This window comes from Dasypus novemcinctus, chromosome 2, assembly GCF_030445035.2.
Source record: "Dasypus novemcinctus isolate mDasNov1 chromosome 2, mDasNov1.1.hap2, whole genome shotgun sequence".
Lineage (NCBI taxonomy): Eukaryota > Metazoa > Chordata > Mammalia > Cingulata > Dasypodidae > Dasypus > Dasypus novemcinctus.
Window position 1 is genome coordinate 170577062 of NC_080674.1, and position 72089 is coordinate 170649150.

The 72089-nt window shown below is 41.9% G+C and overlaps 1 protein-coding gene and 1 non-coding gene across 4 annotated transcripts; both read left to right on the forward strand.

Moving 5' to 3' along the window:
• The first annotated feature begins 1106 nt into the window (after nt 1-1106).
• On the forward strand, nt 1107-7663 carry PTTG1 (PTTG1 regulator of sister chromatid separation, securin). 3 transcript variants are annotated; one of them, XM_004467213.3, is made up of 6 exons: nt 1107-1204; nt 1588-1689; nt 2023-2207; nt 3296-3389; nt 6607-6765; nt 7518-7663. In XM_004467213.3, exons 2-6 carry the CDS (start codon nt 1599-1601, stop codon nt 7595-7597), a joined length of 609 nt encoding a protein of 202 aa, XP_004467270.1. In that variant the 5' UTR covers nt 1107-1204; nt 1588-1598; the 3' UTR covers nt 7598-7663. The 3 variants fall into 3 exon arrangements, with proteins under 3 accessions (XP_004467270.1, XP_004467271.1, XP_023447107.1); XM_004467214.3 differs by having other exon boundaries at nt 1130-1230; XM_023591339.3 differs by lacking the exon at nt 1107-1204 and adding an exon at nt 1297-1443.
• Nucleotides 7664-8441: 778 nt separating this feature from the next.
• On the forward strand, nt 8442-8565 carry LOC111766257 (small nucleolar RNA SNORA31). The gene has a single exon (XR_002798349.1). It is a non-coding gene; the product is annotated as a small nucleolar RNA SNORA31 (small nucleolar RNA).
• The last annotated feature ends 63524 nt before the right edge of the window (nt 8566-72089 follow it).

The window sequence follows — 72089 nt, forward strand, 5'->3', positions numbered from 1 at the left end:
CGCTTTACCATAGGTCTGTTCTACAATACATTTGATGTAGGGTAGTTGCAGGGTGTCCAGAAGAAAACATTGAGAGCATGGCTCAAAGCATATGTGGGTGATCCGTGGTTTCAGGATTCCTGTGGCTGAAAGAACCTTAACCATCCTCACCCAAGATTCAGATGAGCCTTTCTCACCCGGACCCACTCTTTTGATTCTGAAAAAACTTATCAGAGGGAGCTGTACAGGAAGGCAGAATTGTCTATATGCAGAGATCCTGAAGTTAAAAAGAGTGTGGAGGTTTTGAGGAAGAGGATGGGGGCCAAAGGTTTGGAAGAGGGGAAGAGATCTTGGGATGAAGTGGGAGGGTGGGGCAAGGACTACTGGATCACGCAGGATTTTGTAGGTTAAGTGAAAATTTACTATTTTTATCCCTTGTTGAACCTGTACCACCAACCCAACCACCCATGTCAGTGTGCCTTGTGGCTCTATAATTTTGAGGACTTTCCAGGATTTTACCATCATTTTAGAAGCAACCTGAAAGTCCAGCAGGAGTGAATCTGTTAAATAAATGATGGTGCATAATCCCATGGGCTATCATGTCACCATCAAAATGTTTTAAAAAGCATACAAAGTCCCTGACCTAAGAATATGGCCACAAGATCATATTAAGTGCTCAAGTAGGCTAAGATATTGTGCATACTAAACTTAATCTTACATACACAGAAGAAAGACTGGAGGGAAATACACCACGATATTAGCAGTGGTTACTTCTATGGGAGGGGTTGGGTTTTCAGGTGATCTGCATACTTTCACTTAAAACCTGCCAAATTTCTACCTGATAATTCAAGCCGTGTATTCATTTTCAACACTTCATAGTGTTATTCAAGTAAAAAGTCCCTACAGTAATTACAGGGTCAGGGCCTCAGTCCAACCAGCTCAAACGCCACGGATGGCAAAAAAGCCTCTCAGGTTGTAGGGACAGAGACAATCCCAGCTCTTCGGTTTTCTCCGGGGAAGCACACACCCGAGAAAGAACTTTCGGGGCGGAGCTCAGGGAGCGTATACGTTTCCCATTGGTTCTTCTCGGGCGACCCCGCCCCTTTCCCGTCCCCGCCTGGTCGTACGAGCCAATAGGGGCGCGAGTTGTGGTTTAAACCCGGAGCCCGACGGCGCGCGACCGTCAGCGGCGGAGAATTGGGGCGGTGTGGCGGTTGAGACCGAGGTACCGGCGCCGACGCCCCGCCAGAGGTCTGGCGCGGCCGGGAAAGGGGCGGGCAGGGACTGGCCCGGGGAGTCGGTGCGCGGGGCCCGGCTCAGCCGTGGGCGTGGACCGCGACGGGGACCGCGTCGGGAACCCTCGGTGGATCTCTTCTGAAGGGCGTCGGGTGTGCGCCGGCCCCAACCCTGCTTCTCACCGACTTAGGGCCGCGGGCGCGCGGGCTTGAAGCCGTAACAGCTGCGGTACGGGCCTGCGGGCTCCGGCACCGCCTCCCGGCTTAGCTCTACTGTGGACGTACGGGGAAGGGAGTTTGGGCCTGTGCTCCATCTCAGCCGTCCCTCGCCTTCCGTAACCCCCAGGGTCTAACCTGTTTTTCTCCTCCCTAGAGTAATCCAGAATGACTACCCTCATCTTTGTTGATAAAGAAAATGGAGAGCCAGGCACCCGTGTGGCTCCTAAGGATGGGCCGAAGCTGGGCCCGGGGCCTTGTAAGTGCACAGGCTGCAATTGGATACGCAACGATTGTGAATTGATTGCGGATATGGTGTGGAGCTGGGGGAGGCATTTAGGGCACGTTGTCGGCAGTTGGAGTCAAGTCCCCTGAGCACTCTTCCTGCGGGAAGCTCGTTATGGGTCCCATTTTCATGTTCAGTGTCTTAGTGGGATTTTTAAAGAGAGTACTGAACTGAAGTGCTATAGGGCAAATTATGGTCCGGCCGCTGCCAAAGATGGGGGTTGGGTTAGGACAAGTTTTTAAGCAGTCAGCCTTGAAGCTGCACAGTTGTTGACTGCTTGAATAATCTTGTTGTAAAACTCTTCAGCGGTCAAAGCCTTGGATAGGAGAGCTCAGGGTTCAACGCCGCGGTTTGGCAAAATGTTTGATGCTCCACCAGCCCTACCTAGAGCCACCAGAAAGGCTTTAGGAACTGTCAACAGAGCTACAGAAAAGTTAGTGAAGACTAATGGACCCCTCAAACAAAAACAGCCCACCTTCGCTGCCAAAAAGGTAAGTTTTGATTATAGAGACACTGTTTATAAACACTTCAGTGATTTTGACTCGAAAAAGAAAAAAGACTATTAACATCCAACCTGGCTTTCCCTGTGAGTAGAAGGAAACACAGACTAGCAAATGTAGATCAGCAGAGGAGAATAATATGGCCCTTGTGGAGTTTCTGCATATCTTTTGATTGGAAGCAGCAAGTGAATGTTGTTTTGCACCTGCAGTTAACTAGCGTCTTGAAGCAGATTGGTTGGTAGCATCTACTTACAGATAAAGTACTGAGAGAGATGGCACCTTGCAAGAGGTCACATACATTGTAAAATCCATTAGTGGGAAAAACGTAGCACTTTACATCAGACCTGTGACTACTAATAGTGTGGCTTACGACAAGGCTAAAACAGGTGACTTTTAAAAAAAAAGTAAGTTGACTTAAAATAAATAAAGCTATTACAAGGATATGGTAAAAATAATGATGATGTTCCACAGAGGACTGAGGTGTGAGAAACCCTGTGGTAGGGATTTCCTCTAGGTATAAATTGAGAATACCTTGGCCTCTGTTTTAACCTTCTTTGGGACTATCTGCCTGCCAGTTCCAGACTAGGGAATTCTCCATAGTGGACTCCTGTCGTCCTTGACTGTCTTACTCAGTGTGTATATATTTAAGGAATGCAAACTTGTTTTTAATATTAACCTGAGGAAATAAAATAACACTAATGGAAAATCATATATCCAAAAATGGCTTTTAAGATTAGCTACTCTTCTGGGTGATTTATGTTCATTTTCTCCTCTGTTAGGTCAAATAATTGAGCTGATTTGCTCTGAATTAACTGTTTTGTATTCTTAGTAAGTTACACTGACAGGTGCTAATACTTAAATTTCAGCCTTTTGAACCATGATACGGAAATTGCTTGCTCAATTATTTGTGTGTAATCATGAGAATTAAGAATTATGGCTTCTTAGAAGTCAGCATGAAATTGACTAATTTTAAAATGTGGTAGGTAATCACATGTTTTGAAAAGACCCTATAATTCACTGTGTTAATCAGTTGACAAGACTTCCATTCCCATTAATCCTTACTTCCTTGGTTGTTTCAGATGACTGAGAAGACTGTTAAAGCAAAAAGCCCTGTTCCTGCCTCGGATGACATCTATCCAGAAATAGAAAAATTCTTTCCCTACAATCCTCTAGGTAGTATCTTTTGGTGTTACAAAAATGAGTTTGGCTTTGAGTTTCTCTTAGAATTCAATTCATCTGTAGTTTGGTATGGATATGAGTGGCATATGACCCAAAACTATCATGAAAGACTATGGGAATCTGGTTTGTTTTGAACACTCTTGTTGGTGGAATTATTTGTAAGGTATCATCTTAGGCCAGGAGGGGAGTAGGAATAAAGATGTGGAAGACATGGTTCCTGTCTCCATGCTTAACACCTTGGGGGGGCGGGGGGGGGGGGGAGGTGTGATAAGATGTCCTCATGAACATTGAACAAGTCTAAATGTTGACAATCTTTCTAGGAAAATTTTTAGGAAGTGGGTTTTATGTCAAGTTGAGTAATGCCTGAGAGTACTGTGGTAGGATTAGGTATTCCTTTGATTAGCCAGTGGAAACGAAGTTTTATTCCTTCAACCTGCTGTGTTTCTGAAATATCTTCCTATCATAGATCCAGCTTTTCAGGCTTTAATTTACTCAGCAAACATGAGGAGAGGCTACTGTGTACCAGGCAATGTGAGGGTATGGCTATAGTAGTTAACAAGACAGAGATCCCCTATCCAGAGAAAGCCCACAATTTGGAGGAAAAGCCAAACAGTATACAAATCATCTCAGAGTATGAGGGAATAGAAAAACGCGGCCTGTTGAGGGGAACTAAAATTAGCCTGTAAGAACAGAGAAGCTTTCTCTTAGGAAGTACAATAAAGTTGAGCCTTGAAGATATGAGGAGATGGCTAGGCGAAGAATGGAGGGGCAAGGCAAGAGAATTCCAGATAAAGTGTGTGCAGAGATCCAGAGGTAGAATAAAGGACCAAAGTGGTTTTGGGAAACTAAAGGTGTCCAGGGTGAAGAATAATATAGGTGGAGAGGGCCAGGGGAAGATCAGGCAGAGACCTCTAGAGTGCTGAGTGTTTTTTATCCTTTTTGCCCAAGAAGGTTTAGCCATTCTTCTGCTGATATATTCAGATAATTTCCAGCTTTTATATATTACAAGACCTTCTGCAATTAGTAGTCTCGATTATATTGTTGCATGTTTGTGAGTATATCTGTAAGATAAACTTTAAAAACGATTGCTGAATGAAAGGTTTAAGTCTAAATTTTGATAAAATGTGGTTCATGCTAATGATTACCATTCAGCCATTAAGGAAAATTAGGTGCATCTAATAAGCCTACTGACCAAGAAGGAAAACTACATTAGACTGCATGTGAGTGAAGAGATATTGCCAAGTTGCCCTCCAAAATAGTATAAATTATTGAACCCACTTATAGTGGATGAGGATGACTTTCCCCCATGTTTTGTAATTGCAAATGTTTTAATACTCTAATCTTTATCAGAAAGGTAATGATGTCTTGCTTTAAATTTGTTATGTGTGTGTGAGCATAATTTATTGGCTCTTAGTAGCTTCTCATTGTAGAGTTACCTGTTTGTGTCTTCATTTTCTTTTGAATATGTGACTTTTATTTTTTTAGTATTAGCTCTTGGTGGGTAATGGAAATTAGCCCTTTTACGTTGCAGACTTCTTTCCTTTGGAGTCTTGTCTGTTTGCTTCTTTTACAGTTCAGTGGTTTTCAATTAAGTAGTCACATATCACTCCATTCCTTTTTGATTTCTGGGTTTACCCACACTTGAAAAAGAGCCCAGTAGTTCCTGAGTACTTAAGGCTTTAAAGACCTTTCATATCTAAGAACAAAGGAGGAAGAACCACAATATTTTGACCTTCTAAGAAAATGCTACCTTCTTTAAAAGAGGAAAGACTGATATTTAAATCATACTTTTCTTACAATCAAGAAACATCAGTTGTTTCAAATAATTCCCATGTAGTAGTAGGGTTTTTAAAGATGGAATGTTTCTTAACACAGTGGTACTCTTTCCCCCCCCCCCCCCCTTCATTTCTGGAACTCTTTACATTCTTAAATTATTGAGGAATCCAAAGAACTTTTATGTTTTCTATATTAGAAATTAAAACAAATTTGAAAAATATTCATTTAAAATAAACCCATTACATTATTAAATACTTAAGAAAAATAACTTTTTAAAACAAATTTAGTGAGAAGAATATCATGGTTTTATAGTCTTGAAAATTTATTTAATTGGCTTAATACCAGACAGCTGGATTCTCATCTGATTCTGCAATCTGTTGTAATTTATTGTTTTGGTTGAAGTATATGTCCTCACATAGATAAATAGTTAAAAAGGGGAGGAATATTTTAATAGCCTTTCAGATAAGTGTGGATATTTATTTGATACTACTCTCTCAACAGCTTTCTTTAAAGTATAGTTGCAATGTGGAATCTGAAACTTTATCAATGATTATTTTATACTCTGACAGTAAAATCCATGAGTCTCAGCTGATACTTCAAATGTATCTTTTATCATTGCTCTTATCTTGCATTGGTCTCATACATTGATTATTTAAAAATGCTGTTTCACTGAGATGCTGACTTGCTTCATTATACAATATCAAAAGCACATTCATTAATATCACCACTGATCTTACTAGAAACATCTTAGAAAGCTGTAAAGCTCATGGTAGTAGATGACTTTTCCAAAACTTTAATTTTTTTTTTTGAAATTTTTAAATTTTATCATTGGCAACAAATACTGTCAGTTTTTCTTGAAGCAATTGTCTACTTTAATTATTTTAGAAAATGTCCAAGTCTGACTAACCATTATTTGTCTTTTAGTTATTCTTTCCAGTAAAAATAGTTCAGGAAAAAGCCCTCTAATTTAGCTTGCAACTCAAATAATTGCACACATCTTTTTTCTTTGAGAGGACCATTGTATATCAATGTAGCAGAAGTGCTTTCTGCATATCTCTCATTTTTTATCACACAGAATATTAAAGACACGTGTTCTCTAGGGTTGAGACTAATAAAATTAATATTTTTTATTGTATACATTAAAATGTTATTTAGGAAAACTAACATTTTTTTTACTGCAAGTGCTTGTTGGTAAAGAATATGATTACTCTTATAGTTTATTGCTACTTCCTTGATTTGTGCCAAAGCACTAGCATTTTACCCACCATTTCTTTTATACCATCATTGTAAATACCAACACAGTGAATAAGGTGTTAATATTATGAAAATAGTTCTGACCTCCTGGGCCCACTTGCTAAAAGGAATTCGACTCCTGGGGGTCTACTGACCAGACTGAGAACTGCTGCCCTAACAAAATGCTTTCTTTTTATGACAGACTTTGAGAGTTTTGACCTGCCTGAAGAGCACCAAATTGCACACCTCCCCTTGAACGGAGTGCCTCTCATGATCCTTGATGAAGAGAGGGAACTTGAAAAGCTGTTAGAGCTGGGTCCCCCCTCCCCTGTGAAGATGCCCTCTGTGATGTGGGAGCCTAGTAAGTGAACAAGTACCCTCCTCGAAAGGCTGCAAACAACTTGTTTCATAGCACTTCCATTACTGTGAGGGCAAAGTTGTACAGAAGGTACTATATAGGTAGCTTCTATTCTTTGAGCTCTAGGGATAAAATTTCAGAATAATGAAAAATCTTCTCAATTAGGAATGCATTTTAGTCCTTAATGCCCAGGTAAAATTAAGTTATTCTGGAATCTGGACAGTCTTAGATATAGCAAAATGAGATAAATATAGCAGATAGTTTGTAGGCTTTAAGTTGAAGTATAAATAAACTTGCTTAGAATGAGAATTTCAAGCTTTATCCAAAGCTAATAAAGGCACAAGAGACTATATATGCCAAAGCATTGAATAATAGTACCTTCTTATTACAGAAGGTTTGAGGTCTTAGTTTAAACTAGTGGTCACAAATTGTCATCAGAATGTTTTCTATTTGCTCTTGTCTGGCTTTGATGGCGTAACTTGTATTTTATAAATAATATTAGTGAGACTGTTAGCTCTTAGTTGGGTCTCTAAGAAGAACAGGGGTTTAAGTACTTTTAAAACTTATTTCCTAATGAAGGTCAATTCTGGGGCAGCAACCACATTCCAAGAAGTGTGTGTGTGTTTGGGGTGAAGAGTCGGGATAGGGACCCATTGGACAAAGGGGAAAAAATGATTTTTTTGATCAAAAGTGGTAACTAATACCTATGTTGACATGGGTTTACGGAAACTTCATAAGAAATTTCTGTTTTCTAGATCTGTTGCAGTCTCCTTCAAGCATTCTGTCGACCCTGGATGTTGAATTGCCGCCTGTTTGCTATGACTTAGATATTTAAATTTCTTAGTGCTGTATAGTGTGTGTGTATATTTTTTTGGTATCAATAAAGCAATTCTTTATTATATTTTTCCTAATGTTGCAGTTATTTTTTGGAATTTGTTTAAAAGAGTATGAAAATTAGCTGAAGTGTTTAATAGGCAAGAATCTGTAATCTGACAGGAGATCTGACTTGTAAAAATGTATCTTTAAAACCTTTTGGTTCATTTTATTTTTTTATTTTTATTTTTTTAAAAAGATTTATTTATTTATTTCTCTCCCCTTCCCCCCCCACCCCTGTTGTCTGTTCTCTGTGTCTATTTGCTGCGTCTTCTTTGTCCGCTTCTGTTGTTGTCAGCGGCATGGGAATCTGTGTTTCTTTTTGTTGCAGCATCTTGTGTCAGTTTTCCATGTGTGCGGCACCATTCCGGGCAGGCTGCACTTTCTTTCTCGCTGGGCGGCTCTACTTAACTGGGTGCACTCCTTGCGCGTAAGGCTCCCCTATATGGGGGACACCCCTACGTGGCACGGCACTCCTTGCGTGCATCAGCACTGCGCATGGGCCAGCTCCACACGGGTCCAGGAGGCCCGGGGTTTGAACCGCGGACCTCCCATGTGGTAGACGGACGCCCTAACCACTGGGCCAAGTCCACTGCCCTTTTTGGTTCATTTTAACAGCTATTTTAGAGCTGCCACTATTTTCCCTGAAATGTGTGTGCTTTATTGCCTTTTTCTGGTCATTCGCTTGTGACATTTATTAGAACTCTTAATTAGAAGAGCTACTTTCAACTCATTAAGAATCTATTGCTAGGCCTTCTTATTGCTAGTTCTATTTGGTTTCTCATGACTTTAATACTCAGTATTTAATGCATCTCTGACAGCCCTGGAGCAGTTAGTCTGCTGCTAAGGTTTCCACAATAGATGCAAGAAAAAAGTCCTCGAGCTTTCTGACTGATTGTGGCAGCCAAGATTGAATGGGGGAATACAGGAAATCCTAAACTTGGGAGAGGGAAAATAACCTTTGCTGCTCAGAAATGAACTAAAGAAAAGCAAGTAGCCTTCTTACTCCACAAGGAGTCTGAGGTTTGGATTTATGTGAGAAGTGTTGGACAATGATGTTCCCTACATGCCTTCTGGTAAAGCTGTAGCAATTTTGAAAGGTTAAAAAAAGGAAATGGGATTAAAAGCAAGCTGGTGGTTCTTCCTTTGAAAAAAATAACCAAAACTCTCAATTTTTAGTAATCAGAACTTGAAAGGCTCTAAAACTTCTGAAGATTCAACCCTCAACCTCCTGGGATCTTTGAAGATTACAGCAAATGATTTACTGACTGTAAGATTCATTCTCCACCTATATAAAACAGTATTTAGTTGTTTACCCTGTAGTCATTGTTTTAAGTATTTGGTAAACATTTTTGTGTTTAATGTTTGATGCCACTTTCCAAGTGAGGACAATTCATTGATTTGCCAAAGGCTAAAAGCTTTAGAAAGTGATAGAGCTTGTAGTGTAATTCCAAACCTGAGATTGGAATCAAAACATCAGAGATTGCAAATGATTGCATGTAGGTTTTCTTTTTGGGGGGATGGGGTGAGAGGGGGTAGGTGATACTTTAAAAAACACAAAATTTGTCACTTAACTTTTTGTTTTTATTTTTTTAATGTTACATTAAAAAAATATGAGGTCCCCATGTATCCCCCAACCCCCTCACCCCACTCCTCCCATAACAACCTCCATCATCATGGGACATTCATTGCGCTTGGTGAATACATCTCTGAGCACTGCTGCATCACATGGTCAATCGTCCACATTATAGTTTACACTCTCTCCCACTCCACCCAGTGGGCCATGGGAGGACATACAATGTCCAGTAACTGTCCCTGCAGTACCACCCAGGACAACTCCAAGTCCTGAAAATGCCCCCACATCACATCTCTTCCCACTCCCTACCCTCAGCAGCTGCCATGGCTGCTTTCTCCAAATCAATGCTACATTATCTTTGATTACTAATCACAATAGTTCATGAATAGAATATCAGTAAGTCCACTTTAATCCATACTCTATTCCTCCATCCTGTGGACCCTGGAATGGTTGTGTCCACTCCACATCTATATCAAGAGGGGGCTTAGATTCCCCATGGATGCTGGATGCAATTCTCTTGCTTTCAGTTGTAGGCACTCTTGGGTCTCTGGTGTGGTGGCTGACCTTCTTCACCTCCATGTTAGCTGAGTGGGGTAAGTCCAATAAACCAGAGTGTAAGAGTTGCTAGTCTGTTGAATCTTGGGGCCTGGCTATCACATGGACAGCCCAGAAATTCAGGTCCCCTGGATATACACTAAACCCCAGCGCCAACCACAGATTCGGTAAAAGTAACAAGAGAGGCTTGTGAACAAAGATCACATCTGAGTCCAGCTCCACACAGAAACACAAACTCCAAAGTAGGGCCAACTGACATGGCACTGAACTCCACCTGACGTGATCATAGAACCTGTGGGTCTCTGTAGTGCTCAGAAGAACCAGTACCTGGGGTTGTATCTACTTTATCTGTCTCTGGGACTCTGCTGAGGTGTGCATAAGGGTGACCCCTCTGATAACCTCCTGCCTCTTTTTTGGAGGCTCATAGCCATATAAACTCATTTGTCCTTTCCATTTCCTCCTTTTATTCAGGTCAAAAAGCATTTCTAACTCCTGCTATTACATGCAGGCTGAGATATTCTGCTGGTCTGAGTTGACCCTTTTATTCAAGGTCATTTTCTAGTTACATCATCAGCTGGTACTTGGTAGTAATCCCTCAGTGCCAGGGAGGCTCATCCCCAGGAGTCATGTCCCACACTGGGGGAAGGCAATGCATTTACATGCTGAGTTTGCCTTCAAGACTGGCCACATTTGAGCAACATGGAGGCTCAGGAGGTAACTCTTAGGCATCCTGTAGCTCTAGGCCTTGTTCTTATTTCAGGCACACAGGCTCACAAGCATAGTCATTAGTATCAAAGGCTCATTGTTGGACCATCCTTCTTTTTTGGTCTTTGCCATTGCATTTGGGGGATTGTTGCTGCTCCATTAGGGAATGTAATAGAGCTCCCTTGGCTAGGAACTCAGCACTCCCTCAGTTGTCGTTTTTAATTGTATCCACTATGAAAATATCCAAATGTTTTTATGTACCCTGGATATATGCTCTGGAGAACTCCCTGCCAACCATATGTCCCCTGTCAATAACATCCCACACCAGTATTCCTCCCCTGCCATTGTTGAACCTCTCTGTGATCCAAAACTTCTTTGAAAATGAAACCCAATATATTGCCAGGTTCCATTAATAATAAAATGGAATATAGTGATGAGTTTAAAGGTTAGATATAGAATACATATTAATTTAGAAAAATTAAGGTAAAAATAAATTGTGGTATCAAAAAATTAAAAAATGCAAAAGCTTTGTTTTTGATGTTTTGTCTTCCATCACTGCAATGTGTTACCCTGTATGCAAATTGGCAAGGCAACTTCTCCCATCTTTTCCTCAGTGTCTATGTCCTTTCTTTTTTCCTAATTATTAAGCTTGTCTTCACAAAAGTTTTAGATCACAGTAATACATATAAAGAATATATGGTACTCCTACATATCCAATATAAAACCCTTTTTCCTTCCACAGCAAAAATCTTTTTACGTGTTCATACTATATTTACTGAAACTGATGTACAGATATTGAGACAATAGCTTTCCAACAAGGTAACACTTGGGTTTACATTGTGGTTTATATTTTAGACTATACAATTTTCTAAATTTTTAGTTATGTTTTACATTATGATTTACATTTTAGTCTATAGGCCCCTATACATTTTCGGTGTAATTTAACATGTCCTATATACATCCATGCATAATCTTGTGGAACACTTCCAAGCTCCACAGTTACGTTGATTCCATCTACTCAATACCTCTTTTCCCCTCCCCCACTTAAAATTTCTAAAGTTTCACCTACATTTGCTTTTGAGGCTTCTCTTGGAAGAGCAGAAATTGAAATAGAAGACCCTTGTTTTCAACACTTGCTGGACTGCCAATGGAGCGTCAGCAGTCTTCCTTTGATGGAGAGTGGGCTTTCTATCCCACAGACCCTACCTTAGCTGGACTGAAGTGTTTTACTGTCTCTTCTCTGGGACCTAGCCTACTTCACTCACTTCACTTAACTGGGCCATGTATTTGATTGCATTTGATCCTGTTTAATACTAAACTATTTGGAAGCTTTTCCTCTGAAGCATCTGTAGCATATATAGTTTAGAATGTGAACCTCTTCTTTACCATCCTTGAAGAAAACTGAAACAATATTAGGCTTGAAATACTAGGAACACCTATAGTCACCAGTCCTGACTTTTAAAATTTTTTACCCTCTACAACTGAATCAGTCTGAATTCCTAGAATTAGCAGACAGACTTCCAGGAGGAAAAAAAGACTACTAGGGGACTTGACTTTCTGGGAGTGAGGTTTAGCCTCCTCAGGTGTAATAGGCCACTTTAAAAAGCAAAGTTTTCTGAGTTGCTTTCATTTTGTATAATATGAACTTAGAAACTTTAGGAAATGGTCTCTTCTGGTAGTGGAGAGAACAGTTTCACTGTGAAGACCTTGAAGCATTAGTTTCCTTCTTAGAAATGGGTGTCATGAGCATCATTCAGTCAGGAAGTATTAATAAAATTAAGAAAATTTTGCAATTAAGTTGGACTGGGAGCAAGGGGACTAGTCAATCCTTTACTGATTAGTTACCATTCCCCAGGGAAAGAATGAGCATGGAACCAATTTTATTTCAACTGCTAATCAGATCATAACGTGTGCTTAGACTTTAAATGAGATAATTAATACAGATAATTTTTTTGTCTTGGGATTGTTGCTGTTGGTATACAATTATGTTTGGTTTCATTACTTTAAAAACTTATTAGAGGCTTTGTTTGGGATTCTATTTTTTTTTTTTTTCCAAGATTTATTTCTCTCTCCTTGCCCCCCTGCAGTTGTCTGTTCTCTGTGTCCATTTGCTGCATGTTCTTTGTCCGCTTCTGTTGTCAGCAGCACGGGAATCTGTGGCTCTTTTGGCTGCGTCAGTTCTCTGTGTGTGCGGCGCCATTCCTGGGCAGGCTGAACTTTCTCTTGTGCCGGGCGGCTCTCCTTTACGGGGCACACTCCTTGTGCGTGGGGCTCGCCTACGCGGGGGACACCCCTGTGTGGCACAGCATTCCTTGCACGCATCAGCACTGCGCATGGGCCAGCTCCACATGGGTCAAGGAGGTCTGGGGTTTGAACCATCTACCTCCCATGTGGTAGATGGATGCCCTATCCACTGGGCCAAATCTGTGTTCCTGTTTGGAATTCTAGTCTGTCCAGGTCCTAGGTTTAAAGTTTATGTCTCTCAAGTCACACACTTCCACTACATTGACCCTAAGGGAGCTCTTATCTAGGTAAGGTTCACCTGCACACATTTTATTTGTTGGCATTTTTCAGGCCTCAAATTCCAAATCAACCTTCAATGGAAATACAATGCCTGCTTTTTCAATATATTAATGATACACTAATGATAATTTTGAGCAACAGTATCAAATAATGAAAATGTCAGTCGTAAGGTAGAAGTTCCTAGGTGGAATTTGTTCTTTCCATTAATTTAATCATAAATCTATTTGAGGCCTGGCTGTCCAAGACATCAAGGTTATAATGGTGAAGTGACTCAGGCATAGCCCCTGTCATCATGATGCTTATAACTCAGTTGGGAAGATGAATATTTATCAGGTCATTAAAACTCAGGAAGATGAATGTCATGGTGGGAAGGGCCAGGTGCTAGGGGAGCACAGAGTAGGCATGATCTAACTTAGGTTAGGGAAGGACAGGGAAGGCTTCTTTCAAGATTTCCAGGTGGAGGGGCAGTCTTTGCAAACGTGAGGAGGCGAGAAAAAACAGCTTGTTAAAAGAAAACTTCTTTTGTTCCTTGGTTTGTTTGGGGACTGGTTGGCAACTGGTTTGGAGAGTTAAGCAGTGTCCAGCTAGCATAGGGCTTTATAAATGATGCAAAGGTTTGGAGTTTATCCTGAGAGTGTTAAGGTGCCATTGAAAGATTGTTTTAAAGATTTATTTTTTATTTTCTTTATCCCCCTTGTTTGCACTCACTCTTTGCTCTCTGTCCATTTGTTATATGCTCTCTGCCTGCTCGTCTTCTCTTTAGGAGGCACCGGGAACCAAACCTGGAAACTCCCATATGGGAGAGAGGCACTCAATGGCTTGAGCTACCTCAGCTCCCTGGTTTGTTGTGTCTCTTATTGTCTTTCTTCTTTGTGTCTCTTTGTTGCATCATCTGGTTGTGTAAGCTTGCCATGCCTGCCCATTGCACCAGCTTGCTGTCTTCTTGTCTTCTCCAGGAGGCAACAGGAACCGAACCTGGGACTTGACATGTGATGGGGAGGACCTCAATTGCTTGAGCCACATCTGCTTCCCGCATTGAAAAATTTTAAGGAAGGGAGTGACATGCTCAGATTTGTGTTTCAGAAACCTCACTCTGGATGCAGGGAGACTAGTTTGAGGCTGCTGTAGTCTAGGAAGGAAATGATGATGAAGTGACCTTGCCATGACAGTGAAGAAAAGGGTAAGGCTTCAGGACGTATCTAGGGGTTGGAATTAGCAGCATGGCAAATGGTAGGAAGAAGGTGCAGGAAGGGGTCAGTGATGCAGAGGAAAAGTCCCCCATATGAGTGTCTGCAGACGTGTTTATAAAAATGTTCATTGCTGCACAATTTATAATTGTGGAAAATATGATACATACAGTGTAATAAAATACATTCATTAAAAAGAACAAGGTAATCTACATATGTGGGCTTGGAAAGATACCCACTGAATATTTTCAGTGTAAAGAGTGGGTTATGGTATACCAATATTCATAGAGGAATTATTTACAATATCCAAAAGGTGGAAACAATTCAAGTGTCCACAAACAGATGAATGGATAAATAAAGTGTTATTCAGCTATAAAAAATGAAGTTTCAGTACATGATAACTTGCTTGGGTGAACCTTGAAGATATGTTAAGTGAAATGTCAGACACAAAAGGACAGGTATTGTATGATTCCACTTATGAAATAACTATGCAAATTCGTGGAGACAAAAGGAGTACAGGTTAAGGGGAGTAGGGGAGAGATGGTAGTTAATAGCTCATGTGTGCAGGGTCTCTGGGATGAAAAAGTTTTGACAATGGATGGTCAATGTGACTGTTCCCACTAAATTGTATTCTTGAGAATGGCTGAGTTGGGAAATTTTGTGTTGTATGTATGTTTCCACAAGTAAAAAGAGAGACTGATAATGAGACAATGACAATTGAATACAATGCATGATCTGGGATTGTATCTAAAAGTGGAGGAGAAGATGCCTAAAAGGACATTATTGAATCATTGGAAAAAATGGAGTATAATCATATGTATTTTTAAATCAATATTCAATTTTCTTGAACCTGATAACTGTACTTAATGAGGCTACATAAGTGAATATACTTGTTCTTAGGAAATATACATTGAAGTATTAAGTGTTCAAAGAGCATGAATTATGCAACATTTTCTCAAATGTTTTAGAAATAGAGTAAGATACACAGAATGATATAACAAATGTGGCAAAATGTTAGAAGTTGGTCAATCTGGGTGTCTGGGTTGGGGGTATATTGGAGTTCTCCATACTAATTTTGTATTATTTTTGCAGCTGTTTTCTAAGAGTGGAATTTTTTGCCAAAAATTAAAAATCCGTAAGACTGTACAACACAGTCAACTCTAATGTACAACACAGTCAACTCTAATGTAAACTATGGACTTTAGTTAATAATAATGTATCAATATTCATTCATCAATTGTAAAAAATGTGTTACACTCATTGTGGCAGTTTGATATTATGAATTCCAAAAAGAGATATTGATTATGTTTCTGGTCTGTTTCTCTGGGTATGATAATTCCCTTTGTGTTAATTTCAAAGGCTTTATGTTTACTTGATTAAATCAAAATGAGGGCTTTGATTCGATCACGTCATTAGGGCAACTCAATTTGAGACCCTGCCCTCCCTTTGTGAGATATATATACGGACACTCACTCAGGGAGAAGACTGAAGTAGGGACACAGAAAAAGACAGAGGACAGAACTTGGTTTTGAAGCTGGAGCCCCTGAGAGAGAAGAGTTATTTGCCTGATAGTTTACAGCTGACCTTGTAAAGAGAACAGCTGAGCCTGGAAAGAAATGAGCCCTGGGAAGAGAGACAAGCTTTATGCTAACCTACAGCTGAAATCGGAAGACACTCGACCCATGGAGCCTTAAGAGTGAAGAGGAAGGTTGAACGCTTGCAGAGGTTGCCCGCCATCTTGCATCAACATGCGGCAACAGACTTAGAAAGTATGTCTTATGGTACCTTGGTTGGACTCTTTAGGGCCTGTAACTTTAAGCTATACCCCAAATAAATATCCTTTGAAAAAGCCAACAGAATTCTGGTACTTTGCACCCCAAATAAATATCCTTTGAAAAAGCCAACAGAATTCTGGTACTTTGAATCTGGTACTTTGGCTGACTAATACACTTATGCAAGATGTTAATAGGAGAAACTGAGATTGGACAGATGGCTATTTGAGAACACTCTGTACTATCTGCTCAATTTTCTGTAAGCCTACATTTTTTGCTTTAAAAAAGTTATTTTAAAAATTCTATTTTCAAATTATTTATTGCTAGAAAAATTCTTACTATTATAATCATGCTGAATAAAAAAGGCTATGTAACAGTATTTAGGGATCATTTTTAAGTATATATACTCATATACTTAGATAAGGCAGTGGTGAGGAATACAGCCTCAAGAATCAGATCCTGGCTGACTAGTTCCTTGACCTTAGGCATGTTGCTTAACCTCTCTGAGCTTCCATCATTTCATCTGTCATAATAGATGGAGTCATAATAGAGTTTATGTGGAATGGTTGTTAGGAGGATTAAATGAGATAATGCATGAATGCTGAAAATGGGTTTGGCCTGTAGGAAGTCTTTTGTGCGTGTTAGGGCCAATTATTGTTTAAGTTTATTTTTGAGTATTAAAATGTCTATTAAGCTATACACTCATCTTTTACAGCATTATCTTGTGTGTGCATACGGGAGATTAGCATAGTTTATAGTAATTTGTATATTAATAAGATTAGAGTATTTGAAGACAGAGAAAGGTCCCTTCCGTATGGAACCTTGAGAACCTGGAGACCTGAAAGATTGTCTTCCTCATTTTGATTTCCCACCAAGACTTTGCTGGGGGTGGAAGGTGGGCAGTGTGTGGTTTGAGGCATTCACAGGTTTTAGCCTTAGCTTTGGTAACTGCTTCTAAAGTTCTGGAGTATCCAAACACCCAGTTTGTAACTTGGTTTGGGTCTGGTACAGCTGATTCTGAAATAGCCTGAGAGGAGGCTAGAGGTGGGATGGTAGAGTGAAAAGACTTTCACAGCTGCTTTTCTTTTGGTGCTTTGGTATTTTAGTGCCTTTAAATAAAAAAGTAACATATAACACAAAACTTCCCATTTTAACCATTTTTCAATTGTACAATTCAGTGGTATTAATTACATTCACAATGTTATACCACCATCACCACCATCCATTAGCAAACCTTTTTCATCACCCAAAACAGAAACTCTGGCTTATTAAGCAATAACTCCCCCATCCCCCATCCTCCTGGCCACTGATGGCCTCTAATCTATTTTCTATCTCTATGAATTTGCCTATTCCAGATATTTCATGTGTGTGTAATCGTACAATATGTGGCTTTTTAAGTCTGGCTTATTTCACTTAGCATGTTGTTTTCAAGGTTCACGTTGTAGCATGTACCAAAGCTTCATTTCTTTTTATGGTTGAAAATTCCATTATATGTACATACCACATTTTGTTTATCCAGTTATCTGTTGAGGGACACTTGGGTTGTTGGTATCAGTGCCTTCTGAGTATTGAAGATCAGTACTGGAGGAAAGTCACCCGATGAAGCCAGTTGACATCCCTAAGGACTGAGGACCTGGGCACTCAATATGCCTGACAATGGTACACTAATATTCATTCTTCCACTTTGAGTGAACTGTTTTCTTTCCTTCTCCACTTTTTTTTTTTTGAATTTATTTTATTTATTTCTCTCCTCTCCCCCGCATTGTCTGCTCTCTGTGTCCATTCGCTGTGTGTTCTTCTGTGTCCACTTGCATTTTTGTCAGGCGGCACTGGCAGTCTGTGTCTGTCTTTGTTGCGTCATTTTGCTGTGTCAGCTCTCCATGTGTGTGGCACCACTCTTGGTCAAGCTGTGCTTTATTTTGCATGGGGTGGCTCTCCTTGTGGGGCGCACTCCTTGCATGTGGGGCACCCCTGTGTGGCACGGCACTCCTTGTGTGTGGCAACACGGCGTGTGGGCCAACTCACCACACAGGCAAGGAGGCCCTGGGTATCAAACCCTGGACCTTCCATATGGTAGATGGATGCTCTATCAGTTGAGCCATATCTGCTTCCCCATTCTCCACTTTTTAAACTTCTACCTTTCTCCCCACCACCCCTGCCTTTCAGTATACCATATATACCTCCTTTCTAGTAGAGGATGTAGGAACCTGGAGTCAGGAATTCTCTCATCTTTTTTTTTCTTCTTCTTGTGCCTCCTGTTGTGTCAGCTTACCGCACCTGCCTGTGGCAACAGCTCTCTGTCTTCTTTAGGAGGCTCTGGGATCCCATCCAAGGACCTGGTAGGTGGGAGCCTAGTCACCTGAGTAACATCCACTTGCCATTTAAAAAAAAAATTTTTTTTTTTTAAGATTTATTTTACCTATTAATTTCTCCCCCTTCATTGTTTTGTGCTGTCTACTCTCTATGTGTTCTTCTGTGTCTGTTTAGCTTCACTTTAGATGGCACCAGGAACCAATCCTGGGACTTTCTGGAGTGGGAGAGAGGCACTCAACCTTTTGTGCCACCTCAGCTCCCTTGCCCTCATCTTGCTACCATTTATTTTGCAAACCTACCACATCTGCAACCAAGGTCTTCTGCCTCCTATCATGGGCCAGTACCTCTCCATGTGCTCTGGGTTACCTCTCCTCAGTTATCTCCTCTCTCTCTTTTTCTTTTCTGCAGTTTTGCTAGGCTTCCCCCATCATTAAAAAAAATCCTTCCTTGTATCCTCATCCTTTTCTAGCTATGGACTTCTCTACTCTCTTTCACAGATGAGCGACACATCAGAAAGCTCCCCAATTCTTAAAAGTCAGAGCTGTAAGGGCTCAATATTGGCCTCTTTTCCCACTCTACAAACTCTCCTGTGTCATATATTCTGTGCTTTAAAACACTCTTTCTGTGCTCATGCCCCAAATTTTACCTATTTCTAGCCAGGGCTCATCCCTGAGCTCCAAGACCCTGACTAAGGTTGCTTACTTGAGATCTCACGTCTAAAATGTCTAAAATGGAACTTGAGATTCTCAGCTTTCAAATCTGCCCTTTGCTGGCCTTTTATACCTCAAGAAGTTATGTTTACTCCTACCACAAATCTGGAAGCTATCCTTGTCATCTTCCTCAAACCCATTCCAAAACCAGATTTGGCATTCTGCTTCAAGTATATTCCTGATTCGTTCATTTCTTTCCATCTCCTCAAAGACCCCTCACAGAAGCCAGCTGTGCCATCCTTTAAGTTCTTGAGTGGACCATTCTCACCCCTGGTCCATAACCTGCAAGAGACCAGTGAGGTTTCAAGACTTGCTGCTGAAGTGCATTTGTTGCTCCCTTCAAGTTGAGGAGCAGCTTGTTTCCGTCTCATCTTCTGTCTCAATTTATGATCATTGTCAGCGTTCTCACCTCACGTGGCTAAGCAGTCACCACACCTGCCAATTCCTCCTTTTAAATAGTTAAAAAGCCCTGCTGTTCTCCAGCTTTCCTGTTGCCTGCTTTAGGCTGCCGTCATTTCTCGCCTGGATTGTTCGAACAGCTTCCTGTTCCTAGTTAGTATTGCTTCTCCAAATCCATTCTCCAGGTCACAACCAGGAGATTTCCCAGTCAGCAAATGTGATGCTATTATTTACCCTTCTTTTCAGAACTTCTTTTCAGACATTGTTGTTTTCATCTCTAGCAGTTTCATTGAGATGGGCCTTTAAAAAAAAAAATCTTCCACGTCTAACTTTTTGAACATATGGAATATAGTTATATTCTCTGTTTCAAGGTCCTTGTTTGCTTATTCTAACATCTGTGTCAATCCTTGGTTTCAACTGATTGATTTTTCTCTTCATTATGTATCATGTTTTCCTGCTTTTTTGGCATGCTTGGTGATTTTTAATTGGATGGCAGACATGAATTTTACCTTTTCTTTTGTGGTTATTTTTCCATTTCTATAAACATTCTTTTTTTTTTTTTTTTTTAAAGATTTATTTTTTATTTAATTCCCCTCCCCTCCCCCGGTTGTCTGTTTTCTGTGTCTTTTTGCTGCGTATTGTTTCTTTGTCCGCTTCTGTTGTCGTCAGCGGCACGGGAAGTGTGGGTGGCGCCCTTCCTCGGCAGGCTGCTCCCTCCTTCGCGCTGGGCGGCTCTCCTTATGGGTGCACTCCTTGCGCGTGGGGCTCCCCTACGCGGGGGACACCCCTGTGTAGCAGGGCACTCCTTGCGCGCATGAGCACTGCGCATGGGCCAGCTCCACACGGGTCAAGGAGGCCCCGGGCTTGAACCGCGGACCTCCCCTGTGGTAGACGGACGCCCTAACCACTGGGCCAAGTCCGTTTCCCTCTATAAACATTCTTAAGTTTGTTCTGGGATACAGTTAAGTTCCGTGGAGATAATTTAATCCTTTTGGGTCTTGCTTTTAAGATTTGTTAGGTGGGGCCAGAGCAGAATTTAGCCTAGGGCTAATTTCCCTCAGCTTCTGAGGGAAGAAAGACTTCTTGACCCACTGATCCCTGAATAAGCAGGTTTTCCCATCTGGCTTAAAGAAAGGCACTACTCTCAGCCCTGAGGGACCTTCTGGCACTCTCACCTCTAATCTTTTCCAGGAGTTTCCTCACAGGCACAAGCTGATCAGTAAGCACTCTGCTGAATGCTGGAGGGAGCTCTCTGCAGATGGCCCTTGTTCTCTTGCACAGCTCCCTCCTCTCCAGGTCTGCCCTGCAAACCCTTGCTGCACCAGTCTTCCAGACTCTTCTCTGTCTCTTCAACCTGGGCTGGACTCTGCTGGGGTTACCCTTCCCTCTTCAGTGGCCTGGAAAATCTCAAAGTAATAAGCTAGGGCAGTTGTAGGGCCCACTTCACTGATCTCCTGGCCCTCAGGGACGCCCATCCTTTGCCGCTAGTATCTTTTTTTTTTTTAAAGACTTATTTATTTATTTATCTCCCCCCCCCAGTTGTCTTTTCTCTGTGTCTATTTACTGCGTGTTCTTCTTTGTCTGCTTCTGTTTTCGTCAGTGGCATGGGAATCTGTGTTTCTTTTTGTTGTGTTATCTTGTTGTGTCAACTCTCCGTGTGTGTGGTGCCATTCCTGGGCAGGCTGAACTTTCTTTCATGCTGGGTGGCTCTCCTTACGGGCTGCACTCCTTGTTCACGGGGCTCCCCTACGTGGGAACACCCCTGCGTGGCAGGGCACTCCTTGTGCACATCAGCACTGTGCATGGGCCAGCACCACACGGACTCAAGGAGTCCCGGGGTTTGAACCGTGAAACTCCCATGTGGTAGATGGATGCCCTAACTGCTGGGCCAAGCCCACTTCCCTGCTGCTACTGTATTGACAACCACTGATATATTTTGTCCTGTTTTTTCATTGTTTTGGGGGAGGGTCAGTCAGGTCCTTGTTACTCCATCTTGGGTGGGATTGAAAGTACCTTCCAGGTTTTTATTTACAAGGATGCCCCATTGCCTTCAGGTCTGAGTTGCTCAGTGTGGCTCACAAGGCTATGAAGTGTCCCCAGTTACATTCTTCAGCCTTAGCTCTCTCAGCAACAATGTCTTATTCCAAACTCCAACCATAGCTGGCATCTTTCCAGTCCTAGCTCTGTGCTCTCTGTCGTGCCTCCAGACCTAGGGCCATGACGTCTCCTCTCCTAGAAAGCTTTCCTGGTTTTCCTGACAACTTATCTGTCTCTTGGTTCTCCAACGAGCTGCTTCTCTACCAGGAGCTCTTTCTTATACCTAAAGATTGGGCTAGGGGGAAACGGACTTTGGCCCAGTGGTTAGGGCGTCCGTCTACCATATGGGAGGTCCGCGGTTCAAACCCCGGGCCTCCTTGACCCGTGTGGAGCTGGCCATGCGCAGTGCTGATGCGCGCAAGGAGTGCCGTGCCAGGCGAGGGTGTCCCCCGCGTGGGGGAGCCCCACGCGCAAGGAGTGCGCCCGTGAGGAGAGCCGCCCAGCGTGAAAAGAAAGAGCAGCCTGCCCAGGAATGGCGCCGCCCACACTTCCCGTGCCGCTGACGACAACAGAAGCGGACAAAGAAACAAGACGCAGCAAATAGGCACCAAGAACAGACAACCAGGGGAGAGGGGGAAATTAAATAAATAAATCTTTAAAAAAAAAAAAAAAAAGATTGGGCTAGGTGCCCTCGTTTTGTTCAATTAGCCCCTGACACTTAAACTACTCATAGCACTGACCACACTAAGTTGTGCCTGCCTGTTTGGCTGTCTCTTCTGCTACACCATGGGCTGGGTGAGGGTGGTCTCTCCTGTTTACTGTTGAATTCCCCAAGTCTGGAAATGGTGGGTTGAAATGAATGCCTATGTCATCAGTCCTAGGGATCCAGGTTCCTGTAGACCCAATGACTGCAGTGTACCCAAAAGCTTGCCCCATGCTGTGCCCAGGGCCATGGCTTCCTTCATCAAAGGTTTCCACTGAGGGAATGGGGTGGGGGGGCAGAGCACAAGTCTAGGAGGCAGACTTCCTGCCTCCCCTGCGAGACAGCTCCGGTCTTGTTAGTGCTGTGCCGCTCACAGTCTAGCCCAGGTATTATGTGTTTAGTGATAAGGTTTAACTCCTTGGGGAGGAAATGTGAGCTGATTTTCTTTCTTCAGTGACTGTTACCAACTATTCTGGTGACCTTTCCTGTCTGGTGAGTGGTTGGTGATGCTTAACAGAATTGCATCATAATTTTCCATTTAGTTTTTTTTTTTATCCCCCACCTTGTGGCTTTTTGCTTGCTGTCTGCTCTGTGTCCATTTGCTGTGCATTCTTCTGTGTCTGTATTTATTTATTTATACACTCCCCCCCCATGGCTTGCTTGCTGTCTGCTTTCTGTGTCCACTCACTGCATGCTCTTCTGTGGGTTTTTTTTGCTTGTCTCCCTTTTTTCTTGTTGTGTCACCTTGCTGAGTCGGCTCTTCATGGCTCTTGTAGGCCGGTGGCTCTCTGCAGGGTGCGGGTGAGCCTACCTTCACAAGGAGGCCTGGTACGCGAACTCAGGGCCTCCCATGTGGTAGATGGGAGCCCAACTGACTGAGCCACAGCCACTTCCTTCCCATTTAGTTTTGATTAAAGTCTAATTTTGGGATATAAATCTCAGTCCTGTTCATTTTAAAACTTCAGTCTCAAACCCATTCCAAGCTCTTCTCCTCCCCCCAGCACAGGCTGGAGTTAAAGCATAGCTCTCCTGTCCCCTTCAGATGATGGGACCCTCCTGGGACTTTACTTCAGACCAGTGCCAGGGAGGACAACCAGAGGAGAAGGGCTCCTGCAGGTGTGAAGGGCCATGTGTTGTGTGGGAAACAAAGGCATGCTGTTTCCATGGTAGCAAGTTACTTTCTGACCACTGGGTCATGCTGTCCCTAGAGATATACGTGCAGGTGGCTAATCTCTCTGGGAAACATAACATTCCAGCAGAACCCAGACTTGATATCTCAAGTAACCTGGGCAACAAGATTTATGATGTATATTTGTTTCAATAACATAATAGAACATCTTGGGCTTTAGTTACTATCTTATCCACTGTGCACTGTGTTTTCATTAATGAAGTTATGGGATAGTTAGCTAGGATAGTTGCTGGTTCTCACGATTGCTTGGGGTATATAAAGAAGCCCCCGATATTAATAAATTTGTCTGATGAGCTTGAGGAATCAATGCTCTCAGATCCCCTGATCCCAATCTCTCTTTATCTTTCATTCCCGATACCCTTTGGGTCTGTGACTCCGACATATCCGACAGTGTTGGATATGGGAAGTGTCCTGACTTCATGCTGGGTGGTGGGCTCCGAATGATGCTGGTGGCCTCCATTACATGGAAGTCTTGGTGGGGGTGGAGTCTGTAACCTCCCATTCCTCTGTGGCTGAGTATCCCTGTAAATAACCGAGCCATGCCTCTTTTTCAGCCCTTTTCCCAGGTGAATCCTCCTATTGTTTGGTCTAGGGACCACCCATGGCCTTTGCCTGTCCATCAATCTCTGGGCTTCTCCCTATAAAGCCATGGGAACCACCAAGGTCCTTTCCTCAACTTTCAATGACTGCAGAGACCTGGGATGGGGAGAAGGTTTTCCAGCACATTTGAGGACCTTTAGACCTTGCCAGCCTGGACTATGCCAGCAGGTTTTCCACATCGAGAAATCTCTGGACCAGGTGCAGGCACCAGAGTTGAAGTATGTCCCCATATGCCAGTGATCCTCCTTGTCTGTAGTGGGGTAAGAGGACACATACCATATTCTCAGGTTCCTGCATTGCTTTCTTCCATGACCCCTGTCTCACAACACACTTGGCTCTGGTGGTGCCACCAGGATAGGACTACAATTTCTGCAGCCCACCAGATATTCATCTGGGGGACAAGATGCCATTCTTCCCTACTTACAGACTCCCCCAATCTTCATATGTGCTTCATTTGGAGCTTCTCTTTCACTTGGCCGTAGGAAAAGGAGGTACACCCTCTTCCCTACCACAGACATATCTTTTCTCTGCAGATACCCCAAAGGCCAATTACCTTCTTCCTTCTCAGGTCTCTTTCCTCTCTTTTCTGAAGAGTGGGTAAGTCAGGGCAGTGGTTGACGCTCATAGGGTTGGTTCTGGTACCTCTCAGTAGTCCATTGCTAACTTTAGAATGTTCTGCACTTAGTGGCTTTTGGGGACCCTAGCCACAGGTGCTCAAGCCACAGGTACAATCACATGGCAGCTCTGTCTCTCCTCTCCAGCTCGAGTGAATGTCTGCATAGAGTTCTTGTTTATCTTTGTAGTTGTCAAGCTCAACGCCTTGTCTAGGGTAGACAGTTGATCAGTTTGTAGAACTGAATTACACAGGAAGTCGGAGACCAAAGAGGCCCATCTTTGTCCCTGTATGCACAGATTCCAGGTAGGATTTGTGCCTAAAGCTCCTTATGAAGAGGTCTCTTTTTCCAGATAGAAGGGCCTGGAATCAATGAGCCGCTTCTCAGAGTTCACAGTGGAACAGGCTGGGTCCTGCCTTCCTCTGGTGCCCAAGGAGTAGGAGGGGTTGCCATGGTGATGACACACACCATCACTTTGCTGCATCTTGCAATCCCGCTGCAGAGGTGTCAGCTGCCTGTCACTGGGATGCTGGTTGGAGACCAGGTGGCAGGTGGCTGCTGGCTTCCTGCACACCTGCACTGACAGACAAGAAGGCACAGCCCACAGGGAGCAGCCTAACCCAGGGGTGTCAGCCAGGGGTGGGATACATAATTAAGAAGCAGTTTCATCTTCCTAGAAAGAATAAAAGGCAGTTGGGCACAATGTTCTGTATTCCTGGGTTGAAAACTGGATATGTTCTTAGCACTGTTGAACAAATTGGATTTCAGTTCTGAGTTGTAGGTAGAGGCAGAGGGGTGAGGGTGGTTTGGAGAGATGCTGAAGGAGTCACTTGGGTGAAGAGAGGCAGGGAAAGTCAGGCAGGATTCATTCCTTGAAAAGGAGAAAGAAATGGGAGCTAAGAAAGCAGCTCAAAACCCACACAGTGCTTGGCATCTTTGCTCAAACACAGGGCTGTTGAATTTTATGGGAGGGATGTATCCTGAAGACCTTGTATAATAATGAAAAATTTACTTAGTTTAGGATTACTCTTGACATGGATGTCATGTGTTTCCCTTAAAGAGGTGAGGCTATGTGGCAATGATGTAAACCTAATGCATATTTCACTTTTAAATCTTTTAAATGCTTTAAAATGAGGCTATTCTTGACAAATTCTGAAAAATCGGTAGGTGTTTGTTTAAAATCTTAGGTATAAAATGAGATTTAGCTATCCTTCACATTTTTCTTCTTCCAAATATGCATAATCCTCTTTCCTCCATTCATGCAGAAATATCTGTTGAGTGACTGCCATGTGTCAGGCACTGTCTAGGGACTGAGGATACAACACTTCACAAAACACAAAAATTCCTGCCCTTGTGAAGCTTACATCCTAGGCGGGGAACATAGTCTATCTACAAAATAGTAGTAAATTACACCATATACTAGCAAGTGATTGGTGCCATGGATAAAAATAAAGTATGGAAGGGTATATACTATGGGTGGGTAGGCAATTTTAAATGGGGAGGAAATAGCCCCATTGAAAAGGCATAATTGAGCAAAGATTGAAGGGGTGAGGTAGGGTCTTATGGACATCCAGGGCTATGGCATTTCATGCTGAGCAGGGAGCAAGTGCAAAGGTCCCACCTCAGGGGGAATGGACTTGGTCTGTTTGAGGAATTGCAAAAAAAGTCAGTGGGGCTGCAGAGTAGGGAGTGATAAGGACAGGGGTAATGCATGATGCCAGAAGGTATGCAGGGGACATATGTCAGGCCTTGAGTGCCATGGAAATGAGTTTGGACTCTGAATGTGGGGTCAAAGGATTTTTGGGGAAAGGATAGGGTTATGATGGGAAGATGGAAAGTAGAGAGCTTGAAGATCAGTTTATGGAGGGTTTGAAGTTATTGGTAGTGACAGTGTCCAGGAGGTGGCTGTGAAAGTGAGTACTGAGGAAGATGGAGACAAACTCATTGGAGGGGATTTGTCTAGGGATTGTGAGGGCAGAATGAAGGAGCAGTGTTAGGGAGAATGGCAGTGAGCTAGGAGCCAAAATCTTCAAGGAAACAGAGTGACCCAGTGTTGGGCACAAGAGGGGCACTGGAGGGTATAGTCTGATCCATGAGATTCAAAGATGGGGCTGAGGCAGAGAGGAAGAGTAGTCTGGAAGCAACAAGGAGGACTCGAGAACACTTAGCCCACGTTCCAGCCTGCCTATGACACGGGGGTGGGAGGGAACTACCCCCTTGAGGAGCCGGAGGGCAAACAGAGTCCTCCTGGGAGAGCCAGGGGTTAGCTAGAGCAAGAAGGGGGAGGCAACTTTCAGAGAAGTTGAGGCGGATGATGGACTCTGAGTGCCAGAGGGCACGATGGAAGGGTTTCGGGAGTTGGTGAGGGGTGGGAGGAGGGAGAGAAAAGGGGAATTGAGCTGATGCTGCCTGACATGAAGGAGTAAAGGCCTCATAGCCTCTGGGCTGTAAGTGGTGGTGAGGCTGCGGGGCGGTGGGTGCAGCCGGGGTCCCCCTCTTCACGGAGGCGAGGGTTGGTGACAGGGGAGGGATGGCAGCCAGGGCAGCCAAAGTTCACTGCGGGCATCAGATAGGACTGGCTCCCGATAACTCGTAGTTATGTACTTAATGAAACATAACGGGGGTGGTGCTTCTTAATCCCAGTCTTCTTAGTCTGGATGAAATTGAGTGAGGTATTTTCAGCAGTTCTATTACCTAGAAACAGTTAGGAATTAATAGTTTATGTTCTTGGGTCTTTAGATAGAGAATTAAGACATTAGCCTCCCTTGACTGCTTGAGGCATTCAGTCTGGAGGTTCACCATTACCCTGACAGGCTGTATCCAGAGCACAAAGGAAGAAAAGTTCACTTAGAAGATGTGCATTTGCCAAGAAAAGAGCATGAACGGGGAGGGCGCAGGCAAAGAAAAGAAGTTCAAGAAATAAATAAGAATGTCACAGGTGGAATGACAGTGCGCTCCCTGGAGAGGTGAGCCCAGGAGGGCATTCACCCCGCAGGCAGGTGGAGGGAGGCAGCCATTCTCAGCGGGTGCTCGGAGATCCCTGGGCGTCCCCAAGGCCCTTTCAGGCACGCATGGTGGCAAATGATTTCAAGGACGGTACTGTTATTTGTCTTTTTCACTCTCATTCTCTCACAAGTGCAATGTGGAGTTTTCCAAAGATTACACAAAGTGTGATTTCGCGGCAGATTGAATGCAGAAGCGGATGTGAGAATCCATCTGTCTTCTCTCTAGCAGATATTGAAGAGATTTGCAAAAATGTAAAACAATGTTGCTCTATGCTAAATGTTTTGTGTTTGGGAAAATGTGGTTCTTTTTCATAAAAATATGTTAGCTATTTTCATGTGATAGGTTTTATTCTTGTAATTTAAAAATGAAATAGCAAATATTTTTTAAATGTCAGTTTTTTTTCTTTTTGAGGTACAGGGGATTGAACCCAGGACCTCATACATGGGAAGCAGGTGCTCAACTATTGAGCTACCCCTGCTCCCCAATGAGAGTTGGTTTTTTTGTTTGCTTGTTTGTTTTTTAGGAGGTACCAGGGAACGAATTTGGGACCTTGTACATGGGAAGCAGGTGCTCAACTACTTGAGCTACATTCCACTCCCCTAAAATGTCAGTTTTAATTTCTCATACTATGGATAGTAATCGATAAATAATCTTTGTACACAAAAAGTCTTTAAGGTCTTCAATAATTTTTAAGGGTGTAAAGGAATCTTGAGACCAAAGAATGTGGCAACTGCTGGTCTAGTGGATAGAAGCCCACGTTCTGGTGTTAGTGTACCTGGGTTTGAATGCCGGCTGTGTGATCCTAGGCAAGTCACTTGGCTTCTCAGAGACTTAGTTACCTTATCAGTAAACTGGGCTATATCTTACAGGTATTGTGAGCAGCAAATAAAATCATGAATTTATAGCATTTTGCACAGTGTCGTGCACAGAGTTATCACTTCATAAATGTCAGGTTTTTTTTTTTTTGTCACATAATTTGACTATTTTATGCAAAACCCTGTGCAAAGTGCTGTGAAGGAGATAAAATGGCATAAGTCACAGCTCTTACTCTCAAGAGCTTTGCCTCCCAGCAGGGAAGAGATTTCTGGATTTGTAGAGGGAACTTTGGGTTCAACTCCCAGCCCCACCCTTGACTAACAAGGTGACCTCGAGCAGGTCACTGCCTGTGCGGCAACGTCAGATAAGAAAGGCACCTGGGCTGTCCACCTAAATATAGACTGCAAGGACCCACTTGTATTTTTCAGGCATCACTGCCTCCGAGCCTCTGTGTAACACTTGGCTTTGCCGTTCCCCGGAAAAGTTTTGCCAAGTTCTGTCTTCAAGGCTCTCTGCTTCCCAAATTCACTTTTCTTCCCGAGATAATGCAACCGTGCCACTAGAGGGCACCTCCTGCCTTTTTATTCAGCGGCGGCTTTCTTTAACTGAAACCTTTGGAAATGTTCTTTTAAAAGCTGAGATGGGCAACAAGGGCAGATTTCATGTCTCTAGGACCTTTGCAGCTTGCTAGGTATGGCGAGTTTTGTCCGAAAATCCTAACTCTGTTTTTAACAATTTCCCAAGACGTCTTTAAACACTTCATGCAAGAATCACGCAAAGTGCTTTGCCTACCTCATCACATGTCATCTTGGGGCAACACTGTGGATGTGGGTTGGAGCACTCATTTACTTTTTTATGAGAGATGTTGTAGTTTTACAGCAAAATCATGCAGAAAATAGAGTTCCCATATACCCTCCCTATTATTAACACTGCATTGGTGTGGTGCCTTTGTTACAATTGATGAAAAAATATTATTATACTTGTACTATTAACTCTACTCTGTACTTTACGTTAGGGGTTGCTGTTTGAGTTGTAGAGTCCCATGGTCTGCCTTTTAAAAAATTATTCTAGTAGCATATATGCAATCTAAAATTTCCCCTTTGAACCACATTCAAATGTATAATTCAATGATGTTATTACCATCGCAATGTTATGTCAACCATCCATTACCAAAACATTTTTGTCACCCCAAACAGAAACTCTGTATCACTTAAGCATGAACTTGCCAATCCCAGTCCCCACTCAGGGCCCTGGTAAGCTGTATTCTAGTTTCTGACTCCATGATTTTGCTTATTCTGATGATTTCAGACCAGTGATGACTCATTTTTAACAGCTGGGAATTAGGACTCTGAGAATTTAAGTAACTTAAGCCAAGATCAGTTAGAAGGTGGTGGAGCTGGATTCAAACCCAGGTCCTCTGTTTTCAGCAAAGTTAAACAAAGTTAAACAGTGATTTTAGAATAAGAGGCTCCAGAGGCAGCACTGATGAATTCCACAGAGGAGACGTGCTGATAGCAGAGGAGGGGGATTGCTGTGAGCTGCAGTGGCTCAGAGTGAAGGAGGGCCTTGGAGCTGAGCCTCATGTGGTTCTGACAGAAGGAGAAGACCAGAGAGAGTTTGGTCGGGTGGAGGAATAACCCTTTCCACTATGAAATGGTGTCCTTAGGGCAGGGGTTCTGAGCCAGGGGTCCACGGACCCTCAACAGGTTCCATGAGCTTGAATTGAAAAAAAAAAATCAACTTCTTATCTTTATTTTCTCTGACCTCTAACTGAAATCTAGCATTTCCTTTACTTATGAATGTGTGCAATAAATAAATTACAGTAGTATTTATTTCACCTGTCTGGCAAAGGGGTCCGTGGAACAAAAAAGGTTAAGAAGCCCTGCCTTCGGGCCTTCTCCTACCCTCTGCTACATGCTCTGGAAGCAGGGAGCAGGGCCTATTAATCAGGACAGTTTTGTGTCTCAGCCTTATCAGACACAAAAACCTCTTTCTGTAACAAGTGTTGTTTTTTTTTTTTTTTTTTCGAGTTTTTTAACACCCCATTTACTATCCTGAGATGAAATTCATAGACGCTATATTCCTACCTAAGCACGTAATACAAAAAAAAGTACTTCATGACAAGTAACTGTTAGGCTTGCCAGAAGACAAATACACTGCCCACGCAAATGCCCAAGTGTCCACCAGGGGGCGGCACACAGCTACCACTGCTATGACCCACTCACAGCGTCCCTCCATGATGACATTGAGCTGTTTCCCTTTCCTATTTTAATCACCGCCGTTACACTCCCCTGAGAGAGCACGTTCCTCTCCCAGAAGTCGCCTGGGTGGTAAGGGGGTGGTTTGTGAAGAGAAAGTCAAAGTATGGAGCTGACTGCCAAGTTTGTCCCATAGGTTCCTAGTCACGCGTACACGATGAGAAGTCATATGCTTTAAAAGCGTTGTTATTGAAACATCTGCTTAAAAAGTTATCATGAAGTAAAAGATTTGTTTTCATTGAAATTATTTTTTAGGTCATTTTGTATTATAGCAAGTCATGATTATTCATTTAATATTTTTCTTTGACTCAATTTTCCTTTAACCTAATTACATATATTTAAATGGAACTTTACATTAATATGTAAATGAAAACTTGTATCAGTTGACATAAGTAGAAGGTAACCTAAAACAACAAAGACAACAAAACAGTGTTATTAAATTCTTGTTGACACTGACACGGTTTCCCATCAAAGGTCCATTCTCTCTTTATTAAGAATTTAACAAGAGCTAAGGAGATGTTGACACTGAACGGAGAGATCCTTAAAGTAATCAGACTAAAAGAGCAGTGAATGGAGAATATCTTTCTCATTATGTGATTCACAATGCTATTTAAAGCTTGTTCTGTGTACCCCTAAAAAACATCTCCTTTCACAACAGTGGGCAAAATACCCCCAGTGTGGACACGCTGGGGTGCTGGAGGCTTCCTGGGCGTGGAGCCAAGGGTTCTGCAGTGGCTCTCTGTGGTGCTCAAGCCGCTGCTCTCCCTGGGCCCTCCGTTTTCACCTGTGAAATGTAAGGTGAGGAGGTAGGAAGAGATAATCTCTACAGTTCTAACCCATGGGACTCTCTGAAGCCCTGATTCTCATTGGAAGGATACAGGATGTTAGAAGGACCTCCTCTGGCTTTGTGCTTAGAACCTTTGAAGTGGCCTGGGGAAAGTCACAGATTCTCAAAAATCCCAACAGCCCTCTGCCCCTCGAGAGGCAATCTAGCCTAACATAGCAGAGAACTTGGAGTCTGGAGCCCAAGACACCTGGATCCAAATCCTTGCTCTGTCTCCTACTAGTTTTATGACTTTGAGCAAGCTACTCAACTTCTTTGGCCCCAGTTTCCCTATCTGTAGAATAGGGACAATGATATTATTTATCTTTATTACAAATATTAAATTATAAAATGCTTGTAAAGTGCTTGCCATAGTGACTGGCCCATGTGCTGGCAGTTATTCCTGTTAGTATGGTAATACCTAAGATAAGAAAAGATATAAAACTGGGATATCCTGGAAATGGCTATTTGGAGAAATTGTTTAGTGATCCTCTCCCCAGCAATTTAAAACTGATGAAATGAAATGATTATCACAGGGACCCAAGAAAGGGAGGCCTTGTCTGGAAAAGGTGAGTGTGAATGTGTAAGGCCACCCCACCTACGCATGTCTCTGATGGGTAATGCGAGGCCAAGTGTATTTGCATGGGTTTTAGGACTTAAAAATTTTTTTATTTTTTATTTTTTAAACATTGGTCAAGCAACCTGCATCTTTCCAGCCCACAGACTTCCTCTGCCTGGTCACTAGGTGCAGGTACCTGCAACTGTGTTTGCGTGTGAAATGGAGGGGGGTGGGGGGAAACGGGAGCTGGGCAAAGTTTATGCTGGTGGCTTTTGATCTGCTCTGCCACGAAGGCTGGCTTGTTATAGCCTGGTGGCCTGAGCAAGGCAGCTAAGAGGCACAGGAAGTCTGATGTTGAGAAAAGCAGCATTGCTCATGCTAGGAGACTCCGCTTGTGAGGTCTTTGCTGCCAGTTCTAGGACAGTCATGAGCAAGTGGAATTCTCTGAACGAGTATTTCTTGTTGGGATGATGATAATGTGAAAGCTTCTAAAGCAAAAAGAGTCCTGATATTTGGGTTGCAGACCTGGATTTTCATCTTGATTTGACCAATAATCAGCTCTGTGACCTTAAGCAAGACAGAACATCTCTGGTTCTTCCCTTTCTTATTTATAAAAGGAAAGATTAGGTTATATCAGTAGTTTTTAAGTTAAAATTTTGTGTGTGTGTGTGTGTGTGTGTGTGTGTGGTAGATCATTGAGCCTTTTGACAAGCTGATGAAAGCTATAGATTCTCTCTCCAGAAAAATGTAGGTCCCTGTAACATATTCCATAAAATTTCAGAGCATTTCAAGACCCCTTACAGCATGTGCATGGATTCCAGGTTGTAAACCATCGGTCTTTGCTTCTTTTGATTATAAGCTTATTCAGCCCCCATGGTGTTCAAGTTGACTTCCCTTAGCAACCAAAACAAGAGGAAGTTTCTATTCATTTGTGAACATGAGTTTGGTATTTTCTCCTTCAAATTTCAGTTCAGCAAGTATCAGCCCAACAGGACCTTGAAAGCAATGTGCTTCCAGGGCCTTTGCATATGGCAGTGCACATTATGCCCTGCACAAGTTTTTCCAACTGCTTACCAAGCCTTTTTCTAGGTCACACAATGGTGGGGATATGGGCCAGCAGCAGCCTTTGCCACATATACTTAGGCTTTAAAATATAAGGTCCAACAGAAGAGTCTCCATCCAAGGGCTTGGCTTGAGGATGGTTTTCCCCATGCAGGTTCAGTAGATCTTATTATTAGGGGCTGATAAGAGGGATTATGGGGATGCTAGAGATACACACCTAAGAAAAACTCAAGCAAGACTGAGTTCTATGAATTAGTTAGGACTTTTTGGTGGAACATAACTGAATCCTTTGGAGTTCTTAGTTGCAGGAATTTATTGAAAGCATGTCAGGTGGTTTGCAGAAATGTCAAGAAAGCAACAGAACAGGTGTTAGATAAAGGTCAAGAACAAGGTGGCGGTGGACTTGGCCCAGTGGTTAGGGCGTCCGTCTGCCACATGGGAGGTCCACGGTTCAAACCCCGGGCCTCCTTGACCCATGTGGAGCTGGCCCATGAGCAGTACTGATGCACACAAGGAGTGCCGTACCACGCAGGGGTGTCCCCCGCGTAGGGGAGCCCCACGCGCAAGGAGTACACCCTGTAAGGAGAACCGCCCAGTGCGAGAAAAAGTGCAGCCTGCCCAGGAATGTTGCCGCACACATGGAGCTGACACAACAAGATGATGCAACAAAAAAGAAACACAGATTCCTGTGCCGCTGACAACAGAAGCGGACAAAGAAGATGCAGCAAATGGACACAGAGAACAGACAACTGGGGTGGGCGGGGGAGGGGAAATAAATAAATCTTAAAAAAAATAGTGCTAAAAAAAAAAAAAGAACAAGGGAAGTCAAGCCTCAGCCTGGGAAGCAGTCTGAGTCAGGATAGACCCAGTCTTGCACGGATGCCACACCACCATCCAAGGAAGTGAGCTAACACTGCTGCCACTGCTGGCACTGGCTGTAGGATGTTACTGCCCAGTAGAATTGATTCTCAGGAGCCTCATTTCACTGCCTGTGTACATCTAATCGGTTGAGCAGCCCTTGTAGCTGGGATGTGCTTAACCATCCCAGCTAAAAGGATTCTGGGAAAGGGAGTGACTGACATTTTCAGCCTCTGTAGTGGGAGGTGCTCTCTACCTCCCACCACCACTTTATAAGTGGGCAAACTCCCCAATCAAAAGCAGGCTTCCAAATTCAACAGATGTTCTACAGGAACAAAAATCTTGAGCTAACTTCAGGAAAGAGACCTATCATGGACTGCTAGGTGTTTCATGAAACCAAAACAGAAGGAAAGCTAGACCTCTGGAAGGGCCTGGAACCAGGTATTTGAAAGTCAACAGAACCCTCTCCTCAGCTCTCATTTCTGGTTCCCTGTGCTCCTTCATTTTCTCTCTCTGCATTCTGACTTTTTATTTCCTCAATCCAGGAGGTGGGGCTGTGTTGGTAAAAATAAGGTATCTGGGGGGCCCCTCCATGACCCACAAAAGAGAGGTTATAGGCGTTTACTATAAGTGGTGGCTTCCCCCTCATGCCTTCATCCAGACCACGCAGGATTGCTCTCTGCTGGTCTGAACTGTTCGCTTTTCCACCACTGCTGGGGTTCCTTTAGACAACCTGATCATCGTCTTCATGTCTTTCTATGGCAATATATTCCTAGAATGTTAGGCCTTTCTCATTTCACAGATGGAGATTCTAGGGTCTTAGAGATTAAGTGACTTATTCAAGGTTCTGATTGTCCTTTTAATGAGTCAGGACATAGTCAATGTTTAGAAGAGTGCCTAACATGTACAAAGCTCTCAATGCACGTTAGCTACATTATGGCACTGCACTTTCTTTTTCTTTCAAAGTGATATCTTTCTTATTCTCTTTCTCTCTCTTGGCTTTCTTCCCTTCTTCCTTCACTCTTTCCAAAAGTATATTCTACATGCCAGGCACCATCCTAGGTGCTGGCAACTCCTCCATGAACAAAACAGACAAAAGGCATTTATTTTAAAGGAAATCAAGTACGCAAACAAGATAATTTCTGAGAGTGATAATTCTTCTAAGCAAATTAAACAGAGAAGTGACAGAGGTTGGCTTTGGGGGAGGGCCACTTGAAACTTTTTATTTTATTAGGGCAGTTGTAGGTTTACATAAAAATCAGGCAGAAAGTATAGATTTCAGGAGGGCTACTTTTGACAGGAAGATCAGAGAAAATGCCTCTCGGGAGGTGACCCTCACTGATCTGAAGGATGAGAGCTGTGGGGAAGAAGGGACTGCAAGTACAGCAGCCCTAAGGTGAGAACAACCTGGCACTTATTGGAAGTAGAAAGAAAACCTGTGTGGCTGGAGCAAAGCAATGGAATGCGAGCATGGGGAGACGAAGGTGGAGAGGAAGGCAGAGGCCAGACAAGCAGAGGCTTCACAATGGAGTGGTAAGCTAAGTGCAACAGGAGGGAAAGCCGCTGGAACAAAGGATTTCAGTAGCAGAGTGTCATGATCTGATTTAGATTTGTAAAAGGATTTTATCAGACAACTCCAAATTGAAACAAAATAAAGTGACAACAACAAAACTCAATGAAATGTACCCTTAAAAAAATGTCAGGGTCACAAAAGAAAAAGTAGTGCTGAGGAAAAATTCCAGAGTACAGACATAACTAAATGACAACTAAAAGCAAAGTGTGATCCTAGATTAGGGGAAAAAATTGATTTAAAAACACTAGTGAGGTAACTGACAAAATTTTTAAATGGGCTGTTTTTCAGATAAGAGTCTTGTATCATTGTTAGATTTCCTGAATTTTATAACTGAACTGTAGTTATGAGAGAGAATGTCCTTGCTCTTCGGAAACAAACTAAAATGATCAGAGATAGAAGGACATGATGTATGCAAAATACTCTTAAACGTTTCAGAAAAAATGTATACATAGATAAAGCAAATGTGGCATAAAATTAAAAATTAAAAAATGTCCTTGCTCTTAGGAAATACATACTAAAGTGATTAGAGATAGAAGGACATGATATCTGCAAAATACTCTTAAAAGATTCAGAAAAAATGTATAAATAGAGAGGTAAAGCAAATGTGGCATAAAATTTAAAATTTGTGTGTAAAGAGTATACATGAATTCTTTGTACCATTCTTGCAACTTTTCTCTAGGTTTGGTTATTGATATGGTGAGTTTTAAGTCTATCATCTTTATTTTCCATTTATCCCATGTGTTATTCACCTTCTTTTTCTCTCTTTTTTTTTAAACCTTCTTTTGGATTGAGTATTTTTAAAAAAATGAATTTCTTTGTTGGTTTATTACCTTTACCTGTTTGTTTTGTTATTTCAGGGTTACTTTAGGCCTAGAGTTAAAGGTAATAAGTAGTATATATCTTTAATTTATTACAGCCTACTTTCAAGTGCTGTTATACTTACCTTACAACCAGTACGAGAAGCTTACAACTGCATGCTTCCATTTCTCCCCTCTGGACTTTGTGCTATTATTGTCATACATATTTACTTTTTTACATGTTACAAACTCCATAATCCATTGTCATTATTTTTGTTCAAGTAGGTGATAATATTTTTTTAAAAAAAAGATTGATTGATTTATTTCTCCCCTCTTCCTCCATTGTCTGCTCTCTGTGTCCATTCGCTGTGTGTTCTTGTGTGTCTGCTTATATTCTCATTAGGTGGCTCTGGGAACCGATCCTGGGAGCTTCCGGAGTGGGAGAGAGGTGGTTATTCTCTTGCGCCACCTCAGCTCCCTGATTTTAAAATCATGACACTGTTAAGTCTCTTATTGTCTCTCCTCTGTGTCTCTTTTTGTTGTGTCATCTTGCTGTGTCAGCTCTCCATGCTGGCCAGCACTCCTGAGCAGGGCTGTACTCCTGCATGGGGCAGCGCTCTGCGTGGGTCAGCTTTCCTTCACCAGGAGGCCCTGGGTATCGAACCCTGGACCTCCTATATAGTAGACGGGAGCCCAATTGCTTGAGCCACATTTGCTTCCCATTAAAGAGACTTAAGTAATAAAAAAAACGCTTTTATATATTTTTCCGGTGCTCTTCATTCCTTTGTGTGGATCCAGATATCAATTTGGTGTCATTTTCCTTCTGCCCAAAAATCTTCCTTTAACATTTCTTATAGTTTGAATCTGCTGGTGATGAATTATTTCAGCTTTTTAGGTCTGAAAAAAAATCTTTATTTCATATTCATTTTGAAAGATATTTTGCTGGGCTTAGAATTCTAGGATGACAGTTTAGTTTCTTTCAGTACTTTAAAGACCCTGCTCCACTGTGTTTAATTTGTATTTTTTTAAACAAGAAATTGGCTGTCACCCTTACCTTTGTTGATCTATAATAATGTGCCTGTTTTTCCTCCAGCTGCTCTTAAGATTTTCTTTCTATCATTGTTTTTGAGCAATGAGATTATGATGTACCTTGTGTAGTTTTCTCCATGTTTCTTGGGCTTGGGGTTTGCTAAGACTCTTGGATTTCTGGGTCTATAGTTTTCATAACATTTGGAATATTCTCACCCATTATTTCTTCAAAATTTTTTCTGTTCCCCCAACACAACCAGGGACTCAATTATGTGTGTAATAAGTACATTGAAGTTTTCCCACAGCTTACTGATGCTTTGTTCACTTTCGCCTGCCTTTTAAACTCTATTTCCATTTTGTGTAGTTTCTATTGCTGATGAATTCAGTTTTACTAATATTTTCTGCACAATTTCTAAGCTGTTCTTGATCCCATGCAGAGTACTTTCATTTTTGATATTGCAGTTTTCAACTCTAGAAGTTTGATTTAGATCTCTTAAAAATATCTTCTAAGACTACTTCAATTTTCAAACATACAGAATATTGTTATATGTAACAACTATTTAATGTCCTTGTATGCTAATTCTAAAATCTTATCAGTTTTAATTGATTATATTTTCTCCTCATTTTGTTCTGTATTTTACAACTTCTTTTTTTTTTTAAGATTTATTTTATTTTAAAAAAATTTCTCTCCCAATTGTCTGCTCTCTGTGTCCATTCACAGTGTGTTCTTCTGTGTCCCCTTGTATTCTTGTCAGTGGCACTGGGAATCTGCGTCTCTTTTTGTTGCATCATCTTGCTACATCAGCTCTGTGTGTGTGCAGTGCCACACCTGGGCAGTTTGCACTTTTTTCATGCGGGGTGGCTTTCTTACAGGGTGCATTCCTTGCACATGGGGCTCCCCTATGTGGGGGACACCCCTGCATGGCAGGGCACTCCTTGTGTGCATCAGCATTGCACATGGGCTGGCTCACCACATGGGTCAGGAGGCCCTGGGTTTGAACCCTGGACCTCCCATGTGGTAGGTGGACATTCTATCAGTTGAGCCATATCCACTTCCCTCCATCTTCTTTGCATGCCTGGTAATTTGTGATTGGATTTTAATTTTTGGGGTCATGGATATTTCACTTTCCTTTAGGAAATATCCTTTAGCTGTGTTCTGGGATGCAGTTAAATTATTTGGGAACAGTTTAATCCTTTCAGAACTCACCCTCAGGATTTGTGAGGTAGGAGCAGAGCAGCATTTAGGCTAAGGCTAGCTATTGCTACTACTCAGGCAAGACTCTTCTTAGTACTCTACCCAACGCTCCATGAATGATGAGGTTTTCTAGGCTGGTCGGTGAGAACAGGCATTGTTTCTGGCCCTGAGCGAATGCCAGGTAGTCTTCCCTCTGGTCTTTTCAGGTGGTTCTTTCCCCGGCCTCCTGTCATTTCTTTACATTCACGCTGTGATCAGTACTCTGTTGAATACTCAATGGGACCCTTTGCAGATCGCTAGGATTCTCAGTTTGAAAGGAGTGAAGCATTCAAGATGTCTTCACCTGACCTCTTGCCTTTTAGAGTTTAAACTCAGCTCTTTGTTAAAAAAATGCTCAGCAACACAATATTTCAAGAATGTGTTTCTTAAATCCAAACTGCATCAACCAGGCAATTTTTCCTCCTTGGAAAAATGGACTTTGATAAAAGCTTGGTAAACTGATTGACCCCTTCATGCCTCACCCACTCAAATGCATCACATGGTCCATGGCTATGTAATATAGCCATTGGTTGTTGGGAAAAACAGTTGCTCTCCAGGTACATTATAGACTTTCTGCTTTTCAAAGAATAAATTTAAATTGGGTAAGATCTCCTCTTTACCTCCAGTTTTCATGGGTCATCACTCTTTATGTGAAGGAAATACATTGTGTCTGCTGAAAAAGACTTTGCTTTGGGAATCGTTATTAAGAATGTTGTACTAGATGAGCCAGTGATGGTTCCTTTCTTCTCATCACCCCTTTAAAGGTGAGACTGACCCATCCAGTAGGGGCATCCCCAAGAGGACCATGGAATTCTGGTGCTCAGCCAATGGTGCTAGACCAGGCACCTAAACCCCTAAATGGGTCTGCAGCAGCCTGTGTGGGCCTGGCATCAAAAGATGGGCTGAGTCTTTGGAGTCTTTATACTGAGGGAATTTTTGTTCTACTATAAAACTATTATGACTCTAGCAATGGAAGAAATTGTATATTGATGTGGGGACAGTGGCCACGGGAGTTGCTGAGGGCAGGGAGAGGGAAGAAGAGGTGTGATACGGGGGCATTTTTGGGACTTAGAGTTGTCCTGAATGATATCGCAGGGACAGATGCAAGACATTATATATTCTGCCATTACCCACTGAACGGACTGGGGGAGAGTGTGACTGCAACGTAAACTGTGGTCCATGTAATGTGGTGGTGATCCAGAATGTATTCATCAAATGCAATGAATGTGCCACACTGATGAGGGAGGTTGTTGATGTGGTGTGGTGTGTTGAGGGTGGGGGTGTGTGGGGGAGCCTCTTATATTTTTTGATGTAACATTTTGTGTGATCTATGTATCTTTAAAGAAAAAGACAGTTAAAAATTTTCATTAAAAAAAGAAAAATATCTAAGAGAGCTGAAGCCGATATTATGTAAAGAACCTGCAGTGGTCCTGACAGGGCAGCTGGAAGTTATACATTTTAATGCACAGAGGCATCACTTGGGATGCTTATTTTAACATGCTAGTTCCTAGATCTCAGCCCAGAAATGTAAGTACCATGTTCAGGGATGGGGTTTGGGAAATAAGACAGTATTGAAACCAGTCTCCCGGGTGATTCTGATGCATCCAGTTGAGGACCAAATATTTGCTCTTTTAAGAATTAATTTTGTTTCCTGTAACATTCCTTTTTAAAAAAATTTTATTAAGGTTTTATATTTTTAAATTTATTTCTCACACATTCCCCCTCCCCATTGTTTTTTTTGTGCTTGCTATCTGTTCTCTGTGTTTGTTCATTGTGTGCTCACCTTTTTAGGAGGCACCAGGAACCGAACCCAGGACCTCCCATGTGGGAGGGAGCCGCCTAATAGCTTGAGCCACCTCAGCTCCCAACCTTGCTTTTTAACCTAAAAAAATATTTAAAGTAAAGTTGCAAGTATAGTTTATAAGACTCCCTTTAACCAGATTTATCAACTGTAAACATTTGGACACATTTGTTTCTTTCTCTTTCGCTTTCGCTCTTGCATACACACACACACACATACAAACACACTGTTTTTACTGGACTTTTTGAGAGTAATTGGTATACATTTAGCTCTTTACTCCTAAATCCTTCAGTGTGTATTTCCTAAGAACAAGGGTATTCTCTTACACAATGATGGTATAGTTATCAACTTCAGGAACTTTATCATCAATACTATCCCATTATCTAATATTTAGCCCACATTCTGATTTCACCAGTCATCCTGATAATATCCTTTAGAAGACCAGGATCCTGTCTAGGATTGTGAATTCCCCTGGTTATGTCTCTTTAGTGTCTCAAGGCTCAAGTTTTGAAAAATCTACTGTAAAACTGCCTGATAGAAGGAGGAGAGAGAATCCAACTTCCCGAAAATAGCAGCATCACAGACTGTTAGGGCAGAGACCACCTGCCACCCGCGTTCCTGGGGCTTCCTTGGACCGAGGGCCTTCTGCAAGGCTCACCTCTCGATGACTTCCCTTCTGCCACCCCACTGTGGTTCTTGGGTCCCCCTCCATGCTCAGCCTAATTAATTCCCGTGCACTTTCCCGCTCACCTCTCCCATCACTTGGGCAAACAAGTAACTGAGAGTGGAAAATGAAAGAGAAAAGGAATGAAGGGAAAGAGAGAAGAGAAAGGGAGTGGTGTATAGAAAATCAGAGTAAATAGAGCCCTTCTACCCTCCTACCCACAAATCGAAAGGCGGCCTTGGGCACGTTTCATAATATTTTCAAGCATCAGAACCGATGTTGAAATAAAGCTGGCTCTTCTTTACTTGTCCTGAGGGTGAGGTAATGGTTATAAGGGCCTGTATCAATTAATGTCTTGGAGGCTGTTGTTCCTCTCACATGAAGGGTCGTGAGAAGAATGCAGATGAGGGTCTGTATTTAGGAGCGCCCCACCTCCTTACATCAGGATATTCCCCTTCACGTGGATTTTTGCATGAGATCGGTTTTTTTTTTTTTTTTTAATAAGAAAGGCTGAAAGGAGGAACTCAGTGCACATGACTGCAAAAACTCCCTATTTAGAAATCACATTCAAAAGCAAAGTCATCAGTTTCAAATCATAACTTGGCTCTGACTCACGGACGGGACTCGTGCTTCTCTGTAGGCTTTGGAAGAGGCTCCCAGGCCTCTCAAGTGTGTGTTGTGACTGAGCCGTCGGGGCAGGGGCCGTGCCACTCATGCCGGCACTGAGCAGTGCCCAGACAGCATCTGCTTTGGATGAATCCAGACACCTAACGCCGTGATCCAGTCCCACGCGGGCTCCGTTCTGCCCCTTCCCCCCATGTTCTCCATCCAGCCGTATTATACTTCTTTGATTCCTTCAGCTCTGTGTGGTCTCTCTCTCGAGGCCATCGTGCAGGCTGTTTCCTCGGCTTGGAATATTCTTTCCTGGCTCTTTAGCAGACTAAATCCTACTCCTCTTTCTCTTCTCACAATTTTGAAATCACTTCTGAAGCCTTCCGTGAGGCCCACACTTGGATTAGGTGCCCCTACATTGAGCTTCCAATGTCCAGTGATTTCTCCTATCCTAGCATGATTAGCCTGGACTCCACAGGAAATTTTTAAGTTCACCTTTGGGAAGTGGACTTGGCCCATTGGTTAGGGCGTCCACCTACCATATGGGAGGTCCGTGGTTCAAACCCCAGGCCTCCTAGACCTGTGTGGAGCTGGCCCATATGCACTGCTGATGCGTGCAAGGGGTGCCCTGCCACGCAGGGGTGTCCCTGGGTAGGGGAGCCCCACGTGCAAGGAGCATGCCCTGTAAGGAGAGCCCCCCAGCCGGAAAGAAAGTGCAGCCTGCCTAGGAATGGCACCGCACATATGGAGAGCTGACACAGCAAGATGATGCAACAACAAAAAAGAAACACAGATTCTCGTGCCGCTGACAATAACAGAAGCGGACAAAAAGAAGAACATGCAGCAAATGGATACAGAGAACAGATAACAGGAGGGGGGGGAAATAAATAAAATAAATCTTTAAAAAAATAGATTTTTACGGTTTGCAAGATCAAGGACTGCCTTTTCTTCACAGTTAGATTTCTGGCTCACAGCACTGTGCTAAATGCACAATAAATGCTCAATAAGGGTTTATTGAATGAACTGAAGAGAAGCTTAGATCATCGGATAATTTGGAAATTAAACTAAAAAATAGTGAATTGTGTTTGGCAAAATTATACATACCCAATTTCCCTCCCCGCTTCCCAACTGCTGTGGAAAACTCAGATTTACCTCATTAACTAGACACCTGGAGCTTGTCTTCAATTCTTCCTCTCCTTCCCCAGCTAAACATCCAAGGGGTAGCTAAACCCAGCATAGTTCAGATCCCATTTTCTCATTTTCATTCTAACTGCTGTGCCTCATCACCTCCTGGTTAGGTCAAGAAATTTCATTGCACCTCAACCTTCAGTATCTTCTTTGTTCTGGAATCTCCTAATCTAAGCACTTGACACCTTACCCCCAGTTGGCCCTGTGGTAGGTTGAATCATACGTCCCCACAAAATAGATGTTCTTGATCTTAATCCAGTTTCCTGTGTGTATGACCCCATTAATAAGTATGATCTTTTCTTTTTTTTAAAAAGCCATTTTATTGAGATATATTTATATACCATACAATCCATCCAAATTGTACAATCAATGGCTTTTAGTATAATCAGAATTGTGCATTCATCACCACAATCAATTTTAGAACATTTTCATTACTACAAAAAGAAAAACCCCATGCCCCTTAGCAGTCACCTCTTAATGCCTCTATCCTCCAGGCCTATATAACCACTTATCTATTTCTGTTTCTATAGATTCATTTACATGTATTTATCTTTTATATAATTGGAATCATACAATATACAGTACTTTGTGTCTGGTTTCTTTCGCTTAGCATAATATTTTTAAAAATTGTTATTTTTTTAAGTTAGAGAAGCTGTAGGTTTACATGAAAAGTCATGTAAAAATATATTCCCATTTACTCTCCTAAAGTTGACACTTTGTATTAGTGTGGTACCATTGTTACAACCAATGAAAGAATATTAAACTGTTACTGTAAACTTCAGTCTATAGTTTACACTAGGTGTATTTTTCCCATATACCACTCTAATTATGAACACTTTGTATTAGTGTAGTATATTTGTTATAATTCATGAAGGAACATTCTTATACTTGTGCTATGAACCCCAGTCTATTGTCCACAACAGAATTCACTGTGTTATACAGTCCCATGTTTTATCTTCTAACTTTCATTCTAGTGACATAAACAACCCAAAACTTCCCCTTTCAGCCATATTCATGTACATAATTCAGCGATGTTAATTAAACTGACAATAATGTCTTCCACAGTGGCTGCACCATTTCACATGCCCACCAGCAATGAATGAGTGATCCTACCTCTTCACATCCTTTCCAACACTTGTACTTTTCTGGTTTTTTAAAATAGAAGCCATTCTAGTGGATATGAAATGATATCTCATGATTCTGATTTGCAGTTCCCTAATAGCTAGTGATGAGCATCTTCTCATGTGCTTTTTAGCCATTTGTATATACTTTTTGAAGAAATGTTTATTCAAGTCATTGCCTATTATTTTTTAATGAATCAATTTTATTGGTACTTATTAATAAAGCATGCAATTCATTCGAAGTATATAACCAATGGTATTTGGTATTATCAAGAGTTGTGCATTCATCACATTCATCACTATTAGAGATTTTCATTATTTCAATAATAATAATAATAATGAACAAAAACCAAACCAATCAACAAAAAATTCATCAACTCTCAATCTCTCTGTGCTTCCCCTGCTGTACATAGCTGCTAATTCTGGCTATTCTTTTGCCTTTTTTTTTGTCAGGCAAGGGAGTAAATAGTTAATTAAGAAACAAGAACAAGAAAAAATATACACCTGAGACGGGTGCAGGTGTGCTAGAAGGTAAGACAAGCACACGCAGCTGTGGGGTAGGCCTTTTCTCCTCCCCCTTTGCCCTATTAAGGAGAGAGCTCAGCTATTTGCTGTCCTGATTGGCTGCCTAACACCATCTCCTGTGAGGTTTCAGGGAACCAGTAGTGAGGCCTTTCTGTTTGGAGTTATCTGAGGCTTCCTTTGAGCCCAGGGACTTCAAATGGGGCCTTGTGACCAGGGTCCATGGTGGACTTTTAGGCTGTAATGGTCATGGCATTGTTCTCAGTCAGCTGCCTTCGCTCAGGGGCTTTCTGGGCAGGTCTTGTGGCTATGTTCAGGCCAGCAGCCTTCCTCAATTCCTATAATATCCTGCCTCAACTCCCCCCTCAGAGAGTTTACACCTTTATTCTTAAGGGGAAGCTGAAGGGCAAAGGTCAATCTTCTGTAGCAGCTTCCTGCTGGTTAGGGGCAGTAGTCCCTCCTGACGGGGTGTGAAACTCGCTGGCTATTTTATCAAGGTTGATTTTATCCATGGTTGGAACTGGATGAAATCCCCATGTGACTAACACCTTGTTCTGGAAGGCATTGATTCTGGAAGAAACAAACTTAGATAGAATTTTGAAGATACATGGTTCTACTAAAAGGATAAGAAGATGGTGGTAAGCAGCCCTAAAAAGGGGGTCATCCATGACATACTGGACCATGGGATGAGAAAGGCCAGGTGCCCTCAGAGGCCATACCCTCCTGAAGTTGATGGGCTTCATCTTGTAGGTCTCCAATGCTGTCTAGGACTGTTCTGGAGAGCCAAAGGTGCTGCCGGAGTGATTTACATAGAAACAGCATTTCTCCTTGAGGAGCAGGTAGGTTCCTCCCTGTGCTCCTGTTAGCATGTTTAGCGCTCTGTGGTTTTGTAGCATCATGGAGGCAGATGAGAATATTTGTTGTCTAAGGGCATCTAAGGTGTGGTGAGTTTTTTCTGTGCTATTGGGTAACACTAAGGAGAGATTCTGGTAGACCTGCTGGGTTTGGTATAAACTGCCAACCCCAGTTCCCATGGTGGTAGTTATGCCTAGAACAGCTGGGGGAGGTATGAGGAGAGGCACTACCCTAGACATAAATTTACAAAGACAACACAGGCAACAAGACAAGCATATGGCAAGCAAAATAATGACAATACTTAAGGGACCCATTCTTTTATCTTACAAGCACATTAACTACTTAGAAAATGAATTGTTTACCAAGACTTTTAACATGTTCAATATTCTTCTGCATATGACCTAGAATAGAAGGGATATTATCATATTCATCAGATATATAGGTTCAGCACTTAATAATAATCAATGCACTAGTCAATACACAAGTTCCTCTTTGAGCTGCAGTTAATGGAGCTAAGCTCCAGGTTGGCAATACCATACATGTTGTGTCTCCATGGGAGGAGGCCATCATGTCAATTGTGTTTGTTTAGGTTCTACTCACATTAATTATTACTCCACTTTTTATGTCCTTCACGCAACCAGCATGCTGCAGCACTGTTGATCCTAGAGAGAGGCTCCAGTGTTTCACTGGCCTGGTGCATAGCATCCTTTGGTAATATGAAACAGAGCCAGTCTGGAGGCAATTTTGATGTAAATCTAGTGACATTGAGCCATTGCTGACTGTATAGGAGTCTGAAACAACATCCACTTCAAGAGCATGCCCAGAGATGTGGTAGATGCTTTTATTATTTTAGGGGTCGTAGTAACTGATCTAGCCAATAACTCAAATGGAGAGGCACTATGCAGGGTATTGGGGGCCTGGTTTGAATGCATAAGAAAGTTTGAAGTCTATCTAACTTAATAAAATACACTTTCTAAATATTTCCAATGCAGTTTATAATATATCAAATAAACTGAACTATTTTTAGTACTTTACTTTTTACTTCTATATCTTTATCATGATTATGTTAAAAGGTGCTTTACTTTTATTTTTTAAATTGTGTTGTTTGTCTTTTTATTGTTGAGTTGTAGGATGTCTTTTCATATTCTGGATATTAAACCCTTATTAGATATGTGGTTTCCTCTCCCATTGAAAAGGTTGTTGTCTTACTTTCATGACAAAGTCTTTTGATGCACAAAAGTTTTTAATTTTGGGGAGGTCCCATTTATCTATCTTTTCTTTCATTTCTATGTTTTGGGTGTAATGTATAAGAAATCATTGCTTAACATAAGACCTTAAAGATGCTTCTCTACATTTTCTTCTAGGAGTTTTTTAGTTCTGAGTCTTATATTTAAGTCTTTAATCCACTGTGAGTTAATTTTTGTATATGGTGTGAGATAGGGGTCCTCTTTCATTCTTTTACATATGGATATCCAGTTCTCCCAGCACTGTTTGTTGAAATCTATTCTTTACCAATTGAGTGGAATTGGCAGCCTTGTCAAAAATCAATTGGCTATACATGTGGAGATCCATTTCTGAACTCACAATTCAATTCCATTGATTGATATATCTATCCTTGTGCCAGTATCATGCTGTTTTGACCAGTATAGTAATATTATTTAATATTTGTAATATTCTTTAAATTATCTTTTTTTAAAAAAGGATATTGGATGTAATCTTTTAAAGTGTATTTATTTATTTATTATTATTTTTTATTCTATTTTATTTTTTTAAGGAGGTACCAGGGGTTGAACCTAGGACCTTATATGTGGGAAGCAGGTGCTCAACCACTGAGCTACAATGTAATTGCTTTAAAGTCAGGAAGTATGAGTCCTCCAACTTTCTTCTTCTTTTCAAGATGTTTTTTGGCTATTTGGGCCCCTTACTCATCTAAATAAATTTGATAACTGCATTTTCCATTTCTGCAAAGTAGGCTTTTGGAATTTTGATTGGGATGCATTGAATCTGTAAATCATTTAGGATAGAATTGACAGCTTAATGATATTCAGTCTTCCAATCCATGAACATGGAATATCCTTCCATTTATTTATGTCTTCTTTGATTTCTTTTAGTAATGTTTTGTAGTATTCTGTGTACAAGTCCTTTACATTCTTGGTTAAATTTATTCCTAGATATTTGATTCTTCTAGTTGCTTGTAAATGGAATTTTTTTTCTTCATTTCCTCATCAGTTTGCTCATTACTAGTGTTTGGAAACACTACTGATTTTTGTGTGTTGAGCTTGTACTCTACCATTTTGCTGGATTTATTTATTAGCTTTAGTAGCTTTGTTGTAAATTTTTGGGGAATTTTTATATATAGGCTTGTGTCACTGCAAATAGTAAAAGTTTTACTTCTTCCTTTCCAATTTGGATGCCTTTTATTTCTTTTCCTTGCCTAATTGTTTTGGCTGGAGTTTTCAGTACTATGTTGAATAACAGTGGTGGCAGTGGGCATCCTTGTCTTGTTCCAGATCTTAGAGGGAATGCTTTCAGTCTTTCACCACAGAATATGATGATAACTATGAGTTTTTCAAATATGCCACTTATCATTTTGAGAAAGTTTCCTTTTATTCCTATTTTTATAAGTGTTTTTATTAAGAAAGGGATGCTGAATTTTATCAAATGCTTTTTTTCTGCAACAATTGAGATGATCACATGTTTTTTTCCCCTTTGCTGATGTGATGTATTACATTAATTGATTTTCTTGTGTTGAACCACTGTTGCTACCTGGGATAAAACCCCCTTGATTATGGTGTGTAATTATTTTCTTGCCTGGTTAGATTCAATTTGCAAGTATTTTGTTGAGGATTTTTGCCCGTATATTCACAAGAGAAATAGGTCTGTAATTTTCTTTTTCTGTAGTATCTTTATCTGGTTATGATATCAGAATGATGTTGGCTTCATCAAATGACTTAGGCAGTGTTCCCTCCACTTCAGTTTTTTGGAAGGGTTTGAGCAGAATTGACATTAATTCTTCTTAGAATGACTGGTTGAATTTACCTGTAAAGCTGACCCATCCTGGGCTTTTCTTTGTTGGGAGGTTTTTGATGACTGATAAAATCTCTTTTACTTGTAAATGGTCTCTTGAGGACTTCTATCTTATAGAATCAGTAGGATGTCCATGTGTTTCTATGAATTTGTCCATTTTGTCTAGGTTGTCTAATTTGTTGGCATTCAATTATTTAGGAGTATCCTCTTTTATACTTTTTTTTTTCCTGTGGGGTCAGTAGTAATGTTCCCCTTTCATTTCTGATTTTATTTGTGTCTTCACTCTTTTTTCTTTATCAGTCTATCAAGGATTTAGCACTTTTATTGATCTTCTCAAAGAACCAACTTTTGGGTTTGTTGATTCTCTCTATTGTTGTTTTATTCTCATTTATTTCTGTTCTTATCTTTATATCTTTCCTTCTTCTTGCTTTGGGGATAGTTTTCTGTTCTTTTTCTAGTTCCTCCAGGTGTGTAGTTAGGTCTTTGATGTTAGCTTCTCTTTTTAAAATGTAAGCATTTAGGGCTATAGATTTCCCCCTAAGCTCTGCCTTTGTTACATTCCGTAAGTTTTGTTTTCTTGTGTTCTCATTTTCATTTATCTCAAGATATTTACTGATTTCCCTTGTAATTTCTTCTTTGACCCACTAGTTGTTTAAGTGAGTGTTATTTAACTTCCATATATTTGTGTGTTTTTTTCCAGTTCTCTGACTGTTATTGATTTTCAGCTTCATTCTGTTATGGTCAGAGAGGATGCTTTATATTTTTTCAGTCTTCTCAAATTTATTGAGACCTTGTTTTGTTTCCCAACATGAGGTTTTCCTGGAGACTGATGCATGTGCATGTAAATATGATCTTTTGAATGTGTTATGATTAGGTAAGGTGTTGTCAAATTGAGTCAGGTGGGTGTTAATTTGTATTTCTGGGAGCTTCAAAAAGAGAGGAAACTTGATGTAGCCAGAGAAGCCGGAAGATGTAAAAGTCAGAAGACATAGAAGCCAGAAATCAGAGAATACCACAGGAAGTGATCAAGGTCATTGCCATGTGACAGAGGCCTGCCCTCACCAGATTGCTAATGACTCTGGGGAGAAAGCAAGTCCTGCCAATACCTTAATGTTGGACTTCTAGCCTCCAAAACCACGAGACAATAACTTCATGTTGTTCAAGCGAGGGCACTGTGTGGTATTTGTCATAGCAGTCTGGCAAACTAAAGACAGGCCCAGGATGAAATACTGGGCTCTTGGCCATTCCTTAGACATATTTATTGTCCTGTTCTCTTAATTTATGCTTCCTCTTCAGCAAGGAATTCCCATCTTCCTTTACTTTCCCTCTGCCTATGAAAGTCCTACCTATCTTGCAAAGCTTAGCTTACATCCCTCTTCTAAGCTTCTTAAGAATAAGGATATCTCTTACTTCTGGAAACTAATTTGTTCCTGAGTTCAGATAGCATGTTTGGATAGAGAGGGATAGTGGATCATCAAAAACTAATAAGTTCCTGATCTTAAGAGAGCAGGAGCTCTAGTCCAGCGGGAGAGTGATACCAGTCAGTACATTGCTCCTCTTATCACCTCTTATTGCTGAGAACCAGGGCTGAGCATTTCACCTGCTTTATCTACTTTATCCTTCACAACAGCTCTGTGTGTGTGTGAGGGGGTGGGCATAGTCTCTTTAAATACTCTCATTTTACAGAGAAAGAAACAGGTTCAGGGAGGTAGTCTGATTTTCCCATAGTCACCCAGCAAGGAAGTAGTGGAGATGCCCTTTCAATTTAGTTGATCTCACTCCAGAGCTTGAGATCAAAACTGCCAGGCCCTCTTAAAGGCTGGAGCCGAGTCTCAGTCACCCCTGCATGGCTAGCACAGTCAGCATGACACTTGGCACTTAGTATGTGCTCCATCAGTCTTTTAAATGAGTAATTGCTTTCTAATGGGTATTGACAGAGTATGGTATTTCATTATCTTTTATGATTAATATTGATAATAGGGCACACCAATGTTTGTTTAACTAGAAGTACTACATGCAAATCCTTAAAGAAATTTAACAGTGCAAGTGTGTATAGAAGGAGAAGAGAGGGGCGTTGGACTTTGGCCCAGCGGTAAGGGCGTCCGTCTACTACATGGGAGGTCTGCGGTTCAAACCGCGGGCCTCCTTGACCCGTGTGGAGCTGGCCCATGCACAGTGCTGATGCGCACAAGGAGTGCCCTGCCACGCAGGGGTGTCCACGCGTAGGGGAGCCCCACGCGCAAGGAGTGCGCCCCATAAGGAGAGCCGCCCAGCGTGAGAGAAAGTGCCGCCTGCCCAGGAATGGCGCAGCACACACGGAGAGCTGACACAACAAGATGATGCAACAAAAAGAAACACAGATTCCCATGTTGCTGACAACAACAGAAGTGGACAAAGAAGACGCAGCAAATAGACACAGAGAACAGACAACCAGGTGGTGGGGGGGAAGGAGAGAGAAATAAATAAATAAATCTTTAAAAAAAAAAAAAGGAGAATAGAATTTTATTCCCTTTCACTCAGATTACTAACCTAATCCTGGGAAGTAAACACTGGTAACAGTTTCTTGTTTATCATTCTGGAAATATTCCATGTATAAACAAGCATATGTGAATATAGATTCCTTTAAGAAAAATACCACAAATGGGAGTTACTATGAATTGCTCTGTGTGGTGCTTTTTTCAAGTAGAAATGTATTCTCGAGAAAGCTCCATTTTGGCACGTCCAGATCTGCTGTGTTCATTTGAAGGGCTGCTTGCAATGTATAGAATGGATAAGCCTGCTGTTTAGTTAATGAGCACTGTGTGTATGAGCATTGGGCTATTTCCCCTATTTTGCTTCTGCAGTCAGTGCTGCAGAGAATACCCTTCAAGTGCTCGTTTGTCCTCATGGAGACGTGTACCCTTGTGTGATAGCTGTAGGCAACGGTCCCCTTTTAAAAATGGGAGACCAAGTCACAGAGGTTTTTAGAACTCCTTTTCAAATAAAGGGAGAGAGGATGAAAGGGATGGAGGGAGGAGGTCAGAAGGCCTCTAACTCCAAAATTTCATAGCAGGGTCAGATTTTGATGTTATAAATATGGAAAGATTATGGCATATCCAGCCTCCTTCCACCCCCATACGTAAAAATCCTAAATTTAGTGTAAGGAAATCCAAAGAAGTTTAGATGTTTCCCCACATGGACCACCTCAGTGTTTTTTTTTTTGTTATTGTTGTTGAAATATTGCTTTCCTTTAAAACCTTGCTTTCTCCGTGACCTCATTTTTCCGGGGACCTCGGCTTGTCGTCGCCTGCCTCCCGGGTGTGCAGCACTGGCTGGGCGTGAGGACGGGAGGAACAGCAGCTCCCAGGTGCTGGGGCTGGCCAGGGTCGGCGCTCAGAGTGGACCAGAGCCGGGACCCGCGCGCCTTGTCCCAGCCACCCCCTGAGGCCCCGAGGGAGCAAAAGGAATTGATAGCGTCTCAACCTAAGTCTGCCCACTGTTAGCCTCAAGGTAAGTGAAACCCCAGGAAACCACCTTGCAAATAAATGCAGCCTGAATTCTTCATTTTTTTATTTCGCAAGTGCAAATAAGCAAATTCAAGACCCCCAGGAGCCCGCTGTCATTGATGGCGTTAAACGGTCGGCCTCCTCCTTGTTCCCCCTCTCACCCAAAGGGAACTGCGATTTGTGACGTTCTCTTAGGAGCCTCGGGCGCTGACACGCCCACCGCCCAGACCCTCTGGCGGCCACCCCTCAGCTAGGATGACGTCAGCTGCTGGTTAGAAGGCCTTGGGGCAGCCGGTTCCTTGGCACTGATCAAGCTACAGCCTGAAGGCAACACTTCCTGTGGAAAGACCTTGTAAGCCCAAGCTGCAGAGGGGGGCAGCAGGGCAGGTCTGCGGCTGAGGCGAGCCCGGGAGCGGCGGACCCCGGGCGCCGTGGTTTGGCTGCACACATCCCTCCCACTACTTTCCCCTCATTCTGGCCCAGGTGCAGGCACGCCTGGCACGTGCTGAAGGGCTGGGGAATGAAGGGCCTCGGGATTCCTCTCGGCTCCAGTACACCGTGACCTCGAGCCAGTTTCCTTCCATCTCAGTGTGTCTGGAGTCTGAGCAGGCTCAGGTGCTCCCACGCTGAATGTGCCCACAGGGGAAAATATTTATAAGCGGCTTCCTAGGATTTTAGTTGCTTTAGAAACACCACTGGCCTACATGTTTGGAAACCTGTGTTAAGAGGCAGTAACGTTTGAGCGCGGTGCTTAAGAGCATGGTTCTGGGGCCAGGTCCGCGGCGTTTGAATCCGTGCTTTTCCAGCTGTGTGGCCCTGGACAGATCGCTTCACCGCTCTGGGCCCACGCTTCCTCAACTCCAACAGGGGGTCCTAATGGTATTTACTTAGGTTATTATGAGGATTGCTTGAGACCTGTGTAAAGTGACACAAGCAAATCACATGAAATGTGCTCTGCAGCTCTATGTAAGGGACTTGTTTTGAAAGACAACGCAACTCCCTTGCTCCTTTCTCCCAATAATATGCTCTCTTTTTCCCTATACGTTAGTTTAATTGTTAAAAATAGGTATGTAATAAAATATGCCCACACATGTGAAATGACAAATTAATGTACTTATTCAGCAAATATTTATTAAGCCCTTACTCTATGCCAATTACTCTGTTTTTGGTACTGGGGACACATCAATGACGAAGACAGACAAAAATTCCTGTCTCAGAACTTACATAATAATGAGAGAAGGCAGACAATGAACAATGCAATAAATGAATTATATAGATTGTTAAAAGGTGTTAAGGAAAAAATGGTGGGGGGTAGGTAAGGGTAGGAAATGCCAGGGAATGTGGACTAAAATAGGGGCCACCTCCTTGAGAAGGTGATATTGGAGCAGTCTTGGGAGATGCAGGAGTGAGCCATGGAGACATCTTGGAGCTGACGGTGGAGGTCAGCACGGAGAGGGCAGGGGGTGGGGATAGGAAAGGCAGTCCCAGAGAGAAGAGGTGGGGTGGGTGCAGATTTTATTGGGTCATATAGGCCATTGCAAGGGTTTTTGGTTTTGCTCTGAAGGAAACAGGGTTCCATTAGAGATTTTGAGTAGAGAAGGGACTTGAGCTGATGCAATTAAAAAAAAAAAAAGATTTAAAAAGGCTGTTCTTTTTAGCCATGTTCATCTGAGTGAAGGTTGGAAACACCCTAGATGCCCATCAATAAATACAATTTACAAAAATGATGGGGGTGGGTTATCTGGGAACCTCTTATGTTTTTTTTAAATGTAACATTCTATGTGATCTATTAACTTTAATTTAAAAAAATTAGCAAAAAAAAAAAAAAGGAGTTGGTTAAATAAATGCAGTGCTATGGATTGAATTGTCTCCCCAAAAGTCCTGTGAATATGAACTTATTTGTAAATAAGATCATTGAAGATGTTATTAGTTAAAATGAGGCCAACCTGGATTCGGATCCTCCCTAATCCAAAAGGACTCGTGCCCTTATAAGGAGAGGAAATTTGAACAGAGAGATAGACCACTGATGCAGAGACAGAAAGAGAGACAGCCATGGGACGGAGGTGGAGGTTGAGTTTTATCGTGGGTTGTGGGCAATTGTGGGTAAGACATTGTCAGAACCCTACAGACTTCAGAGGAAGCATGGCCCTGCTTTGGATTTGGACGTCTGTCCTCCTGAACTGTGAGAGAGTAAATTCCTGCTGTTTAAGCCAACTGCAGCCCTGGCAGACTAAGACATGCAGCTATGGAAATGGAAGCTCACTGCCTATGGAGATGACGCAATAGCCAAGTGGAAAAAAACAAGGTGTTGTGCAATCCAAACACATAGAGATCTCTGTGTAGGCATAAAATATGCCTGGAAGGATTCATAGGAAGATAATAGTCCATGGAGAAATGAGAGTCACTGGAGGACAGAGTGAACAGGACACTTTTCACCTTAATGCCCTTGTCTATTTTGAATTCTGAACCACTTAAAAATATCACACATTAAAAAAAAGGCTTATCAAAGAAACAAAAACCAAAACCCAAAGGTATAAATAAATGCTCATACCAAGTCAGGTGATATAATTGCTCTATGAAGAAAATGTTACTTAATTGCCCCTTTCTATCTTCCATTCCCACCCCCCTGAGAAAACCAATACAGGCATCCTTTCCTGCCTTTCTCTATGTTCAAATGGACGTATACAAAACATATATGTATATATATATACATATATATATGTATACAATATGTATACATATATATATATACATATATATATGCTACATTTTCTTCTCCAGGCCAAGTCAATAAATCTAACATTATTTTTACTTTTTCTGTAGCAAAAGCATACGTTAGGTGGGTTTACCATAGTTCGCTTAGCAGCTCCCACTCAGAGAACATTTAAGGTACTCCCAGCGACTGTGCTGTGTGCTTGTGCACACCACTTCTGTCAGTGGTGCGTTTTAACTGCTCTCAGGTGAAAACTCCTCAGACTCCCACTTTGGAGAACTATAGTGAGGAAACGGTTCTGAAGGGGCCAGTGAGAGAGAAGGGAGCCCAGGGCTTGTGCAGAGCCCCTGGGAGAGACCCTCTCTCTTTCCCTAGATGGAGTATAAGACTGTGGGGCCTGCAGCTGCGGCTGCAGTTCTGCTACTAACCAACTAACAGTTGTGAAAGTTTGGCCACATCCCTCTCTGAGTCTCAGGCTTTCCATCTGTCAAAGGGGGAACAGGTATAGAGAAAGGGTTCTTAACCTTTTTCTTCCCATGGACCCCTTTGCCAGTCAGGTGTAAACCACGGACCTCTTACTAAGTCCACACCATACTGTGTATTTAATAAGTATAGCACACCTGCACCAACACGTCCCCACAAGAACAATGTTTCTTTTTGAATTTGAATATTCAAGTGCACAGACTCCTGGTCAGGATGAGCCTGAAGAGCTTTTTCTGTTTGTAGGTACTTCATAAGATTGCCAATCCCATGAGGAAAGGGATCATGTTTATTTTATTTACGTAGCTTTCCAAGTATTAGGCATGGTGCCTGGCACGTAGTAGACCCTCAATAAATATTTGTTGAACAAACAAATGAATGAATTTTTTGTCTTGTATAAGGTTCCAGAGCTCAGTCGTAGCAGAGTTGTGTAAAGTCTTGTTTCTTGTTTCCTCCACATCATGCTGCCTCCCACTTCTGAAATATCTTTGCCCTTGACCTTTACAGCTTGTAACCACATGAGTTTTTGCTCATCTACGGATACTCATGTGATGTGTGTTTCACTGTCAATGTGTCTTTTACATATTGGGCTAGGGTTCTAATCTTAGGTCCATCGTTTACTACCTGCGTGGCAGTAAATCAGTTGTCTGATCCCTCATCTATAAATAGGAATGGAAGTTCAGTACTTACCATGCAGATGTGCTTTGAGGTAAATTATCTAAGATAATATGTTTGAATTGCCTAGCAAGCCACTGGGGATAGCAAACACTCAAAAAATGGTTGGAATTGTGGTTTGAGCAGGGTGTATTCTAAATGGTGGGCATTTCAGCCTGACGAGTGAGTGTTAGGTGTCTGGGAGATGGCAGACACTGGCCTAGTGCTGGCGTGGCTCAATGCTGTCTGATTAACGTGCCCTGGCCTTCAGGTAGCTCATCACAAGGTCCCAGAAACATCCAGCTGGTTTCATCAGGGAATTTCATCAAAATAGGGTATTATATTGTTGTGAATCATAATTTTTTGCTCTCTTCTCTTGGGTAGTTACCAGATTAGAAACTGTACAGATAAAACCAGTTTTATGCATTTGGCTTAGTTTCTATGTTTTGCTTATTCAAAACATAGGTAACATTTTTCACGTCATGTTGTTGGCTCCAGAGGGAGTTCCTTGGAAACTGGGATGAGTTGAAGTAGGAAAGGAGGAGGCAGCTGAAGAGTTATTTGCTTTCATTTTCTTCAAAGAAAATGAGAGTCTGAGACTCAATTCTTCATCAGGTTCTATTGTAGAGAATGCTGGGAACATAGGATCCAGAGAAAGAAAAGCAAAGGGCTATTCATCTCGGAAAAGTGAATCAATTAGGGCTTCACTTCTAATCACTTCCGGTGAGGCCTGATCCAGAGACTCCCATGATATCACCAAAGGTTAAGTGATGGCTTCATTTTCAGGGCTTCCATGGCGCCTTAGCTCCAGACCCCCTCTTAGGAAGACACATTGACTGTGGCAGCTGCAGGCCCCACATTCTCACATGACACCAACTAGTGGGAGAGGGAGGGTCTCCTGAAGTGGAAAATGTGTAAATGGACAATGAAGCGTCTCTGGTGGCGAAAACAAAGGACGTGGGTCTAGAAGAGACGTGGAACATACCCCTCTTTAGAAGTGGACAGATGCTGGAATACTGACCAATAGGACATAGGAGAACTGTCAATTGGGACAGAAGGGCCACTCCCGGAAGGCAATCAGGAGAGAGAGGCACTATCAAATGGCACACTGGGATGCAGCAATCTAAGGAAATAAGCAATAATATTAAGCAGATGATGCTCATGAGTAAAGCTGTTTTAGTGTCAAAATACTGGAAACCTAATTGTCCAAAATAGGGAGCCAGTTAAATGAATTATGGTGCAGCTATAAAATGGGCATATCTACTCAGATACTTAAAATGATGGTGTTAAAGAATGCTTAATAACATGAAAAATATTTAGCTATATTTTAAAAGGGAAAATGGTATTATTAAATGCATGTTGTTATACTCCAGTTTCTGTAAGAAAAAGTGAAGGCAACACATTGAAAAGATAAGCATAGTTATTTATGGAAGGGAAAAGAGACTACGTGAGATCTTATCTTTTCTTTTCCTTTTTTCTTTTCTGAGGTACTGGGCCAGGGATTGAACCCAGAACCTTGTATGTAGGAAGCTGGTGCTCAACCACTGAGCCACATGGGCTCCCCTAAGTTGGTTTTTTCATTTGTTTGCTTATTGCTTGTTTGTTTATCAGAGGCACTGGGAACCAAACCCAGGACCTCCCATGTGGGAGTTAGGTGCTCAACCTCTTGAGCCACATCCACTCCCTACCTTTTCTCATCTGTGCTTTCTACATTAAAAAAAAATCACCCAGGTACTGGTGCTCCTGAGGGCTATGGAGACACACAGGTTCTATGGTCATGTCAGTTGGCTCTGGAGTTCATTGCCTTGCCAGTGGGCCCTACTTTGGAATTTGTGCTCCTGAGTGTGATGGAGTTGGACTCAGATGTGACCTCTCTACACATGCCCCTTCTGTCACTTTTACTGAAACTGTGATTGGCACTGGGGTTTGTGTATGCTCAGGAGACTTAAATCTCTGGACTGTCCATGTACCAGCTGGGCCCTGAGCCTCGGTAGAGTTGCAACACCAACTCTCCAGTTTGTTGAATGTACCCAGGTCAGCTGACGGGGAGCTGAGAATGGTCAACCACCACACCAGGAAACCAAGAGTGTCTACAACTGCAAGCAGGAGAATTGCATACATCAGCCATGTGGGATCTTAGCCCCTCTCGATTTAGAGGTGGAGTGGACATTGCCATCCCAGGGTCCACAAGATGGAGGAATATAATACAGACTGCAGGGACTTACTGGTATTCTACTATAGAACTGTTGTGACTCTAGCAATGGAAGAAATTGTATCATTGATGTGGAGATATTGGCCATGCTAGTTGCTGAGGGCAGGGAGAGGGAGTTGTGTGTTGTTACATGGGACATTTGCAGGAGTTGGAATTGTCCTGAATGATATTGCAGGGACAGATGCAGGATGTTGTTTATCCTGCCATAACCCCCTGGAGGAACTCAAATGTAAATTATGGCACATGCAGTGTGGCAGCGTTCCAGGGTGTATTCACCAAATGCAATGGATGTGCCTTACTGATAAAAGGGGATGTTGATGTGGGAGAAGCAGTGTGAGAAGGTGGGGAGTGGGGTATATGGGAACCTCTTATGTTTTTTAATGTAACATTTTGTGTGAATTATTTATCTTTAAAAAAATAGACAATAAAAACAAATAAACAACAATTAAAAAATCAAAACATCTTATAGAAAGGGGGGGAATGTTAGTTTGAGAAAGCAATAAAGGAAGAAAGAAGGGGAGGAGAAGGAAAAAAGGGAGGAAAGAAGATCAGAAAGCAGAGGTTTGTAAATATCCTCCCACCAAGAGCTTCCACTGCTGTAAACCTTTCTGCTATCTCCTTCAAAGCTTTGGGCGAGGGAAAGTGACACTAATTATGATGCTGGTGGTAAAAATCTAGGAACATATGCCCAATGCATTAATAGAGAGTAAACATTTATAGACTGCAGAAAAGTGCATTCTAAGGATAATTTTAAGCAAAACTTATTTTGTCTTTACCATGTCCTCCTAAAAACATGAAAGGACCCTGAAACTATCCCAAAGTTTTCAATTAAGTGGAATGATCCAGCACAATAAGGGAACGTCATTTTCTTCAAAAAGCATTTCAAGGGAAAATACAGTCATTATGCAGCACCTGGGCATACGGCCATTTGGCTAGGTGAGACTTTCCTTTGCAGAGTGGCAGTCGGTCAGGTACAGTTAGCCCTCACAGGACTGGCAGGGACAAGAGTGAGGTGACTCCCAAGTCTGGGCGGCAGCTGAACTGCAAGCGGATCAAGGAACCAGCTGTAACCCTCACCCCAGCAGGGGATTTCCTGAGATAAAGAACCCAAGCTACTACAAGATGTTAATATCAGATAAAAGCAAACAAACTCATTATGCTAAATGAGAGAAACCAGACACAAAGTACTACATCTTGTATGGTTCTATTTATACAAAATGTAAATATAAATCTATTTATAAATATGAAATTAGATTAGTGGTTATATAGGACTGGGGAAGGATAGAGGGATTAAGAGATGACTGCTAAGGGGTGTGGAGTTTTCCTTTTTGGAGTAATGAAATTGTTCTAAATTTTTTTGTGGTAATGAAATGTACAACATTGTGATTATACTAACAGCCATTGATTATACACTTTGGATAGACTATATGGTATATGAATATATCTCAATAAAACTGCTTAAAAAATCAATAAATGTACAAGAATAACCAAAAATAGCTATGTACAGCAGGGGAAGCATAGAGAGATTGAGAAGTAATGAATATTCTTGTTTGTTTGCTTTTTGCTTATTATTGAAATAATGAAAATACTTTAACAATGATTGAAGTGAGAATGCATAACTATGGGATTATACCAAATATTATTGATTATACATTTTGGATGAATTGTGTGCTTTATTACTATATATCAATAAAATTGATTTGTAAAAAAAAAAAGAATATATCTTCTCCTTTCCCCAGCAATGTCCCCCAAGCTTTTCAAACCAATCTCAGGGTGGACTATATTCAGGTATTACCTTTTCTTTCTTTCACTGTATCATACTTCAACCATCAATGCCTTCCCCCCACAAAAAAAATTGATTTTTTTTTTTTTTTTGAAGAACCTCCTGCATCTCAGTTACAGAATGGGCTAAAAACACAGTGTTGTCATGAGATTTGGGGCTGTTTCTCATGGCTTTCTATGCCACAATTCCCTAGTACCAGATCAAAGAGTCTAAGGAAGAGACATCCCCATAGTACCCTGGGAGCACACTTGAGGGTCATCTTTCCAGTTTTACATTTTTGTACCTTTGAGCCCACTTTGCAATATTTAAGGTGAAGGGCAGTAAACATCCTCAAACCTCCTGCATGTGCAAGGTAAAACAGAGCCATGCCATTCCTTAAATGCAACGCCGGGGAAACTTCACAAGAGTGGGTATCGTGTGTACGTGCTTTTCAACAGCCCATGGGGAAAAGAAAAGGCTCCAAAATTCAAATAGAAAACTACAAAATCAAAGTTAATACATTTTGAATTAGATCTCTCTCTGTTATGGATTGAATTATGCCTCCCCAAATAATGTTTGTGCTACCCCTGGTCTACTGAATGTGATCCTGTTTGAAAATAGGAGCCTTGAAGAAGTTATTCATTAAGTGGAGGCCAGACTGCATGAGGGTGGACCCTCATCCAACATGACTGGTCTCCTTTTAAGGAGAGGACATTTGGACACAGAAAGGCAGAGAAGAGAGTCATAAGACAGAGGCAGAAACTGCGTTATGCCACAAACCAAAGAATGCCATGGCTGCTGGAAAGCCACTCACAGAGCCCTGCAGACTTCCCGGGGGCATGGCCCAGCCCGCACCTTGATTTTGGACTTCCAGCCTTCGGAACTGTGAGGCAACGAGGAAACACATTTCTGTTGTTTTAAGCCTCCCAGTTTGTAGTACTTTGTTCCAGCAGCCCTAGGAGGCTAAGATGCTACCCAACATAATATCCTAACATTTCATCAATTATGAACTTTAACTCAACCCAGACATCAGTGTTACCATAGAACCATGCAAGTTGAGAGCACAGTTCTGAGCTACCTGATTTTGGTTACAAAAGCAAAAATTGCCTGTATTTAATATTTACTGTGAGGTATGGGTGCATTTTGAAAGCTCTAATACAATGGGGGGGGGGGGGGGGGCGTAAAATGGCCCTGCATGGGACTAAAATAAAACAAGGCTCAAAAATCTCCATACTGGTGTTGTTTCTATTGCCTACCTTATAATATGGTAGAAAATAGCTCCAACCAGGAATCCAAATTGATTTCTATGTTTGTGAGCACCTGTAGGGGATGCAGCATGAAACTCGGTTAGACTGAGGCTGCAAACTGAGAAAGAGTATTCTTGGCACCATGGAAGAGTAAAACCCATTAAACAGCTCCCCTTCTCCCAGTATCACCCTTCTAACTATAACTTCAGGAAATTGTCCAGTCATCTGTACATTTTCATCTGTAAAATGGGGATAGCACTACCGATCTTATGAGAATTAAATGAGATGATATAAAGTACACAGCGCTTTGCCTGACACATAATATAAGCTCAATAAATGATATTTAAGCTCATTTCCACTGCAACTCCAACACAATAAAACAAAATGGTATATGTTTTTATTATAAAATGATAAGTTTAAATCCATTTATCATCCAAGAAAACCTGGCTTAAGATTTTAGAGTTGATTCTTCAGCAAAAGGCAGACAATGGAAATGCATACAGCAGGTGGCATCTCACTGTTTAAGTCCTAGCCCCAAGCATCTGCTTGCCCATTTCTGGGAAGCCATGCCAAATCAGGCCCAGGGGTTGGGAAGGAGCCCTTAGGAGTGCAAAAGTCAAATTAACTGATTGGCATAGAGGTAAGAACTTGTTAGCAGCCACCAAGCAGGCCTGGGTTCCCCGTGTTTATTCCATTTGTCTCCAGCTCTAGTTAAACAGATCTACATGATTTCACACATTATGCAGTTCTTAACCCTTTATAATAGCTTCCCCGAAACGTCAGTAGAATGCGGGTGTGTGGAGAGTGCTCTTAATTAATCTGGTCTCCTTTATCTTTCCTCCCTTCCACCCACCCAGTGTTTCAGCAAATGCTGATTAGCGCCTGAGGTCCCTCAGAGCTCCGGATGCAGAAGGCCCCGCCCACCCTGGAGGAGCTCACTTTCTAGTGGGAGAGAATCTCACAGAAGGAAATAGCTTTGAAGTGGACCTCCCGAGAGGCAGTTTAATGCAGTGCAGGGGGTTCAGGGATTTGCGGGCAGCAAATGTAGGCTCAAATCCTGACCCTGCTAATTTCTAGGACTGGATTTTTAATCTTGCCGAGTCTGAGTTCCCTCATTTGTAATCTGGGGTTAATAATGCTAGTGATTATTTTTTCGAGTTGTTGGAAGGATTGAACAAGAACATGAATGCATAGGGTCTGGCACATAATAAATTCTCAATAAATATTTGCTTTGTAAAAGGCCTTGTATAAAAGAAGTTTAAACAAACCTTTTGGGAGCCCAGTGAGGTAAGCAACAGAACCTCCTGGAAAGATCAGGGAACTGATGCTCTCTGCCTGGAAGCAAAAGCCTTTGACCTGGTTCTTCTCTGTCCACAGGCAAATTTCCAGCATAGTCAGGTTTTATTTCCTTGGCTAGGAGTCTGAATTTGCAGTTGCAAACTCCAAGGGCCTAGTAAGGTTTTTTCTCCTTAGGAAGGAGTTGTAGAGGGGACCCACGCAAGCAGTTATGAATTGTGTGATCTTGGGCAAGTCACCCTAACCTCACTGAAGATAAAATTCTCTAATCAATAAAATGGAGATCATCATACTGACTGATACAGTTGCAGTAAGATTAGGAAGATCAAGCATGTGAAACATTTAGCAGAGTATCCGGCATACAATAAGTTTCTACTAAAATGTAACTAGTATTGTTAGTTGTGACAAGACTGCCTGGCATTTCGCAGGCCGGAGAAGGGTGCTGGGGAGGTGATTTCTGGGTCTCCTGCCCGGCCGGTTGGTGTTCATTTCAACTAGCCAGTTTACAGTTCAAAGCACCAGCTTGTTCAAACGTCGAGAAAATCGAGGCATTGTGCGTCTGCAGCGAGAATAAAAAAAAAAAACTTTCTGCGTGATCCTCACCTGAATGCCTATCGTCAAAAAAACGCCTGCACACATATTATTTATTTATTCTTGGTTAACGTTAAGTTGAGGTTTTGGCCGAAACCCACGCTGCGTTACATTGAGGTTTTGGCCGAAACTCAGCCCGCGCGTACTTGAAAAGTCAACGGGCTCATTGGGCAGCCGATTAAGCTCTCGGGATTTCCCCACTGGGCTGCGGAGAGTACAGACAGGAAGCCCGGGACCGAGCGCCTGACCAGACTTCCCCGGGGGAGGCTGGAGGGGAGCAGAGCGCCCTGCTCAGAGCGCCCTGAGAGCTCGGGCCCGGGCAGCCGCCCGCTCCAAACGGCGCGCCCTGGAAGAGGGTCCCCACCCCGGCGCGGGGTCGGGCTCCAGCAGGAACCAGGAGGTTGAAGATCCCAGGGAGAGGCAGGCACTGCCAGCTGGAACCTTCCACTCCCGCCCCAGCCGCTTCCCCCCTTGCCTCTGCGAGGAGGGAAATCAAGAAGGGACTTTCCAGAGAGCTTTAGCACGCAGGGTGTGGAAGTGGAATAAGAGCATATGCAAATAGGCCCTCGCGTGCCTTCCTCTACCCTAGCAGGCAAGACCCTCTCTCCAGAAAAGTGCTTTCTGCAAGGCACCTGACTGCTCTCTTCCTTCTCCGGTGGCGCAGCGCAGTGGTAATACCTGGGCTGGAAGACAAGCCAAAGGGGTGGGCTAAAGGGTCAGAGGAAGTAGCAAAATGAGGAGGGGGGAAACGGCTACTGAATTGGAAAAGAAAAAATTTAAAGTTAGGAGCTCGCTGTGAGTTCAAGATGGGAAAAATAATTATTGCGAGCTGATTTATTATGTACTTATCTTCTGTCTGAGAGGCAGCAGGCTTTTTACAGTGCCTTATAGCAGAGTAAATGGCAAATTAAAGGTATAATCAAGATGTTTAAAGCATATTGAATGACACTGGAGTTAAAGTAGGTGAGACTTTTGCCACGGTCTGTATAAAAATGTCCTTGGCTTGGAGAGATTTCCAGTGCTTAGGTAAAATGAGGCTCTTTTTCTTTTGTTGTTTTCAGGGTGGAGTGGGGTGGGGTCTGGGAAGTGTAAGCCCATAAAAATGATAAAATAACGTTTTAAACCCTGAAACTGTAACTGTGGCCTCTATTTAGCAAGTCATAAACTTTCTTGGAGTGGCAATAGAATGAAAGCATTGCACAGGTAGGTGTATTTTGGAGAGCTGTGAGGTGGGTTATGGCTTTTTGTTGTTAATTATATTCTTGTTCTTGATCTCATTCAATCTTGTCTTTGAATAATAACTTTTTTGGGGGAGGGGGGAAATAATCTTTTGTACATCCTGAACTTGATTTGTGTATTAATTGGTCAAAAAGTGTAGTTTTTCCTTCTTGAATCCTGGATGGACATAATTATTGTATTATTGTATTTTCTTGCCATTCAGAACCTTCATGTTCAGTGCCCTTACTTCATTTGCCTGCCTGGGTTCTACTTTGTATATGTCCAAAGCCTCTGATTGCGGTTCTATGCTGCATTTTGCCTCCCAATTGTTAATGGTGGGTTTTTGAAGGGACTTCTCATTGATCTGTAGTTAATAGAAGTCGCATTGTGTCCTTCTGTGTAGCACTCCTTGAATGGGTAAGGAGCACAGCAAGTAGCTCTTTTTGGCAGAGTCATAGAGAAAGAAGGTAGAGACCTTCACGCTGAGGTTTGCTCACGAGGCGTTTTGCTGGATTGTTGGCATGTGGGGTGGATGTGGAGGGCTGCACTTCAGGATTCTGAAGTTCAGGCATGATCTGGGGTGAGACGCCAACTGGCCGCCTGGCTGGGTGATGCATTTTTGGTTCCTTCTTCTCTCTGAATTTGGTATAGTCCCACTCTCTACAAGGGCCTTGCAGGATCAGACAACTGATCCCTGCATCAGCTCTTTGTGGTCTCATCCTCTCTGGGAAGGCCTTTGGGCAAAATCTGTAGTAAATAATTGGTTTTCTCTGGTTGTTAGTTTGGGGTATGTGGTTCCTAAAAAAATAGCTATATGGACTTTTTGAACTGAAATTACGATTCCTTCGTTTGGTTTATTCTATAATCTGGCAACAGTTTCCTACTTTGGTCCAGGTTTCCATCTTAATAATAACAATAACAAAATCACAGTGACAACAATAGAAATTCCTTTTATTTGTAACTTTGTGAAGTATTTTTATAATTTATAGTTTGCACAGTACTTTCATGTGTTATTTTTTGTAATTCGTCCATAATATTTGTAAGGTTGTTAGAGACAGTAGACTTGGCAAGCAGTGGATGCTTATTAAATATTTGTTGAATGAATGAATTATACCCATTTTATTGCTGAGGAAATTGAGGCTCCAGGAGGTCAGATGACCTACTCAAAGTCCTACTACCCAGTAGGGACTCAAACTCAAATTTCATTTTTCCCACTCCAGACTGATGATGATCAGAGTGCTTTTCCTCCAGAAAAGTGTCTTTTGGGTCTCTGAGAAAAGACTAGGGAAGTACAACTGGATGGATACACTGTCAAAGGAGTGGCAGAGCCTTGTCTACTTCTCCGCTTTGATTTTTCTTAGGTTCTTTACTCTGCAAGAAATTTATAACCTTAAGAATATAACTATTTAAATACATTCCTCATTGGAGATAAGAACACAAGGTCATCTGAAAAAATGACAGTGTTGGTTTTTTAGTATTTCTTGGAGGTTTGGGCATAAAACTGTAGATTTTGGAGGAAGCTAATTCCAGAGTTTTAGCTGAAATGTGCTCTCTAGCATTGTCTCTTGAGGTACGGGGTAGAATCATGCAGCACCCCCATTTTGACGGGGTGTGGGTTTGCAGGGGTCTGCAGAGATCTGGCCTATACTTGTTACTAGATGCTCCCACTGCCCTAGGACGTGCCACCCAAATCGGGTCAGATGTTAAAACAAGAACCCGGTGTCCTACCAAAGTTCATACCAGGCTCCAGGCTTGCACCTGTGCATCAACAGCACTCCTTCTGGCTGTCGGAGACTTCCTGTACCCCTTTGGCACCTATGGAGAGAAGAGAGGAGAATCTCCCTTCTAAATCTAAAACTAATTAGAGGGAATGCTCCATCCAAGGCCCTTTCCCTTTGACTTCTGGAACCTGAGATTCCAAAGCTTTCCTGTGGAAATTTCTCCCAGAAGCAGGCAGCAAAAACAATTCTGATTATTTCTTTATGGAACTGATACTCATTCCTTCTTTAATATATAATTGTATTGACGGGTAAGGAGTCTCAAATCTGTCTTTTCTTGTAATGTTATTTTATTTTTCTCAAATTATAGAATTTTTATTGTTTTCTAATCAACAAAAATTCTATAATTTTGGGAAAATTTTCAAATATTATACAAAAAATAGGCTGTATGTATGCTTTGATTAACAGATCCAGAAATAGTTCAAATTAAACACGGTTTCCCCTCTATTTCATAGTTTCTTTCAATTGCTAAGATCAATAATTCAATAAATGCCTTCTATTCTCTTCCATTGATTACTTGGGCTGTATGAGCATAACGGTTCCTACTTTATTTCCCACAAACTGCATAAATTCAGGACTTTCCTTTGTAAGAGGGGGGTATTTTAGAGGATATTTTCTCTTATTATATTTCTTAAGCCCGTAAATATCCAAGATTTCACTCTCAAATTACTCTTTTCTTATAATGCCAAACAGAAAGTATAATAGGGTGACCAGGACCTGGCTCTGGTGTTCTTAGTAATTACTTTGCTCCCAATTTCTTAAATGTCTGTGACTTCATAATATTGAATCTGCCATTTTGAATAATGTTTCTTAATCCATATGTTTATTTTTCTAAATTTCTCCTCACTCTACTTTTTACTACTGTTAAGAGGCACAATAGATTGCAGTAAATAATTTTCTAGCAAAGTGTTGGTAGATGTGTAGAAAAATGATATTCCAGGTTCTTCTTTCACAACTGGCCACAATCCCCCTGCCATAAACCCATTATACTTCCTACCTCCATTTTTATCATTTTTATTCTCCCATGAGGACAGTAAAGAGAGTTGGAGGTTTTTATTCAACTAAAGAAATCACCATTTTACTCCATTTTGTTTTGTTGAAAATGTAATAACAAGGGCAGGACATCCAGGAAACAATGTGATGAAAAAAAAATTTTTTTTGAAAGACTGGTTGATAGAAAACATAATTCAACAGTTACATTAAGTAACCACAAAAAGATCTACTCTTTTCGGACAACCTTTCCCTTAAAACCTCTAGAAGGAAATAATTTAGAATGTATTAGCCTGATACCATTTAGTAGTGATTTTTAAAATTTCCTTTTTAGCATAGACACTAGCTGATTCTTTTATTGCAACAAGCTATTTTCAGACCACTGGTCTAACAAAATATTGAGACCTACACTACTGCTATACAGAATTTATTAAGCTTTTTGGATGTAATAGAGCAGAGTTCAAATTGCATCTAAAGTGCTAGCAATCAAGAATGGCAGCATGTTATTTTCTAACAATCAATACTGTGGCTTTTCAAATTGGGTTTTCAAAGATAATTTATCCTGAAGTAAGTCTAATCATGCTTTCAAAAAATCATCTAGGTTACTCCAAGCTAGGCAATTAAATTGGACATAAACAATAATAAAACAATCACAAACTTGATAAATAATAAATACAACATGGTAGGCCATAAACATAAACAGCATACAGAAAAGCTGGCCGTGGTTAGTAAGTAGTTTTTAAAATTAATAGAGACCTTGCCATCTGTGCATCTACATCTAGAGGCTTTGAGTCATTCAACAACCAATACTCTGCTTTCAAAGTAGAGGGCAAAGTCTACAGAATCGTTTTTGCAATTTCTAATGCATTGAAACCAACGGAAAACAAGTAGAAATTTTTTTTCTTTTTTTAATGCATTGCATCCTTAGGAGTTATTGCCAAACTCATGGTATTAAAGAAATTTCAAGTTATATTAGATGTATAATGTTGTATGCTTCTGATTTTAGATGGTGCTCAATGAATTAAATGAAGACCTAATGTGACTGAGTTTAGCACTTTTACTGCTACTTAGGCTTTTGAATTAAACATTTGATGAAAATGCTCATATTTCAACCTTAACCTTTAATACAGTATTCTTGTTCAGAAGATTATCTTGCCAATTTACTGCTGAAATTAAATTTTAATCTGGTGAAAACCGAGTTGGTATGAGCACCATAATAACCAGTACAAGGAAACGGCTCCTGTCGCACATGATGTTAAACAAATGATTTGGGGGCTCCACTCTCAAGCCACTGGGTATTTTAGGTTGCTGTACATGTTATAAGCATTTAACAAATTGCATATGGAGCTGATTTATTTAGTCCAGTGTCTTCAAATATCCAAGATGCGTACCTTGTACCAAAACAGTGTTTATTCAAAAATGTTTTTTTTGGTGGCTAGGTAGTTTTCCCTTGGAGGTAAAGAGAACTACACCCAAATCTTCAATAACAATGATTCAGAAAAATTACAAGAACAGTTTTAGGTAGCAATCAAATATACAGAGGCTCTAAATGGAAAAAAGAAAACCTTACAGAAGACAACGGTTAAAATGGCAGCCTAGATCCAAAACAATTTTGTAAAGTAGGAAAAAAAGCAACAACCTATGATAACCTGGCAGCGTCTTAGAGCCTTCTTGTACAGGGTTCTTAACCGTTTTTGTCCTGCAGACCCCTTTGCCAGTCAGGTGAAAACCACAGATGCCTTACTAAGCCCACACTCTACTGTGTATTATTTAATAAACCTATCACACCCGCACCAACAGGTCCCCGCAAGAACAGTGTTTTTTTGATTTTCAGTTCAAGCTCATGGACCCCTTGGAAAGAACCCCTGTTAGTGAGTGTTCCCAGGTACGACAAGGGTTTTTATAATGATGTATCCTAAGTGAAGGGCCTAATATGCACATTAAAGGGTGTTTCCCAAGAATAGGAGTGAGGATATTAAAAAAAAAAATTAAACCTACTATTTAGCCAAAGGAATATGTACAGCTAAGTAAAAGCACATCTGGTGGAAACTCATAGCAATGAATGTTGGCAAGATATGTTTGGATCTCACTTGTAGCATCTTGCAGTGTGTAGCAGAACAAATTATGCAGACTATTTTTTAAAAAAATTTCAGTAAAGTTCTTTATAAGGGACTATTTCTATAGTGAGCATATAAAGGAGTTTTTTTTTTTTTTAAAGATTTATTTTTATTTAATTTCCCTCCCCTCCCCCGGTTGTCTGTTTTCTGTGTCTTTTTGCTGCGTCTTGTTTCTTGTTTCTTTGTCCGCTTCTGTTGTCGACAGCGGCACGGGAAGTGTGGGCGGCGCCATTCCTGGGCAGGCTGCTCCCTCCTTCGCGCTGGGCGGCTCTCCTTATGGGTGCACTCCTTGCGCGTGGGGCTCCCCTACGCGGGGGACACCCTGCGTGGCGCGGCACTCCTTGCGCGCATCAGCACTGCGCATGGGCCAGCTCCACATGGGTCAAGGAGGCCCGGGGCTTGAACCGCGGGCCTCCCATGTGGTAGATGGACGCCCTAACCACTGGGCCAAAGTCCGTTTCCCTATAAAGGAGTTTGTGCCTATCTCCTTACAACTTTTGGAATGAGCTGGAGGAGTAGGACTAATTTAGCTTCAAAGGATTTTAGATTTGCAAAGTTATACTTGGAAAGTATCGATCTTAAAATCTCATATATTGGAAAGCCATTCATTTTTTAAACTCTATTATAGAGCTCTAGCAAAGTGTCATGGTAGTAATTTTTTTTTTCCAGGGGAGCAAAATCATAATTATAACAACTTTGGAGTTAGCTTTTATTTTTTCCTCAAATGGTGGGAAATATATATATAAAAGGAAAGGGAGTGAATTCTTGGAAATAGAAATGAGTAACTCCTCTATCATAAAGCACTATCAGGTGTGAAATTTTTTTCTTTCTTTTTTTTTTAATTAGAGGAGTTATAGGTTTACAGAAAATCATGCATAAAATAGAGTTCTCATTTGCTACTCTATTATTAATACCTTGCATTAATATGGTACATTTGTCACAATTCATGAAAGAACATTATCGTAATTGTACTGTTAATTGCAGTCCGTCATTTACAATAGGATTCACTGTGTTGTATAGTCCTATGTTGTCTGTTTTTAAAAAATTTTTATTCTAGTAATGTATATACAACCTATATACAAATTTTCCTTCTTTTCATATTTGCCCAACAGAGTTACACAATAGGATTCTGTTTTTAAAAATAATTTATCTTTATTTACTTAATACAACTATGGTTTCCTGGGCTCTGCACGGGGGAAATGCTAATAATGGATAGGGCAGAAGTTTTGATAAATGTAAATGGTCAAAGAGTTAAAAGGCTTTCATATTGCTCTTTTGTTCCTGTGTTTTCAACTACAAATCTCTTGAAGTTGACAAAATGGCTCATAGAGCGCAGTACGAGCTGGTAAATAAGAGGCAATTACTTTCCTGAGTAGTTCTGTCCTATTCTCCATTCCGGCTGAGAAATGGTTTCGGCTGTGTAGTTTAGCTTCATTTTGACCTGGCTGTTTCAGCCACACAGAAACAAACTGTTGCCTCATTGGAGATGTGACTTTGGGTGACCAGGTACAGGAGGGGGTACGGGAGAGGACTGTGATGGTGAAAATGACCCAGCACCCAGATCCTCCTGGCCTCTGATTCCAGGCTTCCTAAGCCAGCTTGCGGGGAGACTTTCTGAGCGTTATGGGGGTCTTCGGAACCAGAACATGTCAGCTGGGCTGCAGGTGGGAGGGCTATTGGAGACCAGAGGGGATCCTTCAGAGAGCAGAGGGAAGGAGTTATCAATCATAATAAATATATAGAATTTTGTACCACAAAATGATCCAGAAATGCTTTCTAATCGTCTGCCATGTGAAATGCACTAATGGTGTAAGGAGGGGTGTAAGAGAGATGGACTATATCACACCTGTCTGAGAATTTCAAAGTCTCTCAAGACTGGCATCCACGGACACAAGACCTTCCAGGATCAATTGTTAAATTTCATCATCAGGTGTTGGATGCCGTGGGGGCTATTTCTTGCTTCCCCCTCAATCTTCACTTCCGGCCAGAATATTTAAAAATTGCAAGCTGGATCCCATCCCTTCCCTGCTTCTTCTGACTTTTCTTAGGACCAAGTCCGTGTTCCTCAGGCAGGCACGAACTGGCCCTCGGCTGTCTGGGCCTCCCTCACCTCCTGCCTTTTCCAGCCTTGTCTCTGCCCCAGCACAGAGGTCCCCTCGCAGTGTCTGCGCGTGAGCCTGTTCCCACCCCACCTCAGCGTGTGAACCTTCTGTTGCCTCTGCCGGGGACTCCCTCTTACCTGCTCCTCACCAGGCCAAAGCTGACTCATCCTTCAGGGTTTCTCCAGAAACATCCCTCCTCCTAACCCCCAAGTCCATCATAGGAGCTAGTACTCTGCGTGGTAGCACTTGCCTCATCTGAACTCCTTGGTGAGGCCTCGGTCTCTTCTGGAATCGGGTGAGCTCCGTGAGGATGAGTGCAAGGACCATGTCTGATTCATGCCCCGCTTTCTCCCCAGCGCCTTGCAGAGGGCCTGGCACACATTAGGTGCTCCATAAGCAAGTGTTGAATGACTGGACGTGGAAGGAGAGATTCCACTGGGTGTGTGCCGTCATCCTTTCAGAGCACTTTGTTTCCTTCCCCTCTAGGCACTTGGTGTGTTGTCCTGAAGCAGTGTGTTTGTCTACCCTCATGTGTGCACAAGCTTCTAGAGGGCCGGCCTTAGGTCGGCATCATCTTTTCATCTTCAGAACCCAGCACATAAGTGAAATCAATGAAGGTTTGTTGGATAAAAGAAAGAACAAATGTGTACATGAATGGAGGGAGACTTACCTGGATTTTAAAGCATGCTCTGGTGTGAGAGTGGATGAAAAGTGAATGGAAGCATCAAAATTAGCCGAGGGAGTTGGGAGGTAAAACAAGATTAGGGTGAAAGAAAAAGAAGAAACCTTGAATTAGAAAAATACCATATAGTCAGCAGACACAGTGTGACAGGATGTGCTGCTATTGCAGAGAAGTTCAGGGTAGGGTGTGGAGGTAGCTTGGAATTTCCCCAGCTGAACTTTATACCTTGAATGATGTCGATCTTTTAGCATGCAGCTCACTTGAGGAGTTTTAGCCATTCAACAAATATTTATCAAGCTCGGACTTCACGCATTCTCAACTAGGTAATACTGCTCCCAAAGGTGTGAAAATTGGCTCATGGGGGGTGAAAAACATTTTACTCCTCTCATGCACAAAGCATGTACAAAGATATACATACAGTATATAAACAGATATGAAG

Bases quoted from the DNA above. Each gene is read 5' to 3' on its own strand.
- PTTG1 (XM_004467213.3), top strand. From the start codon at position 1,599: ATGACTACCCTCATCTTTGTTGATAAAGAAAATGGAGAGCCAGGCACC. The intron at 1,690-2,022 runs GTAAGTGCACAG...AAAACTCTTCAG, and splicing joins GAAGCTGGGCCCGGGGCCTT to CGGTCAAAGCCTTGGATAGG. The intron at 2,208-3,295 runs GTAAGTTTTGAT...TGGTTGTTTCAG, and splicing joins CCACCTTCGCTGCCAAAAAG to ATGACTGAGAAGACTGTTAA.